The sequence below is a fragment of the Manacus vitellinus genome, unplaced genomic scaffold (genome assembly GCF_001715985.3).
Source record: "Manacus vitellinus isolate BGI_N305 unplaced genomic scaffold, ASM171598v3 scaffold_20_pilon, whole genome shotgun sequence".
NCBI classification, from domain to species: Eukaryota; Metazoa; Chordata; class Aves; order Passeriformes; family Pipridae; genus Manacus; species Manacus vitellinus.
Window position 1 is genome coordinate 11,256,261 of NW_021939471.1, and position 72,089 is coordinate 11,328,349.

The 72,089-nt window shown below is 39.6% G+C and overlaps 2 protein-coding genes across 2 annotated transcripts in view; both read right to left on the reverse strand.

Annotated features, from left to right (window-relative positions):
* Window positions 1-245: 245 nt before the first annotated feature.
* On the reverse strand, window positions 246-56,492 carry PPP1R1C (protein phosphatase 1 regulatory inhibitor subunit 1C). The gene is given in 7 exon segments (XM_008931076.2): window positions 246-2,004; window positions 29,107-29,167; window positions 31,023-31,060; window positions 50,623-50,683; window positions 52,960-53,100; window positions 53,103-53,299; window positions 56,357-56,492. Coding segments are annotated over 6 exon segments (498 nt in total). The 5' UTR covers window positions 53,211-53,299; window positions 56,357-56,492; the 3' UTR covers window positions 246-1,915.
* A 5,431-nt stretch (window positions 56,493-61,923) lies between these two features.
* Window positions 61,924-72,089, reverse strand: part of ITPRID2 (ITPR interacting domain containing 2) — a 41,256-nt gene continuing 31,090 nt past the window's right edge. Inside the window, exons 14-18 of the mRNA XM_018071864.2 lie at window positions 71,398-71,548; window positions 70,502-70,567; window positions 69,427-69,840; window positions 63,575-63,699; window positions 61,924-63,176 (exon numbers count right to left, since the gene is read on the reverse strand). Of these exons, the coding sequence (XP_017927353.1) occupies window positions 63,589-63,699; window positions 69,427-69,840; window positions 70,502-70,567; window positions 71,398-71,548 (742 nt within the window). The 3' untranslated portion in view covers window positions 61,924-63,176; window positions 63,575-63,588. The remainder of the gene's footprint in view (window positions 63,177-63,574; window positions 63,700-69,426; window positions 69,841-70,501; window positions 70,568-71,397; window positions 71,549-72,089) is intronic.

Below are 72,089 nucleotides of genomic sequence, written 5' to 3' on the forward strand. Positions count from 1 at the left end.
CAGGGTGTTCAGTGATGAATTCTCCAAGCTCTTATCAGGTGTTTTGTGTGTTGCCTTTGAAATGCTGAGATTCCAAAGTGTTCAATACCTTTTCCTGGTATCAGCTGTTATAAATCATGTACATGTTTTCATTTGCCCATAGGTCCTAGAGAGTTCTCATCTGGAGCCTGTGGGTACTAATAACCAGTAAAAAGCCATTAATATCCAAAGTGCTTTATTAGCTAGCAACACAGAGGGAGGGTGTGAGGTTAAACACCAATGACTGATTCACAACTTGGGAGTACTGTGACCGTGAGCAATTATGTGAAGAGCCTGGTGCTGAACAAAAGCAAAGCCATGGCAAAGCTGGGACTGGAGCCCAGCTCTTCTTGCTGCCATTACAGTCCTAACTTGGGGCCATTCAAACAGTTTCTGAAGGGTCATTTCCATCTTTTTGTTGTTTGTGACATAAACAGCTCCCAGTCCTCTAAGTCCCATAGCTGCTTCTGTATAACTGAAGAGTCCTTCTTTTAGTCCTTCTTGCATACCCTTGCTGAGCTGGAGTCATGGATCCTGCTTGCAATGTTTCTACTGAAAATGGAACCAAAGAGGACAGATACAGAGATACAGATGGAGAGAAAAAATGACTCTCAAATATAAAAGAACACTTGTCGACAGATCCTGTTCTCAGCAAGTCTTTGTGGAAGACCTCGAATTAAAAGTGAAATCACCGTGCAAGACATAGACAAAAGGCTCTGTGTTTTCATATAAGTCATCTCTTTTTTTTTTTTTTGCTAGCTCAACCCTTTAAAAGAGACTTAAAGCAGGGGAAAGTTAAACTGAGGGTAAAACTTTGTATCAAAGGCAAACAGTTAATACAAAATGACAGTGAATTCATTAAAAAATTTGCCATTGATAAAAAATGGAAATAATCTCTTAGGTGTCACTTTGACAAAACATGTTTTTCCTTCTCCACCTTATTTCATTTTATGCCATAGAGTTTGCACAGTCTAACAAATGAAAAGGTTGGTATGAACCATGACAGACTTCAACCATAAACCTAGGGCTCAGACACAAGTTAAATTTCTGCAGCTTGATATGCTGTCACTTACTGACTGAAATTGTGACAAATGCAGGCAGAGAAGGCTGTAACTGTACTTGCTGCAGGTGATGAAGGTGAATATCGGCATTTCCCATGGCTCAGCTGGTGCATGGAATCCTTCTTACAGCTCCCACATGCCTGTGTTACCTCTGACTCCCAAAGTGAAACCTTTTCTAATGCCTCCAGATAACAATGATCTCATGTAAAGAGAAATCATTTTGGCTGCTGTGACTAGGCAGCCTCAGACCAAAAGCAAGAAAAGCACTTTAAGCATCCAGGGAACACAGAGAAGAGTGTCTTTGCATCCTTCTACAGACAAAGAGTCACCTCTGCTTACTTTGTTACCTTCTTTCTATCCACATTACTGCAAGTAACTCTACCAACATTGGCAAAAACTGCCCTTAACTGAAAGGATCATTTTATATGAACATTTCTCTGTGCGCTAGACAAACCCTCTGTACGATAGACAGTCTTGTCGAAATTAATGTATTATTTATTTTGCACATTTTAAATCAGTTTTATTTACAACAAGCCTTAGAGTACAGCTCACACACAGTAGTTAAGCTCTGGCAGTACTGATGTCAGGTAGCTAACACATTTGCAGATTACGTTTCTAAGTCATAGAAAATGAAAGAAAAATGACTTTAAAATAACTGTTTTATCTTCAGGTATAGGGGTCACAGGACACATTTGCAGGTGTCTGTGAAGCCCATTTGAGGGCACTTCCCAGGGAGCCCCAGAGGCACATGGAGCAGGCGGTGGAGGGTCTGGCACACGCACGGCCCCACAGTTCAGTTACTCTCTGTGATGGGGCTCGGGACAGCTCTGCCCTGGTTAATGGCCCCACTCCTCTTCCCTTTCACCAACTCCCTCTTCTTCTTCTGGAAACACTGAATCACTCTGGCTCTTCAGATGCTTAATCCCTGAAAATATAAAAGTCACAATTAAAGTTATGGTTTTTGTTTTTTGGGGGGTTTTTTGTTTTGTTTTGTCAAGGAAGAAAGAAACAGGAAACTAAAATAATGGCAAGTTAAATGCCCATACTGACTCCCCTTTACACAAATTTCTTAGTTCAAATAATGCTATGGTGTATTTATAACAGAAATGTTCTCTTCCTTGAATATAGGTTCAAAACAGTATTTGCTTTTCTTTTTTCCTTTGAAACCTTTGATCAGATTAGTGTTGCCCACTTCAAGCAAGTGAAAAGTTCCCAAGGCTCGGACTGTATGCATGGAAATTATTCTACCAGATTTCATCTGGAGCTTCTTTGTGAGACTGATCTGAGGAAGGTCATTGCTCGCATATGATGCCATGCATGACCCCAACTTCCCGTGTGTATCAGAGGTGTTCTCCAGTGTGCCTTCCCACAGCCTGCCCACCACCTGCAGAGCTGTCCTGGTGCAAAGACAGCATTGCACCTGACAGAGAGGACACTGCTGGCACCAAAGCCATGACAGGATTGGATCATTTCTTACATAGGGAATGTGTTTTTCTGACCTCCAAGTACCACGTGGGGCTAGGTGAAAGGGTTTGAGGAAAGTTATGAATTACCTACTGCTGACTGGTTTCAGCCAACAAGTGAAATAAACTCTGAAAATTAATCAAACTACAAAGTAATTTTCCATGTCTCATGTTCAGTACAAGCAAGCAGGTGTCAATGAATGGGCCAAATCCCATCTTCTCAGCTCTGCCTTGCTGTGATAGAAGAATTTGAGCAGGAAAAGGAAGCAACATCAAGCTAAAACGATGACAGAGATGACAGACTGGAGATGAAGGGTTGTTAGTTTCAAAAGATTTAAAGAAGAAATGCACAAGAATAACTTCTGAGCCCCTAGTTTTTGAAAAACAAAGTAGGAACGTAACTGTTAATCGAATACATGATTTCAACAAAACATAAACCTGAATTAGGTTTTTTTGGTGTCATTACTGTTGTAACATAAAAAAAGTTTGGTTTCATTGAAGATCATACATTGTTCTTGTCACCATTTCTAATTGTCAGAAAAAAGGCTTCCCTTTTGTATCATTTCCTCTCTGTGACGAGGAGAATTACATCCTAGCTGCTTTAGAGAGCAACTGCTAGATAATCAAACACCCCACTGTGCACCCTATGAATTATAGCACTTGTAGGGGCAGTTTTCAAAAAGGTGTGCACCCTTATGGGATACAGGGCAAGATTGAGATTACCTCTAATTATGGGTAAGAGGAATTGATGATGGTGTATGTCTGAGAGTCAGGGAGCCACTGCCATTTAACCTGAAGGTTCCTACATTTCACTGTTTATGTCCACACCACTCCAAAGTATGGGATAGATTTTTTCCATTTCTATCACTTGAAAAAGACTTCAACATAAGTTATTCCAGTTCAACAAAGTTACAAGTAGCTGAATATGGTGTCTTACAAGGGGTCATACAACAGCCAGCTCCACTTCTAACAGACTCTGGGTTCCTCTCACTTTTTTCTCCACACAAATGACAGTACATGGTTCCCTGGGAAACTGTTGTTCAGATGCAAAACAAGCAAATACATTAACACTCCCAAGCCAAAGTTCTTGTAAGTGTGCCCTGCAATAATCAAACCATTTCCAATTAAGCACTTTGGTGCTCAGCTACCACCGAGCTCTTAGCACCCTCTCTTTAGCAACACCCTTTAGTAAGGCAAACACTTTAAATATGATTTCACCTAACTATAGGTTAATGGACATTTGTTTCCAAATTATATTGTGTTTGTAAGGCAAATTTGTCTCCTGTTGTTTACTCTGCCATTTCTTGCACAATTCACAGCACCCTTGTGTCACTACTCTTCAGTATTTCAGACAGGAATTGCTAGGATCCAGAGTGCATAATTTTCAAAGATGAGAAAGGGAAAGTTAGGGACAGAAAAGAAGGCATGTTATATACAGTTAGTATGATGAAGCTTCATGGAATGGTATTTTTTGTAGAAGTGAAGACTTTTGGTTATGTGGTTTAATTGCAATATTAAATACGGAAATTGTAGTAAATGGAGGGAAATTACATCAGTGAGCATTGCCCATTGACCTTCTCATAGCAAGTAGCTATCAATCTTATTTTATGATTTTTCCTAACTTCCATTCTGCATCCTGCCTTCAGCTCTGCCAGTTATTTAATGCCACAGTGTCACTTGGAAGTAAAGACTCACAGGGCTTCCTGCTCTGACCAATAAGTGCATGGCTCAATGTCTTTATATATATGCCTCAAGATGTTCTGACACAATCAGATTGTCAGAATGAACTGATCCTAAGTATGGCATTACGAAATAAGGTGCTCAACTACACAATGAAACAAGCTAGCGTGAATCAACAGGTAAAGAAATTCCTGTCAGTAACATACGAACATGCATGACAGGACAGCTGGTGGCTGTCCTGAAAAGACACATTTCATGCACAATGCATCAGACTTTTACAGTGCAAAAAATTGTTTGGGGAAATAAAAATACTTAGTTAAAATATAGCAATCATACTCTTGGATTAAAAGTGCATCTAGCCACATCACATTGCAGTCTGGTGGTCACTGATGAAGCACGATAATAAAGACGAGCATCAAATACAGATTTTAAGATTTTACTCATAGCAAAAAAGCAAAACAAAGAGAATATTTGCTGGGGTATGTGGGGGATATTTAGAAGATATTGTTTGTATGTAAAAGCACATCCAAGTTAGAAATGTCAAGTTACTGGTTCCATGTAATTGCAAATAGGGAGGACTGCAAATATTGATCCATGGAGTCACTTTGTCTCCTCGGTGTCCCATATTCTAGGCAATGGGTAACTGAATTTGTGGGCACCCTCACTTTCCTGAAGTGCTGTGCCTGAGCTGTCCTCATGCTGCTTTGTTTCTCTCACTGCATGCCCTGCCCTGCTCTCCCTTGCTTGTGCATGGGGCTCACAGGGTCCCAGCCATCTCCTGGGGCTGTTCCCCACCTCCTCTGCACCTGGCCCAGTCACTGCTCCACAGTGTCACAGCCCAGCTGGGGCTCTGTTCTTCACCTGGGAAGTCTGACAGCAAAAAGCCCCTTCCAGACCAAACGCTGCCCCTTCTAACCACATCCTGGCAACCATTTCGTACACTCAGTGTTTTCAAACTCACCTTCATGTTGCTTTAAAACAAAGCCTGTCTGAACATTTCTAAAGCCAGCTGGAAAAGCATTGTTTTTCCTCAAAGGGCTTATATTTCAGAGCAGGTAATTTAATCCAATTAATGCTGATAAGTAAACCCATAATTCCAAGCTATGTTCAGCAGCCATGCACTAATATGCTTTGAACTGGTAATTCTTTTTAGATGAAGTCACTGCCTCAAATCATATTTCTATATTTCTAGATACTTACAAATTATAAATGTAAATGGGACAACTTTCTGGCATTTTTGTAGTCACGTAATAACATCCATGCTGTTTCATCATCAGCTGTCTTTTTGCTTCTCTCCATCTAACCAAAGCACCAGATTAGAAGGCTAAGCAGTGTCACAGGATATGAAATAACCAAGTGTTCCTAAATTAAGTAAAAAGAACTAAAAAATACTCAAGTAATTAAAGCAGCTCTCCATCCTATTTAACACTTCTTCCTTCACCCCACTTCACTGCCCAAGGAAGAGTGTTGACATTTACTAAACTCAGGATTGAAGTCTGGTTGGCAGCTTGAATTCCCTGAAGTTTGAAGGGTATTTAGTTTTATGATTTGGAGCTGATCCTCTCTCTATCAAAAACACATTTCCAGATTTTCAGGAAGCAGAGAAAGGGAAAGCTGAGCCACATACAAAACAGGCTGATTTTCAGCATTTCAGGACTCGAATCACTTTGAAATTATCATGCAAACAAACCTGGCCAAAGAGGATAACAATCAAATAAAAATGTATATTTTATGCCAATGCTAAATGGATTATGCTCTCATTCCTTCAGCAAAAATGAGAATATCTAAAGAAACATATATTCACACAACTAAACAAGAAAAAAGACTATGCTTTTTAGCAGTACATTTTGTTTTGCATTTATCAGTCAAATACATTTTGACTTCTCTGATATGTCTCATAATTTTTTCCCAACTGAAAAGAATTCTTGACTTAAAAAAACCAACAAAACAAACAAACCAACCTCTAAAAACCTCACAGAAAACCCCAAACCAAACCAAACAAACAAAAAAAAGGATTGGGGGGAAAAAAAAAAAAAGGAAAGAAAAAAAAGAACAAAATCAAAACCCAAAGGAAACAAACAAACAAAACCAGAGTAAAACTTTAAAAGTAATGTCATAAAAATCAGCCTCCAGCACAGGTCTTTGGCTGAGTGCAGTGGAAGGCAACTGTGAAGGTGACAGAGCCCAAAAGAGCTGGTAGGTCTTCCAGGGCAGCCTCCTCCAGGCACAGGGATAGCCCATACTGATACAGGATAACAAACAGCTGTTTCAGATCATGGGCAACTTTGGAGCACCTAACAGCAGCCTGCCTGTACCCAGGAAAGTTACCTAGAATGTCTGTTCATGAATTGGAAGAGAGTATATTCTGACTGGATATAAGGAAGAAATTATTTCAATGAGTGTACTTAAGCACTGGTGTGGTTTCCCAGTGAAAATGTGAGGTTTGTCTCCAAGGAGCTTTTCAGTACTGAACTAGACAAAGCCTTGAACAACCTGGTTAAATTTGGTGCTGATTCTGCTTTATGCTACAGGTTGAACTTTGGACTTTCCCAAGGTTTCTTGCAACCTAAATAACTATATGGTTTTATGAAATCAAAACTCTGTAAATTCATTTTACAGTTTATAATAGTGTCTTAACATTAACTGTGTGATTGAAGGCTACATTTTGATCCATCTGGAAGTGTAAAATGTCTCCTTTCTCTGGAAAAGAGATGAAGTGTCTAATTGCACCTGTCAGAGTGTTTTCAGAAACAATGTTTCTCTTCACTCCTTAAAACCATGGGACAAGATTAAATCAGTATTTCTGTACTGATTTTGGAAAACATATAAACTCATAATTAGGTTATGTAGTCCATTTTGATCTATATATACATGTATAGGAGCAATACATTTTTCCCAAACACAAGGGATGAAAATAATGGCATTAAGGGGTTGCACCAGATTAAGTGCTAGTGTATTTCCAAAATCAGTGAACACGGAGCACCTCTTACATGTGACAGATACACCTGTGAGACAAAATCTCACATGGAAGTCACACCCAAGTCATGACCCAGAGCATAGAAATGTAACAGAAAACATGTAATTTCCTGAGATGGAGGCATAGGAGCGGGCTGTCCTCTGGAGTGAGTCCTGGCACACTACTGCCTGCTGCTGAAATGCCTCATCTTCCCTCTGGGTTTTCAGGGGTAGATCAATGTCTCAGTCACTCACTACCTGTGTGTGGTGCCTGAGGATGCTGACTACCACTGTAGTTAAAAAAATATGCTCATTGCCTGCAGATGTAACAGATTAAAGAAATATACTGTAGTAATAAAACCAAAGCCTGTGCACTCTGTCTCTAAAGAAATCCCCTTCTTGCTCAGCTAGACATCTGCACAATAGAAGCAACACAGACTCTCAACACTTCACAAGATGTTTTGCCAGATGCTTCCAGAAGCATCCAGTGTTCCATGCGAGGGAATGTGCTCCCTTCTGCTGATCATTGCCAGCAGGACAGCCCCAAGACTGTCCCTGAAATGGGTGCTGCAGTGCAGCTCAGACAGGCACAACTCAGCCTCAGATTTGGGAGCACCACACTGTGAAAAGCATGAAATCCTTCCTGCTCTTGCCACCTCTGGCAGAAGCTGAGGACCATCAGAGCCCACAGAAAGAGCTGCCTGGCAGAAACCTCCTTTGACAGAAGATGAGGAATTATTAAACAGTTTTCCACTCTGTGACTTTCTTTAATTTAACAGAATACAGCATAATCAGCCTCCATTCTCAGCATTTTCTGTTTCATAAAAGTTTAGAAAAAGCAGGTTTAGTCATCTTCAAATGTTCATTGTCAGGTACATGCCAACTACACTCCCAAATTTACTTAAATGTAAGAAGTACATGTCTTCCCTCTGCCCCATTTGGAGCAGGTAGCAGAAACACAGCTGTCACCACTGGTCATGGAAAAACTCAAAACTTACCCCCTGCACACAGACATCCTAGGCATTTTGACTTTCTTGATAAAAAAATCAGTTGTTTGGCTGGAAAAAAAATTAAATCCTACTATATAATTTTTTTGTTTTAAACAGCTGAAATACAGAAGGACATATATTCCATCCTAGAGCAGGACAGGAGACAAGTAAAAAAAATACTGCAGTTTCCCAAAAACCTATTTTGAGCTTTCTCTTGCTTCCTCTTTGCATAAATGACCCGATATCTATCTCCTTCATCTGTACAATCAGTTCCTGAAACCTTTAATCCATTTTTACTTAATTAAGTCATTTAGATAAGCTCTCCTTGCGTACAAGTTATAATTCAGTGCTTAAGCTTTTGTTAGTAATGCTTAAAAACCATTAACCCTATCCTCAACCCTCCTTGCCTCCCCAGATGCTGTACAAGTCTTCTTCCTCCACTGTTCAGCTCACCAAAAACGATGCTCACTGCTTCCACCTTATCACCTCTCCCCTTCCCCATCATCCACTTCCTTTGATCAAGTTACCCTTGGAGCCACTCTGAAAGCTTTCTGGCAAAAGTGTCTAGTGGTCTCTGTCTTCATCCTTTCCAATTTGTTGATGTCTTTGCCTCTAATACTTCTTTGCCCTCGTTCTTCTTCCACTGTTGTAATATTTTTCCCCTTGAGAAAAATGACTCTGAGAGTCATTCTTCCCTCTCTCCAGCCTCTGAGGACAGATGGCAGAGGCTGCAGGTTTTTTTCTACTCTTAAAAGTACTCCCAGTTTTCAACCATGTACTTCTCAAATACAAAAATACTAAACACCTAAATAAAGATTCTGACAGATAGAGTTTGTTACTTCTGTCCAAATTAAAACTCTAGACTACATTTTTGATGCAAGCTTGTGGAAGTCTAAGATGTTATCTCAAAGTGGTCAAAATCAAGCTCTCAATTTTCAGTCCTGTCCAAAATGTTCATTAACTATCAACAACACCATCATTTTTTCATGAGATTAAGGCTTACAAATTTCTGATTTCCAATCTTCTCTAGGTCCCCATATCCAGCTGTCATCTAAGTCTTGTGCATTTTTCTTTCTTAACATGTCCAACATGGTCTTTACCATTTATCCAGTCATTGAAACTCTCCTTATCCCGGGGTCTTCACTACTACCACATCTCCTTCTCTAAGCTTTATAAACATAACTTTGCTCCAAACACTCCTTTCCCTCTGGAGTTCCCTTCATTGATTCATTCCAAGATATTTCAGACTAACAGTGGTAATTTATGCTTTCAAGGAAAATTAAGTTTCTTCACATATTATGAGCATCATCCACACTCAAATCAGGAAATTATACAGTTTGGCTGCTCAAATTGCTAGACTTTTAAATTAGTATTTTCTTTCTTTCTCCTGCAGTTCTGAAGAAGTACAACTACCAGCCTCAATGACCACTTCCAAATCCTCCTTAAATTCCTCAGTTGTGGAATTTCAGAAGCAACCTAAGAACATTTTTGTTGCCAGAATGCTAAGACAGACTGCTGCATTCCTCCCTAACACTCTCTATTTGTTCCTGGGTTTGATTGCTGTACCCTAGCTGGGATTTCCCTGGTGCAACAATCAGCTCCTGTTAAATGTTTGAATAAGGTTTATGTGGCACAGACCTAATCCCTGATGTGGGTTCCTGGATGCTTCATTAACATCAATATGATATGAAAAGAATTGTGGCATACACTGATCAGTGGAGGATTACTGAGTATGAACTGAGCTGGACAATGGCTGATGTTTGCAAACAGAAGATGCATTTTACATACCTTTCCTTGTGTTTCTTCATTCCCACCTAGAAGAATGGCTTCAGTCTGACAACCTGGCAGCTATTATTTCATCTGCTGATGCTCAAGTTCAATAATCACACCACATGACCTGTGGCAGGCTAGTCCTGCTTCCAAGCAGACCTGGCAACAAGAGCAGCATCTCAGCCTCTCTAAAGGGAGCAGCCCCGGTGTGTCTCAAGACAGCCCTCTCTTGGGTGGTCCCTGAGCTACCCGCAGTTCAAAGCACCAAAAAGTTTTCTGTGACATGACAGGAATAAAACACACAGATCCAGACCTTGACAATTTCTATATATGTGAGTGAGTGAACAGAAAAAACATGAGGGAGAGAAGACCAAATAAAAGTAAATAGATGTGGAAAATTTTGCTTTACAGATGTTGGCAACTGTGAAAAGTCTGCTTGACCCGGCCTTTGGAAGTTTTCCAAAATCTGGGTTGTTCTTTGCTGAGAAAAATTGAAAAAAATGCTGCACTGTGGAACTGTCTCAAAGGACTCTGAATGGTAATCATGTTTATCAGCTTTTGTTAACCAAAGTATTATGGAGGAGTAAAACTAATCACTTGAAGTTTGATAACCAACATTCAGGAGTCACCCTTTCTCCTGTGGGCAACAGGTCTGAACATAGTCAGGTCATTTTTATTAAACAGAGCTTGATCCTGCTCCTCCAGAAATTAATGAGATTTTCTCTTACTGTTTTTAAAGGAAGAAAAGTTAGCTTTTGCAACTGATTATAAGTTCCAGTTATAAAGAAAAAAATGCAGCTACTGCTCACTTACAATGAATGTATGTAAAATACTATAAATTACGTTTGTATGTGGCTTTAAAGTTTGAGATATGAGATAAACAAAGTGACACAGACAATAGGTGTGCTAGATATTCTCAAACTCCTGCTTAGATTATCCAAGAAAAAGCAAAGTCAGGCTGTCACTGTCATTTACAGCTAATAGAGTCTTCAAAGGCCAGCGGACATGGTGGATCTCCAGTGTTTAGAATAAAAAGAATGTAGAGCACCAGTGTGGCAGTTTAAGCTATGCTGACATTTTAGCAATCTATAAATCAGAAAAAAAAAAACGTGTGTGTTACATTGTTTTATACCTAAGCTCAGGCTGAGAGGGAGAAAAAAATTCTCCTGTGTGTTATGATTATGAGACCAAGATATGATTCAGCCTTACAATTTCGTCTACTTTTTTTTCTCTCTAATGTGCATGACTAAATTAAAACAAATGATCTGAACCACTGGCAAATACGATAGGTTTATGTAGGTCACATACCTGATCTGAGCAGATCAGATCATCAGCACATTCAGCAGGTCACCACGGCCCCATAGATGTTTGTGAATGTTCATTTGGAAACCCAGCAACAAGGACTGACTAATTTTCTAAATGTCTGCTGGTTGCTACTAACTCTTCTCTTAGCTCCAGTCATACAAGACTCAGTTGTCATGGTGAGCCTTTTAAATGACAAATGTTGAGGCTCATACTACTTTCTCTCAGTCAAAAGACTCACTGTTAAACTATCACAATGAAGACTGTATGAGAGCAGCAAAACTCATGTTGTACATATCTGGCTACTTTCCATTTTGTTCTCTCAGACAGCACTTTCCACTCCATTTTTCCCTCTTGGAAGTGGCTTGAAGCAGCACTGGCTCCATAAGAGTAGCGTGAAGAAGCTTCTTGAGCACAGAAAGGCTTTTGTTGGTCCTCCACAGGCTGGCCACAACATGCACCAGAGAGAGGGGTCAGCTTTGCTGTTGCTGAAGGGACTGCATCTCCCACTTACAGTAGCCAAAAGAGTAAACAGAGAGGCTTTTGTCGCCCCAGGCAACTTCTGCTAGTATGTAAACATCTTGTTCTGCTTCCTTCCTTCCTTCCTTCCCATGCTAGCCCTCAGACTGCAGAAATCAGCCAGTCTTCAGAGTTCAAATGAAGAGCAGAAGCTCCTGCAGTCAGGCAGCCAAGCGGGTGTTTCAGGCTATATCAATCTCAGTCCAACATTAATTACCCTTTGGAAAGCCAGAAAATATTTCTTAGCTGATTCTGTGGAGGATGGCTCTTTGTCAACTACCTCAACAACTTGATCAGAAAAACGTGCAGAGATGATTTCCACATGGGTAATGAATCTGGACAGTACTGCAAGGCTCTCCTCCTGCATGGCTCTGGTCTGACTGGCAGCTGGAGGCTGAATCAGGAGAGGTTTACAGTTTTTTAGCTGACATGTTTTCATCCCAATTTTTCATAGCTCAGAGATAGGCTTAGAGCTGTTGATAAGTGTGCTTGAACTCAACCAGCACAGGCAGACCTTCAAAGGTGCTGTGCTTTGGCAGGTCCTGGGAAGCTTGTTAGATGGTCAGAATCTCCTCTGAGAAGGCAGCTGCTGGAAGGCAAATTTTACTGGGCAATGTGTTTATTTGCTGGAATTGCTAAGCCCTCGCTTTTAACAACAGCACCACTTTCAGTCAGGCAGCTGTCTGCCTAAGAGTAGGTCAAAATCACAAGACTGGTAGAATTGTTCTCTTATTTTAAAGGATTACTGTAATTCCATCAATAAAAGGCCACATTTTCAAACCTGAACCATAATAAGAGAAGCCAAAAGCTCTGTTACTGTCACAAAGTATGTGTTGGAACTCACTGGCCTTAAAAGTTTATGAGTGGCATTTTCTAAGTGTAGTTTCTTTAAGTTAAATCATCTTACATTTTCCTAGGCCACTTCTGTCATGATTCTCCACATGCTTCTACAGGATAGTTTATGTATCCAGTTGGAGACACTTTGTAGGCTGACTATCTTAAAATAAGCCAGGAGGCTAAAAGCGGGAAAAGGTTTTACAGCTAAAAAATCACATCAGCAAAGACTTAGGAAAGCTGATGCCATATGAAATGATCCTCAATATTTAGCTACAGCAGGTAAGTCTGTTTAGAGGTAGGGAAAAGACAAATTTTAGTTACACAGACTGCTATGTACTAGATAAAACCACGTTATTTTTCTACCTGCTGTAAGTAAATATAGGAAAAGTTAAGAATAATTAGAAAAATCTGAACTTTCATGAGAAGTCTTAACTTCTGCATTCTAAAATATATGCCATCATTCAACCTAAAATATGGATGAAGTGTAGAATTATGTTGAAGGCTGTGCTTTATGCCAGAGATTCAATTATATAAAAATAGTGGTCCTTTCCAAGCCTTGAAATCAGGGTGTGTTTACAAAAGGGGTCCTCCTCTTGTTTCTAGGAACAAATGCTTTGTTCACAGCTACTATTCCTTTTGCAGAGGATTAAAAAAAAAAAGAGTTCTGCTCCCAATATGTCAATATATTAAATGGTAATTTATGTGTGAGAGAGGGAATTGAGTGTCATAGCAGTTTCATTTTCTCTAATCTGTTCCTGACAATAGTGTCAACCAAGAACATTTTAGCTTTTTTTTTTTTTTAAATTTATTTGTACTTCCCCAATTTTTAATGGGAAATCTCTGACCTGGTCTCCTGGCCATTTCTCTTACTACAGCAAATTTATTCAAGACTTCATCTTTTTTGATACAAATCAGAAACGTATTCTTGTCCCAAACTCCAGTTGAGGCTGTGCAAACCAGTCTTCAAAGCAAATGTCTAAGCATTTTTAAGGGACTTGATTTCAGCAATTAATTCTTGGGGAAAATGCTTTATTAGAGAACCTGAACTGAAGGAGACTGAGCTTTTTGGATCTTAGGTTGGCTGAGACTTGCACCTAGTTGGGATGTGAGGTACTTATGGTTGCACTTGACAGAATAGTAGCACGACTTTTTCTTTGCGCCATGTTTTATCTTCAAATGAAATGCCTTCCATTCAAATGGCAATTTTCATTAGGGTTAAAAAATACATTGCCTGGCAGAGCTCTGTCTATGGCAGGGGGAGATGAACCTGCTCAAAAACCTGCAATGAAGGCAGTGTGTGGTGCTGGCAGTGCCTCAGATGCTGAGAAGGGCTGCGACAGCTGGCCCAGAGTGAAGCAGGCCCACTGCACACTGCTGTTCTGGCAGCACACCCGCCAGAAGAGAAGTGAAAAATGAAAATGCTGCTTACCTGCAAAATTCTGAGCAGTAGGAACAAAACATAATGTTTTTACTTGTGATTTACTTACAGTGATTTTCTCCCAAATCAAAAGAAATATATGATATAAGCTCCAATTAGTAAAGCAGGGAATGAAACCTTATACAGCAAAATAACCTCTCAATGTATGGCAGAACCACTGATAACAATAATACCTGCCTTTTTACTCTCCAGCCCAGCCCCTCCATAACTCTTTTTTTTTCTGAGAAAATAATTTTGTAGGTTCCATTTAAAAAAAAACAATGACAAAACCCAATGTACATAACTAAAGGAAAATAGATCCATTCCCTCTGTGAAAAATGTGAAACACCCTAACTCTGTGTTTGGTTGGGTCTCTGGATGGCAAGAAATGGTTTTTTTTAATGCCAGGGACATTTATAGATGTAGACTTCAATTGTGTTAATTGGACTCTGTACTGTTTGTACTGTTCAGCAAGCCCTTGCACTGCAATAACACTGCAGGTTGTGCCCCTTCAGGCAGGTAAAGTTTGCTTAGAAAGTTTCTCTGCAAAACTTAGCTAACTTGTGTAGGAAGTAATGTTTTTATGTCCTAAATATGTATGGAATTTTGTTAACTATAAAAGGTAAGCTTAAAAGTAATATATAAAGAATAGGGGCAATATTAAATACCACAGCAGTTTTGAGGAGATATGAGACAAATAAGATCCTGTCCAGACTGGAGAGCTGTCACTGGATTATCACTCAAGGACCAACAGTTACATTTAGGTCCAGTCACAGGTCAGATGTAGACAGAGTCTGGGATCAAATTTCACCAAGATTTTAATTATGGCCCCTTATGTTATTGGAAATGCTCATCCTTACTTACATGGGGCCAGTGCCACCACAATCTCATCAGTTTTGGCCACGCTGCCTGGAAAAGGTTTTTGCTCAATACAGAATTGTTTTATAAACATTGGAGAGGTTTCTTTTTGATTTTAAGTACAAAAATATGTGATTCTTCTCCTTGCTGTAATAATGACAAATACTGTAAAAATGTAACAAGGTCAAAGCTATCCTTGTTTTACCTCTGCTTCCTAGGTCTTTTTTCCCCTTGTTTTCTGCTAAATGCTGTGACAACATAAGAACTGTCCCCATGGGATGTTCAAGGGCAGCCCGGGCTTGTAGCTAAGCATAGATGTCTACCCACCTTTAAGTGTTTTAATGTCAAATGTACTTGCCAGTGATTCCTTACCTGGTCAGCAGAGAGACTTTCAGGGCCTGATTTTTCATTAGGTGATCTATAACAAACCCAGAGTAACTCCATGTTTGACTTGGTTTAAGCAGGATGCATTCACGCCAGAGCACTTATAAAAATGACAGTAGTAGACTTTGATAGCTGAATATTTGCACTTCCTTGGAGCTGTACAATTTTTGTTTGTTCACAATTAGAAAAAAACCCTGAAATTTCACAATTCCCTTTATGAAAAAAATAAAAGGAAAAAAACCCCACCGAAACAATTAATATTAGCAATATCAAATCAGGCAGTTTTGCTTAGTTTGTTAAACATAAATATCTAGACATGCTATAGGAAAATGAATTTGATTTTTTTTACACATTCAAAGCACAATTGAAATTAAGCTTTTTTCATTCAAAACCTTACTGAAAAAAATGCTTTACAAAACATTTTCATCTCCCCATGAGCCATTTTCAAGAAGCTGTGTTTCAGTTTTCTTTAGGCATTCTTATCTGACTTCAGCATTAGTTGACAGGACTATCCAGCTGCTTGCTTTTTCCTGGACAACTGCACTGTGGCTCTACTTTTTTATATTTTGGCTGAAATGGGGATTTTTGAGGTCAAGAACCCTAAACAGTTGAGAAAAAACTTACTGCCACATCCTTAGGGGAGAGAATACTTGATGGAGAAGGGGCCGCTGTAATACTGAGAAGCAGAAGCCTGAGTATGTGATGGGGTGAATGAAGTCCTGTGTGTAATGACTTAGAAGCTTTTGCTTTTTCATAGCTTCTTATATTTCATCTCCAGGCCTGGCATAGCATCCCCAGCATTCTTTTCAGTTTATATTCTGGATCCATATTTTCTATTTTTGTTATTCTTTTTGTGGCTATTATTTCTTTCTGTGGTCTGGGGCAGATACAGAGCAAAATTTGTTAATGGCTGATTTCAGTTTCTTGCTGAATACACTGTGCAGCCTGATATTTTTAGAGTGAGGATGAAAAGCTTTGCAGTAAGTTTTCAAAAAGAAGACAGAAGCAAAATCTTCGCTGGTCACCCAGCATTCCAAGGTAGTCTTTCTCTGCTATATTTCCATGTGCTGTGTGGCTCTCACTTTTAATTAATCCAATCTGGTTTTTTTTTGTCAGAAGTCTATAAGCTTCTCTATTAATTTGCTGATGAATCTGCTACTGAGTTTTAATTATAATCTTCATTGTGATCCTTCTTATGATGACAAAGACAGGATTTTTGCATCAGCATAAACTGACATCAGCAATATTGTAAACGTTGAAAAGAGCTCTTCTTTAATTTCAAGTATTTTATAAACAGCTTCAAAATTACAAAAACATTGTGATGATTAAACAAATGATTGATAGGTTGGTGTTTACATTAAATTATCTCCATTGCAGTTGCTTCATGGATGGCATATGAATAGCAGTCAAGTACTATTTTCTTCATGTTACAGGTACTGTAGCTGTAGTCCTTACATCCATGCAGGAATCTGTCAGAAAGAATGAGCCTCTTTAGTTTTCACCACCTCAGTGCCTGTGAGCTGCTGAGATCATCTCAAGCAACTGGGATCCATTTCAGAACACTGAAGGTGGAAATGTCTTTAATCCTTCCCCTCTCCCTCTGCAGCAGGCATTTCATGCTAACCAAAGCAGAGCCTATGGTATGAGCTATGAATCGAGCCAGCTTAACTCCCCAGGAGTATTTCTGGAAGATCAGATGCAGTCTCCCTTCTGTTTTCCCTTGGTGCTGGAGAGGTTTTTGTCATTTTAAGAGCTAGTAGAGGCCTACAGCCTACTCTAGCCTTAATTCTTGCTTCTGAGACATTTTCCTAAGACACAGTATCATCCAGACAAACTGACATGTAGAGAGCCCTCTTCCAGAAGCAGGGAATGTCCTTCCATAAAATATGTTGCCTATTGGACTAAAAGGTGGAATTCAGATATAGGCAACTGTGGGATGATGTTTTCATCGTGTTGTCATATACTGCTTTGTGAAAGGTTTACAAGTAAAACTGCTACTGAGTCACAGAATTGCTGTGGCTGGAAGGTACTGCCAGGGATTGTCTAGTCAACACAGGGTAGGCTGGAGCAGGTTGCCTAGGACTGTATTCAGTCAGATTTTGAGTATCTCCAACGGTGGAGATTCCATAAGTTTTCTAGGCAACTTGTTCCACTGTTTTACCACTGTCACGGTAAAAAGTTGCAAAAAAATAAAAAAGTGCCTATCATTACTGTTTCATAAGACATGACTGTATTTATATATAAAATTGCATCTCTGGCAGATAGATTTCCTAATTTTCAATACTGTTTCCAGTGTTCAACATAGGATTTTCCAAAGAATCCACACTCCCAACTGCCAAATGCATGCTGGCCCCTGAGAACCCAAGTCTTGTAGGCTACAGCTAAAAACACACTAAAGAGCTCTGTACATTGATCTCCTCTGGCTGCCCTGAGCAGCCATTAGCCCAGGTCCCCAGATTTGTCTGTGCCAATTAGCTCTCACCCACAAAGCTCCCAGTCTGGTGTAGGAACCAGCAAGTGATCATTTTCACTGGGTGCTTTGGATGACTCCCATGACTTGGGAGCATAAAAGGGTTTGAGGTGTGGATGTGGGCTTTGTGGAGCCAGCTGGCCTCAAGAGAGAAGAAAACTCTTGGGCAAGTGCAGCTGTGAGATCTTACACTGATGAGCACTTCACAACTCGACTGCTTACCTTGTTATTCTAAAAAATAAACTCTTAGGACAAGAAAAGCATGTCTAGTTCCTTTCTCTCATATAATAGGTTTGTAGGTTTTAAATATGCTCAGAAGCCTTGATTTTAACCTTTTGTCCAATTACAGCTCTTCAGACTGAGTATACCCTGCATGATCGCATCATTTTGACCTAGTCTGAGACTATGCAAATATTTTCACTTGCTGGAATCTTCTCAGATACACCAGCCTGCTCTGAAGGAGCAGGATCAGCACATCTCCCAGTAGGTTTGTGCAGCTGCTTGTGGGGGCTGAGATTTGATGTCATAGCTGGAGAATAAACACCATGAGGTCCTGCAGTACACAGCAACTTTCAGAGACTTAGGTGGGGTCCTCAGCAACCTGAAACTGAGATGGGAGACCAGCCTGGACAACCAGGTGGCTTTGTCCACCAGCCAGGCAGGGTGGTGGTGGCACCAGGGGCATGGGGAGCTTGGCCCCATGGAGCTGGGCTGCCTCATCAGCAAACCAGCAGCAAACAGCAGCAAAGCAGGAGTAAATGGGCAGGTGCTGTTTACTCACTTGCTGGGGATCCTGTTGGAGAGCCCACCCAAATGCAGGCTGATGCCTTTAACCCTTAAGAGAGGGTTGGTGACCTATTAAATCCCAATGCAGCTGTCAGCAGGAAGGGGAGGAAGCAGATATCCTGGTTAGTCCTAACCAGGGAATGAACTGTGATCAAACACACACCCTGGTCAGTGAGCAAGTGGGAAGGGGGATGGGAAAGCAGTGACTCTTTTCCACACAACATCAGATCAGAAATAACTTGTTGGTGGAGAACAAGTCTCCAAACTGTCCAATCACAGAGACTTCAACGGGAGATAGAGAACAGCATTGTTTTGCTGCAAGGAACAATTTCCACAGAGGAAGGGTACAAATCCCTTGAACCAAGGGAGACAAACAACAATGCAGCAATTTATGGTGTTTTGCACAGTCATATAGATAGATTTTCACACCCTTAAAACAAATGTGAAACAATTTAGTACGCAATGCTTATGCACAACCAGAGTGCTTCTTTGGTACACAAATTCAGTAAAATCAAAGTCCTAGCTTAGACAGTGTCTCTGATCTTTTGGGAGAGGAGAAAAGAAAAGAGAACAGTGAAAGGTTTAGTTTGACATCTTTAGTAATATTTTAAATTTGAAATATTTTAATTTTAAAATGTTCAGCTAATGGACAACTGAAACCCCACCAATTTCTTATGTTTAACTGTTTTGATTGCTGGCAAATTAGAAACCAATGTTAAGAAACCCATAATTCAACGTAAAATGCAGTCACCACAAACGTTGCAATAGATACAACTGATCTCACTTTGTAGTTGCTATGGGCAGCAAAACATTATGGCAAAATCTTTTGTGGCTCTTTATTGTGTGAGTGACTTGAGCTTGTAAGAAACCTACCTCTTCTGGTTTGCCTAAGGCATCAAAATACCCCAGAGCCAGCATCCAGTACAACCAGAAAGTAATTACACCACAGAAACACACTATCTGGCAGTCAGAACTGTCAGAGCCTGAAAACAATTATTGCTCTCAATTTTTCTGGAAAGCACAGCCAGAATATCAGTTTACTCAATTTCATTGTGGAAAATATAGACAAAGTATAAAAACAGTAGACTCTTCTCTAAAGGTTTAGACGCATTCAGATCACAGTTACAGATTCTCGAAAAATGAGTTTTAACACTTCTTACTTTCCATCTCGCTAAAAGTCAGTTGGAAGGAAAGTCAGGCTCTAACCACTCACGGGATTTGGGGAACACTGCTGGTATATTTTGCGTCGAAATTACTCAGATTTAATGTAATTCCACTTATAACCGTTCTTGCCATCCAAGAGTGGAGCTGCACCGAGGAGTCACCAGGGGGAGCCTGCATGCCAAAAATGCCACTGACTCATTTTTAACAGCACCGTTTTCTTGTGGATTGCAAGGAGATCGAAAGCTGAATTTACACAATATCTCCTCATTGCTGAAAGAAAAAGAAGAGCCTGGTGCCTCCCTTTGCCTTTGGAGGGGATGGCTGGCCCGTGGGTCCTCATGCTGGGATGGATACATGCAGCCACGTGCCCCGCCGCCCACCGCCACAGTCCCTCTGCAGCGTGTTCCTCTCCCGCCAGCTTTCCCTGCTCTCGCTTGAACTGGCCTCTTCTTCCTTGAGACTAACGTCTCGAACTGGACACAGTCCCAGCTAGGCTGGCTACATGCCTTCGGGTTTCCTATACATTACCAGCTGCTCTCCAGGGACAGGAGCAACCCTGGTGTGTCCTGTGTCCCTGTCACCTGGAGAGATGCCATGGCAGGGAATAGCCCTGCACCGTTTCCAGGGTTTACCAGGCATGTGTGTATATCTACTTCTTGCTGTGTGCCAACATACACAGTAATGCTGTACCCTGAGCTGGGAGAATCACAGCAAGCATTTTAGGTGTGTGTTTTCCTTCTGAGCAGCCACTAAATCCCTCAATTTCTTTAATTGTATTGCTAAAAATACTTTGTAGATTTCTCAGAGCCTGCTGATCATCTCTTCTGGCTATAAAAGACCCATGAAATAACACTGGCTCACAGGCTGGGGGAGCACTGAAAAAACTGAAGTATCCTCTCTCTGTTTCAAGAAAAATTAGCAGCTACACCAGATGAGAGCTTTTAAACAACATTCTCCTGGCCTGTGCAGCTCACAGGAAAATTAATCCCTTTTCAGATCCATATGCTAGCTGCAGTATTTCCTGTGTTTTTCTGGTCACAGTCACACACATAATTCATGAGAGTGTTCAGTCCTAGCTGCGAGTCTGAAAGGATGTGGTTGAAATCTTCAGGCTGCTCATGTTCTTGTCTCCATGCCAGAGCTCTGGTGGATGGTTTTGGGAACTCTGTGTTCTTGCTAAACTGGGCAATGTCGCATCCCAAGGGGTGAAGAAAGGGAGAAATTATGGAGGGGAGCAGAACCACATGGCTTTCTGTAGAAAATTTTTGTTTTTCAATAAATTCAGACTAATAAGCCTCCACTTCAAAAGGAAAAATAATCAAATACTTAAAAAAACCAGACAACATCCCCACCACAAGAAACCCAACACAGATGGTCTGTAAGAATCAGGAGCATGGTTTCTTATGGTTTCTCTTAGCCTAACCCCAGAAATAAGAACTATGTTGTTCAGAGACAGAGATATCACAAAGCTAAGCTACTACTTGGACATTGACTTGGGTCAGAGTGATACCTGATGGTAGGAAGCAAAATAGCTGACAGTGACCTACTGTACTTGGAAGAGCAGCTTGTGGCCAGGAGCCACTCTCATGGAAATCATTGCATTTTTCAAACCTCACAGCCCTTATCCCAGGAGGAGTGAGTGCAAGAGGTAGAAGCTCTGCTGACAGGCTGTGAGCCTGTGCCTACTTACACACGCTCACAAGGACCAGCACAGCTGATGGAATCTTAGATGGAAGGTCGTGGGATGATTTTGCTGTGTCAGGCTAATGCCACTGCTCAATGCACGGTGGGGCCATTCATGTTACACAAATTCACTATTAACCTTGAGCTTTTCTGTACCTTGTCATTCTGTCTTTTGACAGCGTTGCCTTTAGGGGGTGGGGGATTTTTACAAGTGAAATCTGACTACATGGAGAGGAGACATTAATAGATAAAGAGGAACTGTAGAAATATGCAGTTAGATACAAGTGTAGGGAAGGACTTTCTTTTAAGGGTAAATTAAATGAGACAGCAGCCCACATACTATGGAGGCTTTTTAGAAATATACTACTTGGAGAGGTACCTCTGTATTTATACACTGCATCTATCTCTATCTCCAGAAGACCCCAATATAAATTGAGCAAGCTCCCCCACTGTTTCCCCATCCGCAGACCCCCTGGCAATGCCGTAGGAGGAGTGTGCTCTCCCCAGAGGGCCTGATTTGTGGCACAAAGCCAAGGAGGAGTGAGGACCTGACAAATGCACTTGCCCCCACCAAATGCGTGATCCTCTACCTACTGTCCAGGAGCCCAGGAGATGAACAGGAGCAGCAGCATGTAATCTAGGTCTTCATTTTGCCATCATGCTTGGGATCAAATTCCAGATTTATAATGCTTTAGATGAAACAAACGGGCAATTATTATTTATTACAATAGGACTCACTGGAGTCAGTGGCTGCCACGTGGCTTGGTTGTTAATGTCCAGTGTAGAATATACAGTTAAATCCAAGAAATAAAATTTAATGCCTTCTCAAATGACTGGCTTCATAAGGACCTTACATCTTCTCCTACAAAAATATTCTCTTTTCTTCAAAAGCTGTTTTAATTGGGAACACAACACTGCCAAAATCTTTTTAATTTCACTATAAATACATCTTATGATATAAAGTCACCAGAACAACACATGCTGCTCTTCCTGGGCTTTCTACTTTACATTTTAAAATATGTACTATGTCTCCCACATTCTCTTTCTATAATATTTTATGTTGTTATCTCTTAAAAGGTTGCCTTTTTAATGTTGTCTGTTATGTTACTTCTTAGAAACAGTATGATGTTTACACTGCTCTACATTTAATACAACAATGTTTAATAACACTATTTTCAAGTCATAAATGCTGTTTCACAGATATTTCTAAGATTAACTTGTATCGTAAAAATAAACCTGTACCCTTCAGAGGGGGCCAGTTCAGCATTCTTTGCACAAAGATTAGAAGGAACTATCAGATATGTGGACTTCATGGTGAGCCAAATGAAGTCAGTGGAAATACTCCCCCAGACTTGGGTCTGTGTTGGACCACACGTGGTAATTCAGGGACTGACATTAGTGCTTGGCACAGCCTTTTCTTTCTCACTCTAGGTAATAGTGGCAGATGACAAGTTATAACACAAACATCCCAGCTTTGCTGTAGAACAGATGTCAAGCTTAGTCTCTACTGAACACCTCGGTCTCTCTATAGGTACTGCAGTATTTATTGGAGCCAAGGCCAGAGCTGTTTTGAAGCAGGAGCCGCCAGCTGTGTGAAGAGAAATGTATTCAAAGTTGCCAACAGTAAGAAATTAAATACAGACTATGGCAGTGTCTGCCAGTGTTTTGGGCAGCAGCATAATGGTGGCAGCCAACTGAACTTGAGATGGCAGCAATCTAATGCATCCCCATCACCAACTCAGTGATTCACTAATTAATTTAGGGCTTTTTTTTTTTTATTGCATCTACAGTCATCATCCTACTGTACAATCTGAGGAAGTAGAGAGGAGGGTAGAGTGGATAGGAAAGAGACCAGGCACTGGAAGGTAGCATCTTTGAAAAGATAGTCAGGGAATTTGTTCAAGGCCATCCTGCTTCAAGTGGTGTGGTTGCAGCGAGATGCATCTGACTAGGATGGGGGTAAGAACAGTATATAAATGAAGAGAACAACTAGTTTTGAAACCAAAGCTGCGCCTTTCTTTTTTTGACTTGATTAGGGAAAAAGGAAAAGACACAATGATACAGGACTGCAGCATAAATCTTCTATTCCCACTGCTACAGAAGGTCCAGGCAGTCATAGATCTTCCACCCAGGAAACTAAATGCATTGATGGCACTTTGTCACACTACAACACATGAACAAACAAGAGTAGCATACACAAATAGTGTGTCAGAGCTTAGCCTTCTTTCACCCAAGAAATAACATATCGAGATAGATCTTCCATCTGAAAGAAATGTATTGAAGAATGGGTGCCACCAGGCTAAAAAACAGATGCTCCAGGAACACGGCAGCTCTGCTAAGGGGTTGGAGGAAGACTTTGTCCCAGCCATGTAGATTGTTTCAGCTACCAGACAGTGTCTGCTTTTGTGGAGTAGCCCCAGCCACCTGCCCAGTTATCACAGACCTTTAGCCTACTGGAAAAGGAAGGAGGGTTAAACTACACATTCAGGATTGAAAGGAGAGTTGAAAACCATCTCCTTCTGTTCTGGCCTCATGGCTCATGTGTAGAACAGTGGTCTTTGAAAAAGGATCGTCATTGGAGAGATTGGGAAAATATAATACTCTGAGACAAAGTGACTGACCCACACAAGAAAAGTCTGACTGAGCACCAGCTTGGCCTTGATGTTCAGAAAACTCTGTAAGACGTCTTATATTGTGGTTAACATTAATTTCCTAAAAATAAAGCCTATGTATGAAGCAGAAACAAAAAAAAAAAGACATAGTATTTTTCTTCCCAGTATAATATCATGCTTCATGTTCTTACACTGATGTCTTTAGTTAACACCAGAAGCTCTTCTGGTGTTTGCCATGTAAGAAGGCAGCCCATAAAATGATACAAGTTTCTGTAGTCACCGCTAAAGACTTAAACACTTCATTCCTCTGCCACTTGAAGTAAATCTAGCCTGAGATTTTTGTTCCACAATGATTCTCATGGGCTCCAAACTCAGTGCTTACTATACTAACAATAACCCTTCATGTCTCCAGACTCTACCCATGTTTGTTGTTAATCTTCAGTCACAAAGTAATAAGATGCATCACACATCATCAAGCTGGCCTAAGGGGTTACAAATTTGGATGAGGGCCACATACTGTACTAATTGCTTCTAATAAATGACATATTTCAGGAGGGACATCATGATTTTAATCATTTATTCTGCATGTTGTTTCCTTTGGAGAGAAGAACAAGCAGGCACTAAACAAGCTGAGCATCTGAAATTCATGGCAGAAGCTAGAAAGAACTCATTTAGTATCAACCATCATTGTAAATACTAGAATTATGCATGTATCAAATCCCTGGGTCTGAACACTTTGGGAACAGCCAGTGAGTTCTGGCTGCTTTAATGACTCAAACCAAAATGATGTCTTTGAATGTTCCTTAGATTTATAACAAATCAGATTTAATCCCATTTCAAATCTTGTAACTGGGGCCTAACTCAAGAAAAAGTCTTTGTTTCTATGCAAAGAAAAATACATTAAGAGGGGAATTTAAAACATGTATTTCCCAAAAGGCTGAGAGGGAAAACAGTCAAACATACATTTCACTTCTGTGGGGAAAGACTTTAATTATGATTTGATAGCTGTTCATCACAAAGGTGGCCAGTGAACACAGACAGTGAAAAGAACTTTCTTTAAAGCCTCTTGAAATTAGTAGGACCTCGATCTGGTCTAAACAGCCTCTCGCAGGGTGAACTAAGATGAGTGAAGGTTTCCTATTTCCCTGACCTCTAGCACATCCACACCAGTAGACTTGCTGTTAATGAAATCCTCAAACCTCTTGGGAATGTGCATTTCCTTCACAGGGGGAGACCTTGATAGTACTTAAATAGCCACCAGTATTAATAGCAATAGCTGGGAGATAATGTGGAGACTTGGGAACTCTAGGGAGTAATGCAGGTTTGGGAACAGCTCAAGCTGTCTTCCATTTGTCTTTGTAAACCTTTCTTCCTGTCACCGCTGTCTGCATTTCCTTCCAAGGATGAGCTGAGATACCAAACAAAACATGACTACCTAGGTAAAAGGAAACCTGCCTAGGCACAGTGTATGTCTTGGGGTGGAAAGCTGCAGTTGCAGCTCTGAGACTCAAATGTGCTCTTAACTTTCAAGTGGTAATAAGACATCAAGGAAGCACCATTACCTAAGATAAGTGTAATCTGTTTCCGCCTTGGCAGTCTAAGCTGCCTTCCTTTGGTTCCTCTCTACCTGTGAGGTTTATCATCCCACCATAGACTTCTCTGGCAATTGTGAGGGGAAAAGAGTGAGGTTCCAGCAAGACTTCCAGGGGCTACTCTAACACACCAAGCAGAATAGTGAAGATATCTCTAAAGATGCTGTTTGTGCATGGATGGATGGATGGATATTTGTGCTAAAACAGTTGGGCATCTACTTTGGTACAGAAGAAAAGGACCAAAGGGTTCTTGATTTTGTCATACAGAACAAGAAGCAGATTAGTAAAGAGGAGGAAAAGGCCTTACACAATGAGAATTGACTGGGAAAGACTGCCCCAGGTAAAACTGGTGACTATTCAAATTGAGAAACATTTCTCTGATTGCTTTTATGGTTTTTTTCATAGGGAGGTTCAAGCCAACCTCTGCACATGAAGACTGAGAGTTTAAAGCATGAGAGAACTGGAAGTTCAGGCATAAAAGCCTGAGTAACAGAAGTAAAAAGTGACATAAACAAGGGAGATAGAATTGATGAATCCTCAGTTAAGAGTGCTGCTATACCTAGAAAAAACTGTCACGGTGTAAATCACAACATACAGAAAATATGATGGATTAGTTTGGTGCAGTCTTCAGATACTGACCTGTGCCAACATTGTGTGCTACATAAGAACATGGAATTAACAAACACTAGTGTGGCAGGTTAGAAGAAGGAATATCTATGAAAGCAAAATGGAAAACCTCTTTGACATCCATTAGGTTTGGTAATATAATACTAAGAAGCACACCATACTGAGCTGTTATCTGGTTGGCTGGCTCAGTCCCTGTCCAGATTACCACTTAAATCAATAGCTCTCACATTGATTTTTCCAGCACACTGTATTCCAGTAAAAAGAACAATGCTCTGAGATGAGTCAGCTATTTATTCTTTCTGTAGGAACTCTGGTTCATTTTCATTTAGGAAAATAAAAGCAGGAGCCAAAGCACACACAGATATCTAGTAATAAGAACCTGCCTGTTGCACCATAACATGACACAGGCTCTGCAGATATGCAGGTTTGCTACAACTTGCTGCAGCAGCCACAGCCCGGCCTTGAGCTAGAGCAAGCTGCTGTAACAATGGGACTGAAATATTTGGAGATTATCCTAAACAGACCATAACACTGAATTTTAGTTTAGTAACTGCAATGGCAGAGGAGAAAAATATGCCCATATATATATCTATATCTATCTATATATATCATATACATATCTATACATATCTACATCTCGTAGAATCACAGCATCATAGAATGGTTTGGGTTGTAAGGGACACTAAAGATCATCTCATTCCAACCCCCCTGCCATGGACAGGGATGCCACCCACCAGATCAGGTTGCTTAAAGCCCCAGCTAACCTGGCCTTTGATAATTCCAGGGATAGGGCATTCACAACTTCTCTGGGCAATATGAACCCCTTCTCTGGGCAATTTAACTAAGAAGCTGATCTCCACATTTTTACCATGACAGGTAGAACCTCAGCAGTAATGTATTTCTATTTATTGCATATATTTTCATGTATTTGCATGTTCCATGCAACATGTACTATAGTTCTGGTATTGTAACTAGTCATCACTACTGTCTGATGTTGTTTCTGCTCTTTTCAACCATGTTTACAATTTCCCATTTTATGTAGGTTACTATAACCACAACATGCAGGTTCATTTACTTACTCTCTTCAGCTTAGCTGTCAGTTCAGAAACCAGCAACCTTTCTCTCACCCAGTTTTGTAACCGTTTAAAGAAACTTACAAAAACTGCAGCAAAAATATTTTCAGTTCAAAGAAGAAATTACAGTCTCAAGAGCTACCTGGGTATTTGGAGTCAGGCTGAAGTGCAACTCTGCCCACAGTTTCTCTTGACCCCTCTCTGCTGCAGGCATAGAGAAGATCCTGCCATGGCCCCTCATCTCTCCCACAGCTCTCCACACACAGTTGTGCTGTCTCGGCTTCCAGGCTTGGCAACTGCCTGCGAGCTAGGCCTGTTTCTGGGAACTTGAGTTAACAGTAGCTAAAAACTACTAAAATGCTGGAGAAGTTAATAAATGAAAATATTTGCCCCTCTTGTCCACTACCTTTATTATCTCCAGCTTTGACTGCAAGGTACCGGATTACCGTCTATCCCACTTTCCATTAATAACAGCCTCAGAGGCACTCTGTGCTCTGCTTTGTGGAGTTTACAAGATATTTCAGGTTAGCTGTGATCTATTTTGAATCACATACTCTCCTACTTTTGTACTGTTCCGTGAGAATTAAGTTGATGTAGAAGTAAACTATGCCAGGCACCTCCCCAGGGTCTCAGCAGTGTTACAGGTAACTCTGCGTTGGCTCCACTCCTTGAGTGAAGATACAAGGATCTATTTTACACAGCTCTTCATTTGCACAGTATTTAGTTTAGGCTTGCACAGGAAAATAATACAGCAGTGAGATCAATAGGTGTTATTTCTATCCATGCAGAGCATTTTCCTTTCACAAAAATTATTGTAATTGACTCTAATAATATTATTTCTAATATTCAGTACACAAACTTTAGCCCATTTTGGCAAACTGATAGTAAGTCTTTTGTGACAGCTGAGTGATGTTTTAACTGTGTCCAAGACAAGTACTAGAGTACTGAAGCTACAGAATGAGATACATAGAACTGTATGATAGGCTGATATGGTAAATTACCTAATGACAGTGGCAGTATTTCACACAACAAATCAAATATCCCACCTTCTGTGCCAGGTAATAAATTGTGTTAAGTAGACAAAGGCAAATTTATGTATTCATTATCTATCAAGAGACACTTGGCAGAATAACCTTTGGTCTGCAGTCTGAAAATAATTGTTCTCTGACAAGTGTCAGTCAGAAGTGCTAGTGAATCACTATAGATCTTGCTTTGCTGCAAGCACCATCAAGTCAAACTCTGTTCAGTTACTTGAGAAGCAAGGCCTAAATATAGTTGCTCTGATCCCAGTTGATATTCCTGCTGCTTTTATATTTCTAAAAGCATGTTAGCCCTTGAAACATTTACCAAGATTTCTCATTTTATCTTATCTTCCCAAGAAAGGCTTCACACTTCCTATGATCAGATACTTAGCCCACAGTTTTGGCTATTTGCCTTTTCACAGCTGCCTGGAAAGGGAGGCAGAAACTGGGAGAGCGGTTTAAAGAAGAAACAGAGAACTCTATGGGGCCAGCACTAATAGAATTCACATATTCAAGAAGCTCTCTTCAAAGTTTGGCATTGAATTATCTGTTAGAGCAAACTAATGAAAGTATCAAAACTTTTTTTTTTTTAAACCAATAAATTCACCACTGCAGCAAGATTCTGTGCTGAGAATAAAGAGATGGTCAGCATCAGGTAGATGGCCAATGCCAATACCAAAGTGCAAAGGCAGCAGTGGCTGAGCATGAACCCCCCGCAGTCGTGCTGCTCGTGGGCAGAGCCATCACTCACACCCCGGCGTTTCCTCTGCCAGAGAAGACACCAAGCCACAATGCAAGGGGCCGGGGCAGGACCTGCACAGTACCTTTGAGGGCAGGAGGGGTGAAGACGCTCTGCTTCCTCTGCTTGGGAGAGGCACTCTGGGACTGGGGAGGGACAGAAAACAGAGAGAGGCAGTAAGAGATGGGCAGAGGGAGAGCTTTCTGTTCATGGCAGCTCTGGGTCTTGCCCCACAGCTGCTTTCAGAGGGGCACATACCCATCTGAGGAGTTTCTAAGAAAAATATATTGCGTACAGCTGATGCCAGTTCCTGGACTTTCATGTACACAGAGAAAACTAAGATTAGATAGAAAAATATGTATTTAATGGACAATCTTTATGACTCCCAGGCAAGACAGACCCAATACTACTGAAAATTACCCTTCACCCTAAAAAAATATTGTTAAACATAAAATTTGGATAGTCTGTGCTTTTAACAGTCTGTGTAACTGATTCTCATAAGGCAAATAAATGTTTACATACATTAAAATAGTTGCAAGATTCACATTAATCAATATTCCAATTAAATACAGCATAATCAGTGATTATATGTATAGGTAAGGTAGAACTGAAATTATTAATCTATACATTTTAACATAAATAAGTGGAAATCTCTCTCCTCCACTTTTTCAATGTGTTCTATTGCACTTAAGAAAATCATTTCAGCAGCCAGTCATTTGGTCTTTAATTGAGACTGATTTGAGTGTTATATTTAGATACAGTTAAACTTTTTATGGCCCTGAAATTGCATCTATGCACAAAAGATAAAGTATTCCAAAGTAACGGTAGCAAAATTACACATAGAGTAATAGTATAATTATACCAATGTTTAGTTAGCAAAAACTGATGGGAATATATTCAGCGCTAGAGCAGAGCAGCTTTTGCAAAATGAAAGCAGCTAAATTGGTGTTCATATTATACCAATATGAAATATGTTGATATACAAAGGGTAATAAAGCTACATAAGGTCACACTGATAGCTAGCTTCGGAAGACATAAGCACCATAACACGCCTAACAGAAAGCTTAAGGAAAAGCTGTGTGTAGGCAAGCTTTTTTATTTTCTCATCTAATCAATTTCTATTTATATTTGTATTTATTTATATTTATTTATATTTATATTTGATCGTAACAGTGTTGTCTTTTCCCAAATATTTTCTGAAAATGCCTATTATATAGACTGTGAATTTTAATCAGATCTATTTCTTCATGGAACATTTGAGACAGCTCTTAACAGAACCACTTTCATAAAAGTATGGCCAATCCTATTACCTTACCTTATTAGAATGGATGGAATGATAACATTTATAAATAAAATATTATCATCTTTGGAAAGGGAAAGTTATTTATACACGCTATGGGATGGGATAGGTTGTTGATCCTCACCCCAGGAAATCTTTACAAGTCTGTATTTGAGTCCAAATTTGAACCAATCAATACCTCCTGCTGCTATTTAAAATGTTGCCTGCTGCTCTGGGCAATGGGTGAAGGAGATGAGAGAATTGCAGGAACTATGCAAGGGGAGATTAGAAAACAAGATTGGAGAAGCCCACTTTTAACTCGTGCAAACAACACTGCTGCACTACCTGCTGTAGGCTTGGCAAATGATGGAGAGAGTAGGGAGGAGTTTGTAATGCTTTTGTAGACCAGCAGCAGCCTGCAGATCCAAAGCAATGCTTGGATGAGTTTAGCTGGCAGGGGCATCTTGGGCCAGGGTTGTTATGCTTTGCCAGGGCATGGCAGCAAGGCAGAGGGGAGGCTTGCCTCTCCCAGTTCCAGGCCACAGGGAGAAGGAGAGCCAGCAGAACTGACACACAAAAAAAACAAGGCTGTGTTACTGAGGATGGCATGGCAATGTAAACAAAAATATTAACCAGGATGAATCAGGATGAGTTTCAAAGGGGTTTTAACAATAGACCTATTTTAACAATAAATATGTTTAAAAAAAATAAAATTCACTTACCTCTGCCTGTGAGATGCTTGTTCTCTTCTCATCTTTTTCTACAGAAAAAGATATGGAAAAAGAAAAGTTAGTACAGAAGTGTTTCTTGGTGCTAACACTTGCAACCCTACAGCACTGCTGTAAACAAGAAATTAACCTTCTGATTTACAGCTTTTCTTTCTCTTTTGTATGTCTCAGAAAACCAGAGGATCTAATTAGCATTTAGACATAAGAACTTCATCTGAAGCACTTAACTCCTATTTTTTGTCTGTGAATAACAGCAAGCAATGGAGTGCCTTCAGCAGCAGGTCCTTTGTCCAGGCTGGCAGCGGGGCTCTGCGCTTGCAAGTGGGGCTGTCAGGATACAGGATTGCTTTGCCCAGGGACTGCACTTTCTTCTACAGTCACAAAAGGCTTGGTTGCCAAATGGCATGCAGCAAACTCAGAAAGGGCTCTATGCACTCAAATCATAATAACCTCACTCAGGTTATTAATATAACAATACTGGTACTGAAGAGCACCTTGAAGTAATATGCAAAAATTAACAAAACATAGCTTAACAAAGAGTAATGTTTCACCTTAGAAATTTCATGATGCTACTGGACTGAAATTTTTCCTGGAACTTCTTACTTTTATTGCCTTAATTTTCTTTGGACTATATGCATGGTAGAATTGGCAAAACTAGAGATTTCTAATAAAATAAGCATCTCTGAGAATCTGTATGAACAACTAAGCAAAATTGTATGAAGCAGGGGAGGCTCAAGGTTCTTACTAACCACGGTATATAACCAGTCTTTGCATGAGCTAAATTCTTTTGTTACTGCTGTCCTGATACAGTTGATGGCCTGACAGTGTCTGTCTTCTGCAATGATTTCACAAATACTTGATGAATTACGCATAGGATCTTTGATGCACTGTAGTTTGGAGCTCTAAAATAAAATTCCATTAAAAACAGAGACATCAATCTCTCACTATACCAACCTCCCTTCTAAAATTTTCCACTTGAAGATATCAGTGTTTAATTTTCACTGAGGTGTGGCAAATCTGTAAATGTAGGTACGAGGGAAGAATAAGGTCTAGGCTGTATCACTTTATATGACTTCTCTAGATATTGGCTGCTTGTGGTGTGCTGTGTATGAGGGTACAAGCTAGTGCAGGCAGCTGTATCACATTTTCTGTTGGATTCTTTACCATTGTATCTGTGCATCTTGCAAACATTAATTGACTTACTGGATTTTTCAATGTATGTATTTCCCATTACCTCTGTCTGAAAGGCATTCAAATCACTCATGCTCAAGGTTAAAAAGTGTAGTTGAAAACAGTGCTGATTACTAAAGCATGATCCCACAGATACAGAATTAGACAGGACAATCAGGAGGCCAGTTTCCTGTCATTGACATTTGTGTGAACTTTGGTAAGGTCACTAAACTCCTCCTTGACTTCCTTACCTGTAAATAAGTATAGCAGTGCCTATTTCAGTATAGCAGTGTCTATTCAACTCCATAAAACACTTTGAGGTATGAAGTTAGGCTGGCCAAATGGGTGATTATTTATGTGCTTTCTTATTGGTTGTACAGCAAACAGACACAGACTTCAATGAGTCAACACTGGACTTTTTTTTTTTTTAGCTCAGGATCCCGGATTTACTTTGGAGGTTGAAATTTGAATAAATCCGGAACTTTCAGCAGAGAACAATGAAAAGTAAGTTACATCCTATTCCTTCCCAAAACTCTAAATTTGTCCAGATTAAAAATATATTTTGTAAACCCAAGCTGAGGCTTGCATAAGGAACAAAAACTGTAATCAGCAGTTTGAACCAGGTTTCAGGTTTTGATCCTGAGAATGTGCACAATTGTAACCCTCTGGGCTTGCACATTTAATGTTCTAAGTGATGTGACATTAAAACTACCAGAACTGGAGAATTTCCAGCCTTTCCTTCCACCCAGCAGCCCTTGTATGACAGGCAACTTTGGAAAAAAGAACCAGTCCTATATGGAGTTAGAGAGATCATGCAGATCCATGGGGTAAATAGTGCCAGTGAAAAGCACCAGACAACATGGACATTTAAGAGTGACTTACAAAATCACATGAAAACCCCCCATTTTTCAAATCAGTAAAGAGAAATCAGAATGAGCCTAAAGGAATGAAAGATACAAAGTTGAGGCAGCAACCATGAAGTGTTTCAAGTAAGATGAAGAGAAATGTAGAGCTGGCTGGAGATGCAGTTTGGTCAGTGGTACATTTTGACATGTATTTATTTTTGAGGACAGAAAGAGCACGACATACTTATTTTTGATAGGCATTATAATGGTCAAGACCCAAAGGAGAGTATAGATTTTTAAGGAGAGGTGACAAGGAATGGGAACAAGGGAAGTCTAGATCCCTGAATGACATAGACTGAGGCAGAGAGAAGAAAATAGACAAAAACTCTTTGTGTAGAGGAGGAGGAAAAGATGGAAGGCAAGGGGGACATGTAAGGAAGATATACTAGCTGTGTGTAACTGAGGTAGCAATGAGACACAGGAAGAGTGGGGTTGTAGCAGCAGTAAAAGGTGGAATTTAGTCATGACAGAGAGCAGAGCCGGAGTGCAGTGCAGGCTGGAGCTCAGTCAGGAGTTCTCTGCCTGGGGAAAGACTTAGAGCCATCTTGGTCTAACTGAAGGATTACATTAATAATTGTGTGAACATTCTTCCTTACACAAATAATGGTTTTCCAGTGTAACTTATAATGCTTTGAAGGCAGTCTAAATAAACTAATGAAAGCATGTCTCACTAAAAAAGTATTCTTGTGAGAGTCAATGGAAGTAGGAATTAATGTTCTCACTGGCATCAAGAGATAATGTAGACAACCTCTGTGATAACAGATTATATGAGAAAGGAATGTACACGGTAAGAAAGAACATCATCAGTTACCTACTGCAAATCAGACATTTCCACCCACAGAAACCAAACAAGCCATGCATCTCCCACCCTCAAATTCATCAACAGTTATAAGCTGAATTTCTTTACTGAACTCTTAGAGTATAAATTACTCTTAAGAAGGGTCAGGAAACAATCAGAAAATAAATCACAAATAGCAGACTATGATACCACTTGATTCCAGGGACAGGATGAAATCCCTCGTTTGTCAGCATCCTCTAGTTCCCACCGACTACTATGCAGGCAGGATTCTGTTCACAAAAATCATAGTTATACAGAATGAGAAATTCACTTATCATGTTTATAACTAGGTAATTATATCACAGAGAATGTGAATTCAAATGATCAGCTATTTCTCTTTTATATTAAACAAAACCCTAGTTCTCAGTAGATAACTTCTCCCTACAGGTTTGCTCTCTTTTGGGCCCAGAAGGGAAGAAGCTGTTTTAATGATGGTCCATTTTTCTCCCTCACAGAATGTAACATTGTTCACAGCTGTGTTGTATTCCAAATCTCAACATATGTTTTCTTCCAGTTAAATTTATTCTCATCTGCTCTAATTACCTAACAGGGATCTAATTACTCAAGTAATTTCTAGACAATTTTTGAGTTTTTGTTTCAAAGAGGTGTAATAGAAATCATAGGAAGAGCTGAGAATGGATTTGTACATACCCAAGTACTGGAAAGTAGAGGTATACAAAAACAAGATTGGAGCTTTGTTTAGAGGGGCTTTTACACCTGTGCTGAGATAAAAGCAGACAAGGACTTTCCCTTATGCTGGGTGAATAATGTCTGAGCCTAGTCTGATCCTTACCTCATGCAGACTGGAGTAACACCTGGCAAAATAAACAGGGTTTCAGGCTTTAGTCAGTGTCCTCAGGAAAAAAAAAAAAGTCAATGAAAGGTTCAGTCTAAAGGACATTTCCTTCAGTCCAGATATGTACACAGAATTTCCGAAACAAAGCCTTGTTTTTTTAAGGAGAGACACTTCTGAAAGCCCATCTACCTGCACAGACCCCCTTTCAGCATTAGACCTGTAAGCTTTAGCCTTTACCCAAGGCAAAAATCTCACTCACTTGCAGGGAAACCTGCAAGATTTGGCCTAACTATATTGCTGAGATAGGTGGAAGAAACACCAGGGAATTTGTATCCCAAACTCTCCTGTTAGCAGGCCTCTTTTGAATCTTTATTATCACATCCCTCTAGCCAAGCTGATATAATAAGCTGAGCTCCCCAAAGGTGTCATTATATGAAGTCAGAAAAGAACCAAGTGGAAGGAGGCTGGTTACAGATGGGATCAGAGTGCTGATCAGTGCTGATCACGCTTCCCATGAATCCCCACTGTTGTGCAAAGGGAACGTCCATGCTGGGGAAAGCTTTGTGGTCATTTTAGAATAAGATCAAAATTCATCTGCCTTTCTTCTCCCACTGGATAATGTTAATGCACTTGGAGCAGCTATACAGGGCGAGAGGTGACCTATCTTAAAAGACTTGGCCTCTGATATCACCCAGGGGCTCTGCAGTGGTCTCATCTCGCAAAGGCTTATCTCATCCAACTAAGTACCCTGCTTGCTTTCCCCTTTTCTGTAGGGTATCAGTCAGGCACTGGAGAAATAGAACAGATCAGAGAGGCCAGCTTTTACACAAAAGCAACTCAGTAAGAGGCTGGTATAATTGTTGGAGAAAGCTTCTTTTAGAGAGTTTGGAATTTTCCTTGGGAAAACGCAGTTGAGCAGTTTCAGATCAAAATCATAGGAGGCTGATAGATTTGGATTTGGTTAATTTTTTGTCATAGTATCTACATTTTCCTTATAACTAATAACCATAATAGTCTTTAATTACTCAGATAGTGGGAATAGCCCATGAGCTGCATGCCCATAACAGGTGTTAGTTAAAGAATGATTTAAACGAGAATGGCTTCAATCTGAAAGAAATGAGCCTGGCAAGAGACTTTCGGGGACACAATGTTTAGTCTGGAGTCACTTTATAATCCTGCCCTTGCCCCTGTATATACAGTGTCACTGGAGGCAGCAAAGTAGATGAACAGAAACATGGATCCAGCCTTTCACGTGCAAACTAGTGCAGGGCACCCCAGGCTAGTGACAAATCAGATACTGCTGCTGCTATGAAATAGTTTAGCCAGTTTCATTTGATTGCATTAGTTTTGATGAAATATCTGAAACAGTGGTGCTGAAACACAGCACTGCTGTGTCCATGAGCAACATTTGCTGTCAGAAACTGTGAAAGAAATGAACCAATTGCTGACTTCTGATCAATGTGCTCAATGATGACATAGAGTTGGAAAAAAAATAAAATATCCTGCCTGTGGGCCAACTTATCCATGTCCTACAAAGAAGAGGAGGGTGGCTCTCTGTTCCTGCTGTGGGGTTGGGGGATGCTTGTGTGCTTGGCTAGTTGGGGCAGAATTCTGCTCCCAGTCTTGCTCAGTGCTAACTGCACAACAAGGCAGACCACTTATTTTGAAAACTCACATTTAAATGGAATAGACTCATGAAATTTTAGGACTTAAGAAGAGAAATGTATAATTTTCAGAACAATCTTTCATTGCCTTGCCATTTAGTGGCAGGAAAATCTAAAATTTTCTGAAAATTTTGTTTCAGTCATTTCATGTTTCAATTTCTCCATCAGTAAAATAAGAATATTTTCTTATCCAATAGCTTGCCTCACTGGTGTTTGACCACCACCACTTGTATAAGCCATTGGTATTTGTAAAACAAGCTCACTGAAATCTGATTTAGAAATTGACTGACATATTTTCTTTTTTCTGCCATCACAACTTTTTCTTTCTTCTAGAGGACATAGCAAGATCAAAAATATTTAATGCTTTGCTTTTGCCAGAGTTCTAACTATACATTGCCACATCAGGTAGCATGTCATTGCTTTTTCATAAACCACTGAGGTAAGAAAAGGAAAAAAATTCAAAGCAGACAAACATAAAAAATGCTTATGCAGCTAATTTTTTGATTTTTGCTTGCTGTTTTTTATTTGCCAGTATCTATCAATGAAAATTGTCTACGGGTTTAAATGTCATTACATTTAATTACAAAAAAATATCCTGGTAAGTACTTCTGGAGTGAGTATATGTTTCTGAAACCATTCACATTGCAAAAGCACCTCATTAAATTCCCGTATCCCAGCTGCTGTGGAAGCAAAGCTGGAAGGTCTGCTCCCCTCCTCAGTCAAGTGCTGACAAGAGAGAGCATACATTGTGGTTCGGCTGCATCTCACACACTAATCAGCATCTAAATTACTGCCTGGCTCTTTAGGGAACACTAATAACAAGATTTGTACAGGAAATATTAATAAAAACATACGGGGGAGAGGCTTTTGCATGCCTATCCTACCAGGTGTCTGCTGTTAAGGTGTGTAGCGTGGGAAAGGTCCCACACTGCGCTGACAGCACCATCACCAAGGGACCTGTTGTCACTCTGTCTCACGGATCATAGTGCAGCTTTTTCCATCCAGCTCCTGACTGTAACCAGCCCTTCGTATTTCATTAAAATGCTACAGGCCAGATGAATCTGACACTTAGAATTTTCTTTCCACATAAATCAGTTATTTACATAACTCTGTATCTCCTGCCTTCAGTATTCAAGTAGCCATTACAAGGACTGAGAAGAGTAGGGGCTGCAATCTCCTTTGTTAAACCAAAACCTTCCTCATGGTGCTCAAAGTCAGCCACCAAATGAAAAGAACAATCATCCTTTTACTCCCAATACAGAGAACAGCATCTGATCCAAACAGTATCTATATCTCTGATCATACAGAAAATATCCAAGGACCCACTTGAAAGTGCACAGCCATAAGAATATGAAATAAAACCACCTTTCATAAGATACACAGATCAAAATTTCTTTAAAACATGCATTCTGGTACCATAATCTATTTTGGAAGAAACTGGAGACACTACAAACCTCAAATGTGAATCTAAATGTATTTGTTTATATCACATGAATCTCAGAAGGGAATTATAGTGCCTGGTTCAACCACCTTATTATTCCAGTTTCATACCAGACTCATGAAAATCAGTCTTATTTTACTAGCATTAAACTAGAATATAAAAGTGATGAATCAGGTCTCAGGCCTTACAACACAGCAGTCATGAATTATTACAAGCAGCACAGAAATCTCTTAAGCATTTTGTTTCCAATTTTTCATTCTCCCTTCCTAAAATACATACTAAATATTAATATAAAACAAATTCTAGATAAGTTCTATAAATCAAATATAGCTTGTCAAAATATACTTTGGAAGAGAATTAAAATTTAATTATTTTCCCCCTTCTTACTAATAAGGATTGAGCTGTACTGCTTGTTGTCTTGGAGTTGCACTTCTACCTGACTTTGTGGTCTTCCAGCTGCTGCCAGCTCTGTAAGGCTTTTTCTGATATTGTCCTTGTTTTGACTGACAGGACAGAAAACAGGCTTTGTGGAAAAACCTGTCATGAAAAAAATACTTGTGTGCAGAAGTTTCTCTTCTTGATAGCACAAGAGGCCCTGTTCTGCAATCCTGCTCCATAAGAGAGAAGGTCAGGTGAGTGAGGCATGGGGAACAGACCTTCCTGATGTGAAGTCTTAGATCTATGATATGGGGACCTGGCAGGTCTTCCCAGAGAAAGTAATCAACTTGAAATAAATATTCTGTTTGGATAACTAATGTATAGATTGACTTTAATTCACAATATAAACAATGCTAGCCTTGAAGATGCTTTCTTCTAGTTGCTTTTTAAGCAGCACAAAATCCTCTGAAGGAAATGGAAACAGCTTCCAAAGAACAACTGTCTAAATAAGAGGAACCAGGAGGATATAAGTAAAAATACGGTTTTTTTTTAAAATTTTGATCTCTCAGATGAGACATTTTCTGGACCAAACAAAAATCTTTTACTAAATTACCAGGAATGAAACTGAGCTAAACTTTTCATGTAATTTGCAGTTGACCAGTGTGGATTACTGGCATCAGAACAGTGAGGAACGTCCAGTAGGACCACAGGGTGTCACCGTGGGCAGAAGTTCTAGATCAGAGTTAGTCTCCACATTGCTTCGAAGCTCCCTGAAATTTACTCATTCCCAGTTAACAGCAAAATACTTCTTTCTGTTTCCAGCACAACAAAGTTAAGCTCAACCAGAAATCTAGGGTGTCTGCTATGCTCTGACCCTTGGCAAAGAGGAGTTCGTCAGTGCCTGGCTTGGCTGGCTGATAAGGGGAGCAAAGTGCTGTTTCAGGCAAAATGAGTCCTATAGGAGTTGAAAAAAAGAGAAAAAAAGCGAACTACTTTCTCATTTAATAAATTAGTTCTAGACTTAGTGCAACTGGGAAAGAACTTAAGCCATATATAAACTGGCTCTTAGTCAAAACTCTTGCTCGTTATCTAAAGTAAGTAATGACAGTCATATCAATACCCATTACATCATTGAAAGTCCAGGTTAATTAATTCAATTAAGTAAAAATAAATGCGACAAACTGAACAAAACTCCTGTGATAAGTGATTTGAAATTTAAAATCTTTGGTCTATTGGGAAGGTTGCTGGTAAACTCAGGTCTCAAAAGGAACAAAGTGGAAAGATACATGATGATCTACATACAACTTTTATGCATAGCTATTTAGGATGATTAAAATGTCCCATTTAGATTGAAATACATATAAGAAAAAAATCCCTTAATTCTTGCAGCAAATAGATGTAAACCAGGGTGACACTGATTTTCTGGCATGAGCCAGAAGGGAATCTGACAGCCATCATTTCTGGGTGCCCCAGGCAGTGCTGGAGGGTCAAACTGAACTAGAAGAAAACATAAGAATATTAGACTTTCACAGAGATATGGAACAAGACTAAGGACAAGGACTGCAAAGTAGATGTAAATCACTATGTGGTGTCTCAAAGTTTGTCCTGCTGTGTAGAACAAGAACTCACCTAATTGTTAGGTTACACTGACATAGGGTCTACTCTGACACAACAGCTGACATCAATAAAGATTGCATCTTTGTTGTATGGACTAAGGGCAGTTTCTACACTCATAGCATAATCTCACCAGGCCTGAAACCTGACAGTGAAAGACAAGATTCACATGAAGTAAATAGGAGGACAGTGAAGATAAAGAAGGGCTTTGAGAGGTTAGAGGAAGGCCAGAGCTGTCAAGTGACTGCCAGCAAATACTCAGAGAAATAGGTTCAGAGCAGAAACATGAGTCTGAAATGAATGTGCCCAAGCAAAACATACTGCTTGACTGCTAAATGTTTCCTCACAATTGCTACCATTTTACCAAATGTTCCCAAAGCTCATACACAAAAAACTTCCCAAACAGCTTGGAATTACTTTGTTCATTGACTAAGTCACAACAATGTACTAGTTTGTGAAAAGGCTTAATATGTTCATTAAGTATTTTCAAATACAGAAGGAAGCCAGGTACCTTGAGAAGACAGCTACCCAAGGTTATGAATTCATCAGTGATATTGGACAGTATTAGTAATGTGCTACTTTACAGCTGCTTGCTTGCTTTAGGTTCAGTCTGTGTTCAAATGACATAGTGAAGAGGCTCAAGATCTAAATACAACTGAGGCAAAGATCATGAAGTAAAATCCATGCTTACCAGGAATATAGTATTAGCCAATCCCTTGTTATACATTTAAACAATTTCCTAATAACTTTATGTGCAGGAATCAATTATGATGGAAAATTCTTTGTGTTGGTGTTACAGCTGCAATAGCTATCACTGTGAGCAGTTCCTTTCTCGGCTGCGATCTGTAGAAGTATTCTAAGCTCCAAAATAAAAAGCAGCAGCAGCAGCCAAAACCAAAAAAGCCCACAAAAACCAACCCAAACCAGCCAAACGTTTCTTAGCAGGCTATAGCTCATAAAGTTGTTAAAAAAATATCGTATCTGAACGGTTATATTTGTACATTCTGGAAAGTGACATTTGCCAGGGGAGAAGAAAACATACAGAACAATAAAATTCTTCCTTAGCCAGTGATTATTAGTGCTGCCTTAGCAGTTTCCTTCCTTTTGGAATAATACCTCAAGGATTTCAGTAAGAATGTATTGTAAAGCTAGTCCTGGCCAACTGCTCATGGCCTGCTTGTGGTTAGAATGCACATGCAGAAAGCTCCTCACATACATGTATCACCTTACACATGAATCATGTAAGCTACTAATAATAGTTCTTGGGGTTTAGGACCCTTTTTACAAAAAGAAGATCCAAATACCAGTTTTGTAAATTCATTGTTTGGTTTTCCAAGCTTTCCAAAAGTCAGCAAAATGAGGTTTCATTATCCCATTCTCGCCTTCAGTACAACTAAGTGGGGTGGAACAGACCAGAGCAATCATTGTTAGCTCAGAATAAGTCAGCTGTAATTTCCAAAGGCCTTTTTCAGAATTTCTACTACCCTCACTACACACCAGAGACAGAGGGGACCCTGGGTTTTGTTCTATACATCTCCATTTGTACTGTCACAATCAGAAACACCTTGCTGGGATTCCTGTGGAATAAGCTGTTCCATACCCTCCTGTGGGATATGCTGTACACATTAAAGCTGAAGTCATGCACCAGCACCAGCATTTTAAAGAGGCTTGAAAGCACACATCTAAACAATTACAGCCCTGCTGACTACTTACTGTATTTCAAAAACAGACAGTAAAAACCTAATATTAGTCAGGATGAAAAATCTTCTGGGTCGCAATTCTTTAAAGAGAAAATTCTTTTTTCTCCCCTATACTCCCAATCACTTTTTGGTTCATCACTACAATTCCACTTCAAACAGAAAAGGTTATGAAATAACCCTTAGTAATACAAACATGTTACTTTCAAACCAGCTGGTTTTTAGGTTAAATTGCTCCCTGATTCTGTAGCTGTCATGCAGATCCTAATATAAGAGCAAAAAGGTGGGGCAAGTGCTTCAGTTGATCCTAGAGATGTTACTGTTTGGTGGTGGTCAAAGAAAGAGCAGGACAGATTCATTCAAATCTTTGCTTTCTACTGTTGCCTGAGAACAGCTATGGCAGGGAACTCCAGAAAGACTTGAAAGAAATACCATCATCACACACCATTGAGTGGTGGAGGCTCAGTGCAGAAATGTTTAGGCTATGGGATGTCTAGGCATCAGGATAAGCTGTATTGTAGCTATATGGTAAAGCTCACTGCTTTATTGAACTTCCTATTTGTCTTTCTCAAGCTCATTTTCTGCCTGGTGTGACTTTCTCTGCTTATCTCATCAGAACGAAGGACAAGGCCTCAGGTGAAAAACACAACCTTTACAATGCACCTTCATCTATTTAACACTGCTAACTCCGTTAGTGCAGTTTGGTTCCACAAAATGAATAATGCCAAGACATCGATTCTCTGGGGTACACCTGCATGCCAGGTATCCCAGGGAAAACATGAACAAAGAGTGAGCATGTCACTGTGCTCATTCTGCTGCTATGATAGATCCTCCAGTAAACCCACTGGAGAAAAATATTAGAAATTATTTTAGATACAGACACAGGAATAGCATTTTGAAGGGGAGAAGGAGAAAACAGAGCTCCTTTCAACAGACATATAGCTTAATTCTACCCTAGAACTGCTTTGATTACTGAAAAAAGAGACTTGACTGGTCCAACTGATGTTGTTTCCACCAGCTGATGACACAGGCAGCTCAGACTCACGGGAGAGCAAAGCTAAGCTCTACACCTCCCTGCACTCTTGCTGAGTTCCTGCACCCTTCTGTAGTTGGCAAAACCTTTCATGATTGATATGTTCAATTTGTTTAGAGTCTATGCTAGCTTTAGGTCCAGATTCATTAAATTCCCACTTTTGATGTATTTTGAAGTAAAGCTTTAACTTCAGTTAAGCCACATAAAGAGTTAAATTTTATCTCTAAAAGCTCAATAAATGGGCTACCTTGATTGATGCTTTAAGTGCAACCCCTTCCCAATATTCTGAACATAATGAGGTTACTGCTAAAAGCTGGATTCGTTCTCATCTGTCTGCATTATCTATTTATTTCACACACGTCACCATGGTAAATGAGTGCTGCATTAAGTACTAAATAGCAGAGGTCAGAAAAACCCTGTGTTGTATTTTTTCCCCCTTCAGCAAGGCTGAAACACTTATTAATGGATTTTAATTTATTACCTGATGTAAAATAAAAAAAATATAAACCTCCCTAGTATTAGCACATTATTGAAGTACGATTTAAACATAATCTCAAAACAAACTAATTTGACATTCTTATCCAAAATATTTTGTCTTACAATGTCTAAATAGACTTAATTTGAAATAGTTGTTGAAATTTTTTACCATTTAAAAAAAAAATTAAAATTCCTGAAATAGAACGTTTACCACAGACTAAACTGGACGTATTTTCTCCATTTTTTTTAAATGCCATCAACCTCCTAAATTGTATGCTCATATAATATATAATATATGAAATATAGCTAAGTATTTTGACTCTGGGAACTAGTTATTACACCTAGGTATTTCATTTTTTAAATAGAAAACTCACCATCTATTCAGAATTCTCACCAAAACAAACTATATGAGGTGTATAAGCATTTGGCACAGTGCAAATCTGTTAAGAGCTCCTCTAGCAAAATATTAAGCCTTATGAATGCAATAAAGTCAGAATCTGGCCAACTGACTTCCTCAGCAGGCTAGGCAGCCATGCATGTTGCTATTCCCTATACATGCTATATGCACGGAGGTGATAAGAAATGTAAACATTCCAAAAGCTTATCAGTCCTCACACTGAATGATCAAGCAGCTGGAGATCTGTAACATGAAGCCATGTATATTAAAAATTATCTGCAAATAATCTCCTGGGGTGGAAGACTTGGTACATTTGGTATAAGGAACAAGGAAAATAGATGAAGAGTACAAGGTTCAGCTCTAAAAATACCTCATTTGCTTTCAGATAGTTCCATGGACATTGACCCTTCCAACACAAAATCAACAGGAAGCAGGGAACAGGAGGAACAAATAAAGTACATGGTACTTAGAACAAAGTAAAGGGTACACATTAGGAGCTTAGTTGCACTGATAATTAAAATATATGTCAATTTTCGTCTCTTGGGTATTTAAGGCTGGAACAAGAAAAATGGATTAAATGCAATTCCACCCATACTAGCAGCAAGTAAACCTTTTAGGTTTGGGCTTCATGTCCTCTCAGCTGCACCACTTCTCTGATCTAGGCAGAAGTCTGAGTCCTGGTTGTCTATATCCAGCCTCTAATTTGATCCACCAGAGCTTACTCAGGCAGTGTTTGCACCCTGCACTGCCCTGTCTCACAGAGGGATGCTGGGCTCCCGTGAACAGGAGGGACTCATGCTTGTTTGCACTAGCCAGCTAGTAGAAGCAACCAAGCTCATACAGGCTACATGTCATGTAAAATGTACCTGTGCAGTCATCAATAAACACTGAAAATGAAGGAAGCATGGATAAAAATAAACATGAAAATTAAGTAAAATAAGCGAATTTTGACCAGAATACATACAACACCTTTTTGTTTTGACTTTCTCTGAGTAGCTGTCAGACCCTTCTCCTTGTTAAAGCACTGCTTATTGACTAGAGACAGTCCAGACTTTGGCACTATATGAAATAGTCCGTTTCCTTTGTTTCACACTATGTGGTTAACACAATGACCAAAATAATCCCAGGGAATGTTTCCATTTGTGAATGAATGTGTTTATGCCCTTGAAAATGGTGAAAACATAGCTGGCTGCTTTGGTGATAATCTTTAGTTTAGGCCAAGCAGTGCCCAGTGCATCCCAACCAAGTCAAGCCTTGTCCTCCAGCCTGCTCTTCTTACTGTACTGAAGGAAGCCTGACAGCTCTTTTGACAGGTGGTGACAGTGACATATAAAATCCTCAGTCTGTCATGAAAATGGAGCATATTCATGAAATGGAGCATTTTCATGAGTGATGCTAAGGAAAACTTTTTTTAAAATTCATTATTTCTTTTTGGAACCTGCGAGCCATTTCTTCTGGGCTGCATTAAGAACAGCTCAAGCACAGGTTCCTGACTGTTTTCTTTTTTTTTTTTTTTTTTTTTAAGTCCTTGTGCTTTTCTTTTTTTTCATGGAGTCTGTACTCCCACTGATACATGCAAAGAACTTTTGCTGTGGCTGTCTCAGACACTTCTGTGAGCCTGAACTGCAGAGCAAACTCAGAGTAACCCAAATGAAAGAGCATCTGAGCACAGTGTATATAGGTAAGAAAAAGGGATGTTGTTTGCCACTGAACATTTGCAGTCACACATCAGCCTGCAAACAGCAGGATATTTTCAAGCACAGACATTTTCCTATCTGTTCTGGAATCCCTATCACCTGTCACCAAGTATTATGCAATGTTTGTTTTATATATTTCATTGTTTCATTATGTCAGATAGTCCTTTCCAGCACAGGCTGAAAGAACACTGCCCTGACAAGTAGTGTCTGAACTCTGAACATCCTGATGCTATTGGTAAGGTACTCTGAGCTATACCAGTCTTCTGGTGTGAGGGGACACAAATGTTTTTCATTGCTTATTGCATACCTCTACAAACTCCTAGACTCATATAAAAAGAGACAGCATACTTAGATGGTATACTTATTTAGCATATAGAAAGGCCAGCTATTTTGACCAAAAAAAAAAAAATATGACGGTTTTTATTAATGTACTGCTTTTCTGAATGCTTTACTACCACATTAGAAGCCTAAATTTGCAATTGAAAACAGCTGCTATTTGGCTCACTCACTTTCTAGTTCTTGAACCAAAGTAAGCAGTATGTCCTACCAGAATCTCAAGCTTTGGAAAAACATATCGGTTTTCATGAACTCTGAGACCAAGAGTTCTCTGCTGATTCAAGTTTCAGTGAGATTTTTCCCTGAGAAAATATAACAGAACTGCCTTACAATGCCCAGAAACAGCTGCCTCTTACATAGTTGGTCTTTTTTGACCACAGTTAATTTTTTCTTGGAAGAAAAAAAACGTGTGAACATTATATATGAAACAAACATATGTATTCACCTAGAAGCATCATCTAACTATATTACTCACAAACATTACTGTTGTGCAAAGCATATCACATTTATCCCCTCAAGGATGTGGTTCTGGCACAGTTTGCATCACCAGGAAAGCACATCTGTATGTGGTAATGAGATTTATTGTGCAGGGAAAGTCCAGGAGTGCCTAAAACCAATTTAGTATATAAACCTTAACTACTTGGGTTATCATGGAATTGACACAGGTGTAAGGACAGGTTTTTTTTCTACCACCCACCCAGCTGTGTTGTTTGCTACTGCACTAAATACTCAGGCTGCTCATGAAGCATCTCAGCAGACCTCTGGGGAAATGATAGTAATCTGAAAGGCATGAATCTCTTTCTGGATAATGGAAAATCAGCTAGGAACAAGAAAGCAAGCCTGCTAATGCCAAAAGATAAGCTGCAAGCATGTTCCTTGTCTGAAGACAGGTACAGCTTGCTTTTCTTCAAGTTATGATTTCCAGTGTTCAGTAATCTCAGAGGTACTGAGTTGTTTTATATTGCTTTTGCACTGATAGTATACCATTTCTGCCTTGAAATGAGATTTGTAAAATGCAAAAAGGCAGCAGTGGAGAAATGATATCAAAACATGTTACTATGTTTTTCTTATTTCCAAAAACTGAGTAACATTTACATTACAGGCAAGGAAGCCAAAAGAGGCAACAAAGTAGAAATGAGAGATGGAAACAGCAAATATGTAGAAAATTTAGAAACACAGAAGTTTATCCTAATGTTTACCCATATTCTAATGCTTCAAGAAGACTGAACACTTTGACACAAGTTGAACAGTCTTTGCCAGCCAGACTGTTTGATCTTGTGTTGGCCCTGTGACAAAGCCAGTCTGTACAGGAACACTGGCATTGTTTTCTGATCAAAGTGAGCCCTAATGGTATTAAACCTGAGTTGTGGTCTGACATGCTTTCACTTCTCCACTTTGCAACCAGCTTTTTCTAGAGCCATTGCAGTATGATATTCTGATAGCTTAAAGCATGGTCAGACTTTTATTTCAGATAATAAGAATTGATTTTCATATATATTCTGCTATGTTTGGTAAGGAGACAGGAGGCTGTGCATGTACAGAAAAGGTTGCTTTTAGGGTATGGTGATATTCAGTTTCTGTTGGCTCCAATGATATTGTAAGAGAAATATGAAGCAGGAGATCTTTAACAACTTTTGATTAAACTCTCATGCAGCATAATAGTTAAATATGTCTTTAAAACTAAACGTGTTTATGTTCCTTTTATAAAAGACAGACATGAAGCAACTCTGACTATAGCATAATATGAGTGGGTTACCCCAGTAACACATGCAGCATCCTGCACAGGATGAGATGCTGCTCATTTTTGTTGTTCCATCACCTTATACTTGTCTTTGCTTTCACACATAGTAAAACGGTCTTATAATGTCAAATAAAAGTAAAACTGATTAGATATTATGAAATCAAACATCAGATGCTCAGAAAACATAGCTCCATTGATAGCAACTGAAGCATAATAGATTTAAGCAACTTCATAATTCAAATCTCAGTCTGCTAGTGCTAGCTTCTCTGCTCAGATGTGGCACAACCCATCAAAGAGCTCTTTACAGAGCACTTACCGAAAGAGTTAAGAGTTTATTTACTGCTGTCACAGAATCACAGGATATGCTGAGTTGGAAGGGACCCACAAGGACCATCGAGTCCAACTCTTAGCGCTGCACAGGACCATCCCTAAAGAGTCTGTTGCTTCACAAACTCACATTGTCTACTGCAATCACTGTTACTGCTGCAATTCAAATTTCTCTTTTGTTGACTTTGTTTGCAATTATATTTTACACCAATCAGAGCGAACATCAGAAAATGCAACATTAAATGATGCTACAGGCTGGATATTAACTCCTGTAGTCACATATATCACCTGCCTTTAAATCATTTGGTGTAGTCTAACACTGTCTCCTTGGAAGCAAGGAAGTCAAGCAGACTCTTCTTATAATTTTTGAGTACATGTCATTAGTTTAAAATGATGTAGCCTTAGTAGATATTCCATCTTCACTTTATAGCACAATTGACCTGACCTAAGTCGGTGAAGACATATTCCTGTCAAAGCTGTAGCAGATATCAGGGATGGATGGGAAGACTTAGTAGAAAACAACTTTTAGATCTTTGTACAGAAGAACGCAAACTGAATTTATTATGAAATTCTGAAATGTCCAAACACATTTTACTGCCTTCTGGTTTGCAGACGGGTCCACATCTAGATCAGAATACCACCAAAAATGCTGTTTTTTTTCCTGCTGCAATCAGAAGCAGCTGTAACAAAAAGCTATAGAAAAGTCTGATTCTTAGAAAATGCCTGTCTCTGTTTTTCAAAAAAAGAAAAGTTTAGATAATTAAACTCTTCTGGGGTGTCCAAACATTTAGAATTGCATTAGGACACACATTTCAAACTCTTGGAAGCATATCCTTCACTAGCTGTTTGCTCCTAATGAAGGAAGTAGAGTACTCCAGTGCATAAAATCCAAGAGACAGGATTCTAGTTTAGCCCAGCTCTAATTAAAAAAGGTGAGTTTGACAGTATCACTGGAATTCTCTGCTGCTCAGTTTTGCCACTGATCTAGGGAATGCTTCTAAAGCAATATTTTGGAGCAGCCTTACTATTATTATTCTTTTATTACCTGCAAACATGTGCAGTGATGAATTTACTATTTTTGGAGACAAATTGCATTTAGCATCTCACTGAATTCTATTCAAAATCCAATAACTGATCAGCATTTTGGGGTTAAATCAGCAAGGTGTCAAGAACTCCTAGGACTAGCTGACTTGGAAATTTGAACATATACAGTAATTTCAGAAGCTGTACAGCACCTTGCAAGATCAAGACCATAAGGATTTTTTTAGCATTTGCTCTTCCATTGTAAATCTACTGTCTGCCTTTCCAACCTGGCTTTACAGTCCTTGTATTCAGCAGGTTTACACAACCACCTCCACACAACCTATTCAAAACACTCGCCCATATCAAGCTCACCACATGGAAATACACATGTAGGTGCTCATGCATGAACCGTGCAGTGAAGAACAGGAAAATGGAGCTGCTGCTAAAGTTTTATTTTTATCTGACTTTATATAAAATTTTAAAAATAGGACAAGATTATAATTTAACCAAAGAATAACATCATTAAGATTAGTTCCCAGTATCCTGAAAGAGTGGATAATATCTAAATTAATAAATATAAATAAGTGAAGAAATAAGTGAAGATGAATACTAAGTTGGGCTTGTATGGAAGTTGACTGAGACTTACAGCAATCCTGATTCATAATAAAAATGATTTATTTAAAGATTTATTATGAACATTGCAGGAAAGGTGATAACAGACATGCACCACTTTGTTTAAAGTAAAATTTCCTGTAAATTAAAGAGTTCTTATTATCTGTTTGGTTTTGATTTGGTATTGTACCAAGTATCTGTTTATAAAAGGAAATGTGATGGTACAAAGTGTACAAGGTGAATTGCAAAAGAGATTAAAAGTCAAGGTGAATTTGTTTTAAATTAAGTCCTAGCAACATAGACACTGTAGATCCCATTAGGGTAAGGAAAGTCAGTGTAAGGCAGATTTTTCATGCACCATTACTAAGAGCTGAACTGCCTGAAATTCAGGCCAGAAAGCTACTCTCCAAACTGAGACTGGGGTTACATGGGTCACTCTCAGCGTCAGAGGATAACCTTAACAATATGACATGCTTGAACTTCCCTGATCTGTGTGCTGAACTGCAATGACCTCAACTCCAAGAGTCAAGCTCTCAGAATACTTCTATCTGTACATTTCTGAGGAATTTCAGCTACTGGTGATGTTGATCAGACCTGAGGACCTGCGGTTACAGTGAAACAAGAGGAGATCCTGAAAGACCTAAGACGGTTTTGTTTCACTGAGGTGCCAGGGCACACAGTAATGGTCTTAGAGACACATCAGTGAGAAAAAGCCTGAACCAGTTTTAAAAAGAGAATCAGGTGATTGAGAGATAAGACAGGAAAAAATGTTGCAGAGCACTACAAAGGAAAAATTTTATATAAAGTAGGCACTGTGTTTCAAAGGGATTATACGGTAAGGATTTTTCCATTTTTGCAGAGCTTTTTTGCTTATAATACTGCCTAAATAGCTTATTAAAGAATTTTTCTGAAGTCACATTTATGTGACAAAGTATGTTGCAATCTCAAGTCACCCCATCCCACAGAAAGTTTTCTGGGGGGAGTCTCGGATGAATATAATGTATTTGCAGTTGAACAGGAATAATGAAAACACACATTATATATTTCATTAGAAAACTAGAAAAGAACCTGTTTCATAGAAGCAATTCCCTTGGTTGAATTAGCCCTGGAACTACCCTGGCATCTCTAGAGATTGGACTTTGTAGGTCTCCAAATCCTCCGCCCAAGGAAAGAAAATGTGGATGGAAGTGCTGGATCTGGGTCATAGCAATTCTCTTTGTACATATAACAAAACATTTACATGGAGTATAAAATTGTGAAAATATTGACGTTATCTGGAGGCCAGGAATTACACATGGGGTTTACTCCAAACAGTCCTAAGATCTTTATCTGATATTTAGTGCTGTGACATTAATGACGTATTTTAAAATCATGTAGTTAATAAAAACAGTTTGCAGACAATCCTGTGCATACAAGTTCAGTGATCTAGAAGGTATGTTGGCACCTACCTGGAGGCACATGTTCGTTCATGATGACGAGTGATGCTGGTGTAGGCCTTCTTTTCCTGATCTGTAACAGGTGTAAACCAAGGAGAGTCATTAGGGTCCATCGACTGCCCCGCACACAAAGCAAAGCAAAAAATCCATCTAGTGTTCTCCTGAGCATAGACCAGGCAAAGTTACAAAAGAAACTATTTGAAGAACAGCAGCACTTCACTGTCTTTCTGACAGTTTGTGTGGTCTGACAGTGATCCGGGTCATGCTCTTGCTTGTACGGGCAGAGCAAAGGCATGGGGAGAGCTTTCCAAAATACCTTTAGGATTTGTAATCATCTTGAGTTAAGTTTTTGGACATGTAGTGCTGACAAATATCAGTCATATCTTAAAATATTGACATTTAGCTTTGTGTCAGGAAGATGATTGCAGTAGTTTGTGAGCTTGTATGTGCAAATCCCTAGTGCTGTCATAGTTCTCACAAGTAATAATTAGTAATATTTTGCAAGTGCACTTCTCAGTTGATATTACAGGTATGCCTTGCAATGAATTTATATTTCTAAACTGTGACCAGAGGTGTTACTACTGTTCTTTAACTAAAAAACCTCCAGTATTTAAGACTTTCAAAAGAGTATTTCTGAAAAGCACTTTACAGCAGATCTTTACATACCGATATATAATCCTGAATTGTATGAAATTTTTCGTATTCAGAGTTTATCTGGGTAACTACTTTTGTTCCATTAACAGTGGCTGAACTGCATGGTATTGGACTACCCTCCTATAATGCACACATTTGCACTGAAAGCTTTTTGTTGTTTCACTAAAGCCTCCAGGCTTGATATTCTATTGAATTTAAGAGAGGGACCAAGAGTATTTAAGCTAGAAACCATTCTGACACGAAACCTCAATGTCAATGCATTTGTTCTTTTTTATTTGCTGATCCAACATCTGTATTTAGTTGGATTCAAATTTTGCTTTCAGAGGTGTAAGTGGAAAATTACATCAATCAGGGTTAATGGGTTTATTCCAGATTAACATAACTGTAGCTGACAGCAGAATTTACCATTTTAATTTCATCATACGGCCACAGTGAAACTGTATCACACTTGGAAATAAACTCACAACACACACACACACAAAAAAGGACTGCTCATAAATACCAGGCAGAATTTGGGCCATGGGAATTCCAGGAAATCCTAATCCTATGGTTCTCATAGATTTCAGAAAAATACCAAAACACATTCTGCTTGAATTCATTGCAGAACTGTTCAATAAAGCATGGACATTTTGTATCTCAGAAGTACCTATGGGCAAAATGAAGACCTGCAGCAATTCTCTTCTGCACCCTTCTAATATTTCTGCATTCAGTGGTCACTCAAAACTCATTGTTTTCTGGCAAAGGTGTCTTCCTTTTAAGAGACATGACATCAGAATATTCAGGAAACCAGATACCTGTCCTAAAGGTATAAAGAATTTCATAGCTAATGGAATGGAACAGTCAAGGTTATAATATTCCCCTGGTATCATCTAAAACTAGACTTACCCAAATAGAAGCAAATGCTGAGAATGAGTTGCACTGAGAGAAATGTATTGGGTCACCTAATTAGGATTTATCCCGTTTTTCTCACAAGACTCCCTGTGACTCTTTTTATGCACATCTATGCATATCTGTACACAGTAATAGCTATCATTTTCTCCTTAGATGTCTGTATTGCTACACATATATATATTATGTGTATGTTTTGGGAGTGAGTCAAAACCTAAAATAGCACATGCATCATTCCAGTGGACAAAAGTCAGGCATATTTCTATACGTGTATATTGTTCAAACATGTAAAACACTGTAAGAATGACATAAAGAAGACTATATAAAAATCATGAGATATATGGGAAGTAACTGAAGTGATGACTATAGTGTAAAACATAACTAGTATTTTCTCATGTAAAATAAATGGGAAATAAGATGTCTTCTACCCAATATTTCTGTTAGGTACCTATTATCAGCTTCATGTTTTGCTTTAGGTACAAATAATATACTTGATTTGTTGAGAATGTGTATTCCTGTGAAGTGTATGTATTAGGGTACAAGTGCAGTTACAGAAAAGCACAATAAATATATACTGAATAAACCTACCCAAGTTATAGAAGCCGTATTCTGGCTAGAGGACATATCCTTCTCCCTCTTTAGGTATACCTAGACATTGCTACAACCTCCAGAGCATTTAATCTACAGTTTCACTAATATAAGTTAGAAAACCATTTAGGCAACAAGTATTACATATTCTCACCCCACATCTTGTCCCCATTCCCACCCCCTTCCCTCAAAACAGTGAAAGAAACTTGTCTTCCTTACCTGCTCAGCTGCCTCGGGATCTATTTGACTCTGAAACAAGGGCACAGCAAACTGTATTTTTTTGGGACTGTTGGGCTCCATTGTGATGCTGAGGCGAGTCAGACGAGAGAAGAGCCTGGAGCTTGAGACTGGGTCTGCCCCTCTCCCCAGGCGCCCTCCCCACAGCCAGGCTGAGCGCTCTGCAGTAACAGCTGTAACTCCCGACTTAGCTCGGGAGTCTGCGTGAGTCGAGCAACTCCCTTATTCCACATCCACAGAGATGCCACTAGCTTGGCTATTTTCTTTTTTTTTCCCCCTCTCTCCTCTCTTCAGCAGTCCTTCAGATCCTCTCAGCAGAAAGCTGAAAGGAACAATAAGCTAATTGTGTACCAGCTCACTTCTACATATGCCAAGCATTCACTCAGAAGCTAATTGAAAATGCAATACTAGCATTGCATGGCCTGGAGCCCTGGGATTTGAAAAAGAGGATCTCTCCACCATATATTACTAACTGGCTGCTCAGAAGTGCAATGCAAGCTCCCTCTGAGTATTGCTGATGGGCTCTTAATTATTGATGAACACAAATCAGGAAGTTTTCAGATTTTGGGGGTGGAGGTAGCAGGAGGGGTGGATGCAATAATTCGATCTCTGTTACAGTATGCCAGAACTGCTCTCCTCTTCTCACGTATCAAACAATTGCCTTTGATCTTTCAAATCTTTTTTAAATCTTATAGGTTTAGAATCTTCTAAATCTTACAGGAAGATTTTTTGATGATGATGCTACGCAGATGCCCACACCTCCATGAAGCTTCTCTGGTGTGCTAAGAGGGTTTGCACCTCAGGCTGGGTTTGCAGATTTAGACTGTGATTTCTTTTGGTGAGCTTCATTTTGCATGACTCCAGATACTGAGAACATTCACATTTAAGCCAGTTGTCTCAGTTCCCTCATGCTAAGCATATCAATGGGCATTTAATTCTATCCTAGTTAAGCAGGATATAGTGTTTACTCGAGATTACACTTTTTCTCCACTAACTTTAGCAAAAGGAAAGATGATTCTAGTTATCTCACTTTTTGGTGGTTAAAATTCAGAGGCCAAATACTACTTCAGGGTACAAAATCTCTGCCTTCTTCCAAGACCAGAAAAATAATTTGGTCAATCATATCAATAGTAGTCTCTTGTGAATATAATTATTTTCACTTGTCATTTTGTGTTAATTCAAAAGAAGTGTGTGAAATGATACACAGCAACCACTGGCTTAACCTACCCCTTTGTAAAAGTCAGAGGAATTTGCAAATGTGTTCTTTCCTCAAGCCACTGAGAGCGCTAAGGATTTTCACAGCTCACCACAAGCTTATTCAGTCACTGAGTATTTTTCCACCTGTGCCAGCGAAGGAGGAAGGGAAAGAGCAAGAATCATGGATAAGAATAATGCTCTGGCCATACACAGCAGAAAAAAACAGCCAGTCAGGGATGGAATACTTGCTTGGCTTTGATTTTTACAGATGAAAACTGTGACACATTACTGGAACACCAGGGCATTTCTGAGCAGAGGTAAGCACACTAGGAAGTTGCTTTATGAAGGACCTGATAAAGATCAGGAGGTGAGGATACACTAAAAATGAAGGATCCAGTTGGCTCAGGGATCAAAAATAATTCTCAGTGAGGGCTGAAATTTCCCTCTTCATTCAAATCAAAACTGCAGGGGTTTCCAGCTGACAGCAAGTAGCTAGCAACTTTCCTGTTTGATTTCTTGTGATAGTTTTAGTTGGCATTAACTTAGAATTGTAGAATCACAGAAGAGTCTTCTTGGTGGGGGCCTTCTGGAGATACCTGGTCCCTACTGCTGCTAGAAGCAGAGCCCAAGATCAGGTTATTCTGGGCCCTCTCAGTCTGAGTCCCGAATATTTTCGGTGCTAGGGTGAAATGCTCACTTTCATTTACCAAAACAAAGGAAAGAGATGGACAGAATACTGATGTTCAGTGTTTTGTATGATCATTTTTAAGCCTTCATTACTCCCACAAAGACAAAACATAATTTGCTTTGTAGACTTCCACAGACAATTAGAGCCAAAGTGCAATTGCAGCAGTTCTGCTGGCACAACTAAGTCTAAGACACTGATGTTAGAGAGGCAGATGCTGCTTTCACTAAGGACAATTAGAGAGTTGTTTTCAGGACAGTCTAATTATCCAGTTTCACAAGTCCTTCATGAGCAGACATGCTGTTATCTTCAGAGACAGCTTCAGACATACCAGGGATATATACACACATACATACCAGGGATATATACATACATACAGGGTATACGGGGGGGGGGGGGGGGGGGAAGGACATAAACAGGGATCTGAAGTTGTGGCTTTCCTCTTGAATTTTCATACTTAAAAGAAAATTATTTTTGTTTTCTCAGTCTCAGATAATGTGAGAAAAATGTTTTCCAGCTGCTTTGCTACTATATATATTAATAAATGACATATTTTAAATGTCAAGTTTCTCTATAAAAAAAACTGTTTACCATCAAATATCTATTCTAGCTATCTCTGAAATGTCATGTATTAAATTGTGCAATTACAATTATAGTATATGTTACTGATTACAGGAGCTATAATTATTTCAAAGGTTTAAAGTTTCTTACTTTAATGATAAAATAGTTTGAAAAAAAAACATTCAGAGAGTGAAAATTTACTAAAATATTAAATGCTCAAAGGATTATAGTGGTGCATTTCAGCTCTAGATTGCTGGACTTTGCTATCTAATTATGTCTCAAATGCATTGCCATCAATGGTATATAAGGAAAAAGTTAAACAATCTTATGAAGAAACAAACCAACAAAACCACTTCCTGGCAGGTTCCAAAGGGAGCCAGAAAACAGGACAGAACAAGACATAAAGACAAATCCTTAATGGGGCTGCTATGTCTGGGAGAGAGGCCCACCAGCAATGTGATGTGGAGGTATTTGCTTCCTGCACCTCTCCTCTCTGTTCCTATTTGGAGCTGACTGCCCAACAATCTTCACATGCATTATAACAATAAAAGTATTTTTAAAATAGTATAAAAGGCACATTTCAGAGAGCACTCAGATACAGCATTACAGGATTACTACCTCGGCTCACTCTTACACCTAATTTGCTGCACTAGAAGTCTCCGGGCAAAGTGTGTTTGCATTTTCTATAGACTGCATCACAGTCTGGGGAAGAGCTGAAACACATTTAAGCACTGCCAAGTCCTTTTAGCTCATCTTCTGTTTTTAGTGCACTCCCCATAATGTTTCAAATGCCTTCATGATTCAGCTAAAACTATAATGGAATTAAAAATAATAACTGTGCAAGATCTTTCCTTCCTATGTCATTCACTAAGTTCTAGCATAAGGCACTGCCTTTTAATATATCCTACTGTAGTGATGAGCTATCAAAGCACTCACAGCATAGTTCCTGCTTGAGGTATTTCCTCTGTTGTCCTAGGAGAGGTTTATATCTTGTTTCCAGTCAAAGACAAGGCTGCTGAGATGGGAATTCAAGGGTGTCTGTCCTGCACTCTCCTTACACAATTTCTGTTGTGGCTGTGTTACCTCACCTTCTCTGGTGTGGTCAGGGATCTACTGCAGCATCACTCTTGAGAGGAGAGGAGACCTGGAGTTCATTGTAAAGCCAACATATTTAAGGATTTGACTCCTAATTTCACCAGGGCAGATGCAGAGAAGCATTAAGTTACAATACCCTGATTTACTAGGCTGCCTTTTCAGAGCAAGGATTCAGCTTGAAAGTGGCACTTCTTCCAGTACATCTCTTAGGATACAGCTTTAATCCCCCATTGTAGCCACTGATGTGAGAGTCCTAACAAAGATATGTTGACTTGTGCATTCCTTGGGTACCCCAGCTTTCCTGGGCAGCTCCAGCAGTACTGGGGGAGAAATGCTGCAGAGCACACTGGCTTTCTGTTGCAGCCAAAAGGACCTCAGTGTGCCACTTCCTTCTGCCTTTTTCTAATAAACTGAGTTTCTTCTCTGCCTTTGTCTGTACAGAAGCATCAGTTTTACAGCTCTTGGTGTTGATCATGATCTTGGTGTTGAGCAGAAGAGACATGTACATTGTCTTTGCTGTGCACACCATAACTCTTCATGGACCGGTTTTCCTGTTGGGGCTCTGCACTGTGCATTGCTCACAGGTGCTAAAATCAGATGCAAGCCTTCCAAGAACAAAAAATAAGATATTCAAAATGACCCTAAAATTTTCTGTTCAAACCAGCTAAATACAGACATTGCAAACAAGGTGACTCCCACTGAGCTGCTGGAAACACAGTCTGCTATTTATGCACAGAAAATGCAAAGAACTTAAAATCTGCAAGGGTGGGAGAACACAGAGCAGATCACATCTGCCTCATGAGTACTAAGTGCTGCCACAGGCAAGACAAAAAGAATAACAGAAAGTCTTGTCAAGCAGTGACCAAGTCAGTGGGACATTCAGTGAGAGCTGATGGCCTGATAATAGCCTAACTCAAATTTCCATCACCAGTTCTCATCCATAGAACATCAGGCTTGGACTTGTTAATGTACTAACTATATATGTGGATATGTAAAGCTTAGATAAGTAAAAAAATACAACTATTTTTATTTATACAATCTCTTTTGCTAAGATAATAATTTCTTAGCAGTAAGTTTTAATCAGAATCAGTTTAAAGCAACTTTATCCAAGCACATAAGAACTGATACTGTCTATTCCTGTCTTCCTCTGAAACTCACAGCTCTCCAGACTTTCAAGTAATGTACAAGCATTTACTGTAAGGTCCTATCCAGTACCATCAGTAGAATACATACTTCCAAAATATAGGAAATGAGTTGGATTAATGGAACATAATCTGATTAGATGGTTAAAAGATCCATGTGTAATATGGACTACAGTTCAATAGTGCAGAAACCAAAATTCTGGTACTAGTTTTAGGAAGGTATTTCAGTAGAAAGATATGCTAGAAATTGCTTCCTTACCAAGAGTAGGGTAAGTCTAATACATTTTTCAATAAACAGAAGTGCAGGCAGTGTATATAGGTTTTAGAATTAAATTATATTGTGTTATTTCCATATGAAATCTTTAATGCAAAAACTGACTACACAACTGAATTAAACAATTATATAAAATTAGTTGTTACTGTAATTTTTTTTTAAACAGAAGTTAAAATATAGAACACAGAGATGATGACAAAGGAATGAACTTTCACAGTTTCAGAGTCTGAGTTATAAAACTCCTGTGTGAACACACACCAGCGGTCTGAAAATGAAAAGTCATCAATTGGCTATAAAAGCTCAATATGCCAAATTCGGAACATGTTTTTAAAATTCTCATTTTTGATTTTGAGACTCTTCAGACGTGCCTTATTTCTAGCCTTCTCCTCCCCCTCTGAGGACATGCTAAACCTAAAGAAGTCACAGCAAACCTCAAGATCCTGCCTGCAGCATCTGAAAGGGAGGGACTGAGCCAGCTGGACGTGTATCCGTGGCACACCTGCAGGACAGTATCTGGGTTTTGGTGAACTGGAGAAGGTGGCTGAGGCACAGTTGTTTGTTATTTCCTATACAGGTGTTGTGTGCATCAGGAAAGGATTGCTCCACGAGTAAGACAAGCCAGGAGCCAAGGGCTACCACAGTTCACAGATTTCATAGGAAGCAGAACAGCTACTCACTCATTGAGGCAATTCTGGCTTTTCATCGTGCTGCTCTCTCATTGCTACCTTTTCATTACTTAATTGTTGTCCAGGCTTTCTCCTTTTATCCTGATGATGAAAGAAAAAAATGTTTCTGTGTATATTCACACATCACTTAGCAAGCATCTATGCAGAATCACCTATCCAAGCTATATCAAACTATCAAGTGATTTTAATTTTTTTAATCGTCTTGTCTTCTATTTTTACAACTTTTATAACAATATTGTGCATTTTTATTTTACATCATGAATATGAAGGATTACCATCACATCTAAAATCACATATGAAAAATCAAAGTAAATTTGCTTTATGTCAAATTACTGAGTTTCCTGAAAATCAAATCATGTATCATTTTTATATTATCATTTTAATTCAGAAGAAAGTGTTGCATTGGACTGAAACCATCTAATCAGCAATTATTCTTTTTTATGACATCACCCAAGTTTCAGAATTCTAGGTTTGTTCCCTATTGAAAAAATCCTCCAAACCAAAATTTTTCCAGTAGTTTAGGTATGGTTTTGATTTATACTGCTAGTCATGACTTGAACTACTTCAGTTTCCAAATTGGGCTCTTGCTCCTTCTCCCTAATCAGGATCTTCCTGTGGTCAGTCTCACTGAAACAGATTTACCTGTGGTATAACAGAATGAAAATGTTCTGACCTATGCTGTATTTCCAGTGTAAGCCATTTGCTCAGCAGTACACAAAATCCAAAGGCAGTACAAATGCTGCCCCTCAAGGCCAAGCAGAGCAGTACTTGTGAACATCGGTGACCGGACTGCATCAGCAAGGCTCTAAGTTGGCACCTTAAAAGAGATGGCAATCAGAGCAAACTGGTGCTGAGAAAATGCTCAGCTTGGAGCATCTTGGGCATCACCCACTTTCTAAATAAAGGCCGCCAAGGGCTTGCACACCACAGTTTTAGAGAAAGCAGAAGATACAGGGCAGCTTTCCCTCTGTGAAGGTCATGGTCAGCAAAAGTACCTGAAAGAGCTTCAAGATCATATCAATTCTTTTGGCAGAGGCAGGGTCACTTCCAGTCCTCTCCAAACAGTGTTGTAGAAACTACCAGCAGCAGGAGCCTCTCCTGCTTCATACTCACCCCTGGCCCTGCAGCTGGCTCTGTGGCCATCCTCAGTCCTTTCCTTTCCAGGTCTCAGACACAGGGTGCTGTGGGCGAGTGGTAGCAGTAACCCAAATGGTGTGGGGAGCTGCTCCCGTCTTTCCAGCTATTGCCTCCATCTGCTGAATGCTGAGATGCCTCCACATTTCAGCAGAGGTGATTTTTGTAGCTTTTCACTGCAACAGTGGGGGCTAGAAACATGCTTACTCACCTCAAAACCAACAGAAACAAACAAACAAATAAAAATCCTCCAAGAACTAGGCCCACAAACCTCTGCCTATTTGAGCTGTGCCACAGACATAGCTCTGCAGCAGGCTAAAGACCATTCTGTCTTGGTACTAACAGGGATGTAGCTGTAATCAACCCACAGAAAACAGCTAGCTCTCAGGATTTCAAAAATATGGCCCTTGGCTTTATATTAGAATCATAGAATCACAGAATCAGCCAACTGGATGCAGCATCGTTCACCACCACTCTCTGGTCCCAGCCATCCAGCCAGTTTTTAACCCAGCAAAGAGTACACCTGTCCAAGCTGTGGGCTGCTGGCTTCTCCAGGAGAATGCTGTGGGAGACAGCATCAAAGGCTGACTACATCCACAGTCTTTCCCTCGTCCATTAAGCAGGTCACCTGGTCCTAAAAAGAGATCATGTTGGTTAAGCAGAACCTACCTTTCCTAAATCCATGTGGGTTGGGTCTGATCCTCTGGTTGTCCCGTATGCGACGTGACTGCACTCGAGATGATCTGTTCCATAACATTCTCCACCACTGAGGTCAGGCTGACAGGCCCACAGTTCCCAGGATCCTCCTTCAGACCCCTCTTGTAGATGGGTGTCACACTGGCCAGTCTCCAGCTGTCTGGGACTTTTCTGCTTAACCAGAACTGATGATAAATGACGGAGAGTGGCGAGTGGCTTGGTAAGCTCCTCTGCCAGCTCCCTCAGTACCCTCGGGTGAATCCCATCCAGTCCCATAAACTCGACTGCCTATGGGGCTCAACAGGTCACTAAGTACTTTCTCCTGGATTGCAGTGGGTCTATTTTGCTCCCTGTCCTTGTCTACCAGCTCAGGGGGCTGGTTCTCTGAGGATTACTGGTCTTTCTGTTAAAGACTGAGGGAAAAAAGCCATTAAGTACCTTAGCTTTTTCCTCATCCTTGGTGAAAATGTTTCCCACTGAGTCTAATAAAGGATGGAGATTTTCCATTACTCTCCTTTCGTTGTTAATACATTTATAAAAACTTTTAACTATCTTTCACAGCAATGGCCAGATTGAGTTCTAGCTGAGACTTTGCCTTCTAATTTTCTCTCCACATGACCTAATGACAGCCTTGTACTCTCCTTGAGTTGCCTGCTCCTTCTTCCAAAGGTTCTCTTTTTTCCCCGAGTTCCAGTAAAAGTTCTCTGTTCAGCCAGATCTGTTTTCTTCCCTGTTGGCTTGTCTTTCTGCACATGAGGATGGCCTGCTCCTGCACTTTTAAGATTTCCTTTTTAAAGTATGTTCAGCCTTCCTGGACCCCTTTGTTATTAAGGACTGTTTCCCAAGGGACTATCTGAACCAGTGTCCTAGACAGGCCGAAGTCCATCCCCTGAAAGTCCAAGGTAGAGGTTTTGTTAAATCCCCCCTTCCCCTCTTTACTTCACCAAGAATCAAAAACTATATCATTTTGTGGTTGCTGTGCCCAAGACAGCCTTCGACCACCACATCTCTCATCAGCCCTTCTCTGTTTGTGAACAGCAGGTCTAGTGGGTCACACCCTCCCCCGGTAGGCTCACTTACCAGCTGTATCAGGAAGTCATCTTCCACACACTCCAGGAATCTCCTATACTGCCTCCTCTTAAATTTCAATTTTTAAGCATGCAGAATAAGGTATTCAGGAGAGTTCTAGCTCTACTCAGAGGGACAAACTCTGAGGAGAGGTCAAGACTAACCAAATTCTTGGAGCCACAACAGAGGGCAATGATTGTAAGAGTGTGGTTTTAACTGCTAACATTGCTCTCAAATTTATATCTCACATTTCCTATGCATGAAGGGTCCCTTGAACATCTGAAAGCTTTTGGAAACCCAAGTCCTGAGCCTTCCTGCTGTTCTCCAGTCTATGTACTGTTTGATCAAATCTATGTTACTTATTTTGCCTGAGAGTAAACCATGCACAATGAAAAACACTGACACAGATTATAGGCAAAATAAATATTTTATTGGTTTAATATACACCTTTTTTAAGAAATCAGCCCTTGTGTGTCTTCCTAACACAATTTAAAATTTTATAAACTTTTTCATATAATATTGTAATATTTGAAACTATTTTTGATTTAAGACCTTGACATAGTGTAAAGAGTTTTAGTGGATGGAAATGGCAAAGGAGTGAAGAGATTTCAAGCACAGCCAAAAGGGATATTACATATCCACTAAATGTCTATTTGACCACATAAAAACTCCAATGACTTCCAATTTGCTCCATTGGAACAAACGCATATTCACCAGGCTAACTGAAAATATAGTCAGTGAGGGATGGAGAAGGAAAAGAGATTTTTTCCATTTTCCCCATAATACAAGCAAGGTCATTCATCCATTCCAAGTTGCAAATCCTAATTGCTTTCAGAAGATCAGTACTTTTATTGCGTTTTGGTTAATATGAAGCAAAAGAGAACTTCTCTTGGTATGACTGCAAGTAGTCAACACCAAAAAAACAACACAGTGCTTAAGTAAGGCACTTTCCTATAGAGGGATGAGTAAACAGTAAGGAAGCAAACAAAATTAGTTAAAAGTTATCTTCTACACAGAGATAAGGCTTTCAGTGTCAGAACTTTAAGTAGTTTTAAGTAACCTCATGTCATTCTACCACTCTGCTAATAGTAACCGCCCCAAGAATTAACAGCAATTTTTATGACAGGATTGTTTCCTTCCTCTGAAGTGGCACTAAGTAACAGCAGTGGAAACCATTATTGGTTATTTCAAGCTCTTAAAGTGGATCAGTTATTGCACAATAAATACCTCATAGAGGTCAGTGTTTGGGGAGGAGGGTTGTTGTGGGAGTTTTTTTTTTATTTTTTTTTTTTTAAAAGCTAGGCTGAATGCGTATGTGTTATCTATAAATTGGTTATGTCTGGAAATCTTCAAGTTTCATGATGCATCATTAGACAAAGAAATTAGCTACATAAAAATTTACAACAGGGACATACAAATAAATAAAAAACCTTTCAGAGCGCCACAATTTTGTTGATGCTTTAAGGAAAGTAATGAACTAGTTAAAGTGTCTAAGTCTTTACAGATGAACTCAAGGAAAGGTACACACCACAGAACCAAACGTCGAACGCAGTAGCCTATCTCAGCAGCTTTAACACCTCCTGAAGCAAAAACAACTTGACACTTTCACCAGTGTGTGCTGCCCAAAGCAGAATCCCACAGCATTTCCGACTATATCCAACCTTACAGAAAAAAAAAGGCAAGATAAAGATCTAAATTAGATTTTTGGAAGTCTACTTATTATGTTTAAGTATATATTTTTATAATATTAATATCTAAGGCAGGCAAACTACAGAAATCCTCTTGCATGATGCATTCACATTCAAAGTCATCACAGAGCATACTGAAACTAAAAATCAAGGACCACTATATAAAAGCTGACAGTAGAATGGGCCAACTATAAACCAGCTGATTTTCCAAAGCTATCCAGGATTATCAGTATTCTCTTTATTTAATGAACTTCAATTTTGATCACTTGTGTTTCAAGGGCAAAATGCAAACAAAGGAAGGTTTAAGTTAACAGTGATATTTTATACGATAAAAAAATAAAATCTGGTTCTTGCAGATGCCCAAAGATTACCTGTAGTACCAGTTTCATGGCTGTGCATCTTGTTTTGCAGTTGCAGATCTGCCTTGGGGTGATACAGCTGCTAACAATCCACTTACTATTTCTCGTCTTATTTCACCAACAATAGATTCCTTGATCTGAAAGGGATTAGTCGAAGTTTTAAGGTCAGTTAAGTTATATAACCAATGGATAAAACTAAATGATATTGCAGATGTGTTTGACACTATCAACATATGAAAGCATACGCCACCAAAAAGCCAACTTTCAAAAAATGCAAATGGAAAAACATTAGAAGAATGGAAAAACAACTAAGTAATTTCAAAGTTCTTGCCAATCATATAAATGAAAACCAAACTAGTTCTATTTTGCCATATGGTAAATATATTTATGTTTTACACTTAGGATAACTGGTTTTATGCTAAGAAAAAATACATTCCAACTATGCAAAGTTCTGAAAATAGCATTTCAGGATCAAAAGCACTCCAAATGCACTGCTTTTTGACAAGTTGTTATTCTCTTGAAAAGGAAGGCAGGACTGATCTACCTCACAAATGGAGTATAACATCAGCTGTTGTTTTCATGTAATTCAAAAGGAGATGAATCCTAATCACATACTTACAGCAGGAAAGAGAAACGGAGAACTTCAAGAGTTGCTTACATCATCAGTTGACCACTGGGATGTGATCTATGCAAGTAAAGGCTATTTTTCACGGGATTGTGACAAAGCATTTTTCTATTAAGTTTTATATAAAACACACCTAGGAGTTTCTAGTATAAGGCAACTGACAGTGGCTGAGGCTAGAACAAAGGAAGAGCGGAGCGCTGATGGCTACAGTAAAGGAAACAAAGGAGAAAAGGAGGCAAAACATAATTCTACAAGAGCATATTATGCTGGAAAAGAGCAGGGCATGACAAACAAAAATACTATGGGCTTCTTGCAAGTACAAGAAATCTGTGGCACCAACTATTTTTTTTTGGATGGTCTTCAGGAGGGACAAATCAGATGCAGTTCCAAGGGCTGAGGAGAACAACAACTGTGAGAGGGTGCAGTGGGGTAAGAGCCAGAGCCTGGCCCAGAGTCACACACAGAAGCACTCATCAGCTCAGTTAAGCAACACACTTTTCTTTTTCTTGTAAGTCTCCCCTTTTCCTGGTGCGTCAAAAGGATTAAGCAAAACGTCAGAAGGGTGGCAGCAGCATTAGCAACAGGTTGTTTATCCCTTGTTCTCTTTGGCAGGCAGTTCAATTCCTAAACCATTAGTGGCAAAGTTCCTCATTTCATTACTACTTTGCATCAAGTAGAAATTCAGAGACTATAATATTACTGGGAAACAGGTTTGCAGTTGGGTTGTTTGCTGATGAACAGACAAAAGAGAAGCCAGTGTGTAATAGGACCTGTTTTACCGTCAGCTGAAAGTCCAGAGGATGCCTATGCTGATACATACACATAGATGTACAAAGCTTTAGAACCACTGTCAGCATAGTAAAGGCTTTGGTATTTAGAAATGCAGGCACAGGAAAACCTGCACAAGGCACCCCAACTGTCCAGCAGGCCACAGTCATAAGTGAGCCCCTGTGTTCTCTCCATTTTTCTTCTTCAGTATCACATGGGGTGGTTCTGTGAGTGTGCTACAAAACAGTCATTCCGTGCCCTTCTCTCAACAGATAGACAAAAATAAACCTCACTTTCCAAAGAAAACTGATAAAAGCTTCCCAAATTAGCAAATAAATGGTCTAGTATGACAGACAGTCTTGTGACAAGAGACTGGAAGCAAAGCAGCTCCTGTTCTATTCTCAGCTCTTCCAACAACTTCTGGCTTGACCTTGGTGCCATTTGAGCCCTCTGCTTCTCACCTTCCTGTCTGGATGGTAACTAGGCCACCCTCCACTGCTTCTTTTCACTGCCACTGCTTCCTCCCCCCTCTCCAGCCTCAGCAAGGTCATTCCTGTGTGATGAGCACAGCACTGATTCCTGCAGTGACTCAGTACCACGCGTGTGTCATGACCAACGGCCAATATTTGTCTTTTCCCTTAAAAATCATTTAGGGCAAGGTGCACATTCTATTTACTCTGCAGAAGACACAGCCTGCTGCCAAGGCTTCCTCTGCACGAAAGACAGAGAAGCAGTCAATGAATGCTCCATCAGTTATTTTTAGCGGCTGAATGAAAAATGATCATTTGAAAGAGGAGAGAACCACTCATTTATGGTACATATACTACATTGGTACAACACTAATATTCAATATTGCAATGATGGCATAGTACCACATTCATAGATAGTTTTACAACAGTAATCCAGTGATCTTTCTCCCAAGTAAAGAGTTACCATTACTGTAATATGTTGCTGCTTAATAAAGAACTGATTGTGAGTGAAATGTGCCACTGTGTCAATTCTGGAGATTGGTGTTCTTCATCTACTAATGACAAACGGGAACGAGGCTTTTCACAGTCCTCCTGCTTCTGATCTTGAGGTACATTTCCTATAATTAAAAGTATTATTTTCTACTCTATTTTCTTCCTGTGCCACTTCTTCATGGCAGCAGCTAGCGAGTTTTTATGCTCAAGATAGTAAGATGAGGAAACTAACACTTGCACACAGGAAGTATGAACAGCCGACATATATTTTTGATCAATGTTGAGCTAACACGGATTTGAATGGAAAATGGAAAGGAAGATTCTCTATCAGACCATCTCTCTCTCATAAAGACTCATTACAGCCTCTTAAAACAGATGTTGACAGGAAAATCATACATTTCTTTATAATGTAACTTCATTGTCATTTACAATAGAGAACCATTGGCAAAATCAAAACTTCCATTGCTCTTAAGCAGAAAGCTTTTTAAACTTCCACATTTTTTAAACTGGAGAAGAGGACAATGAGAGGGCCTGGTGGCACTCCTAGTGACACTGTGACCTACAAGTAAAGCAATAAGTACTTCATGTGAGACTCCAGTGGAGATTAAGCTGTATTTTCATCAAAACAAGAGAGCTACTATTTGGTATTTTAACATTTCATGTTGCTGGATGTTTTCCTGTAGGAGTTAGTCCATTAATGCTAGAAGTTAACACCATGGGATTTTTTAATGCCAGTAAATAGTTACAGGTCAAAGCTCACACGCATTACAGCCCACCCAGGCATATCACACCCACTGCCTCACTTTTCTTTCCCCAACACAGGGTCATGCAGCTACAGAGAATGGGAGGAACAAGCAAGGGTTTAATATTTGTGAGTGCATACATCAGGAATGCATCCTACCAGATTTCATTCTTTTGACAATGAAACTGGAATTCCTTTGCTAACAACAGGGCTACTTAAGCAAGGCATATTTCAATTTATGCTCTATTTTAGCTCTTATGAAATACAAAAGGTTTTCCTGACCAATGTTTAAAAGCATGTTCTGGGTCTGCAAAATATACCAGGTGCTTTGAGCCAGTGCATCTCCACTTTGACCTGCAAGACTTATCCTGAGAATCTTGAGTTGATATGAAAACCACTGCCAATGAAGTTAAACTGAAGGACAATCTCTCTGTGTGCTCAAACATTTACAAAGTGACTCAAGTTCAGTTATTTGCTGACTACTCATCTTTGAATAGTAGCCTCTCAGTTCAGTGTGGATTCTTTCAGCATTACAATGTCCTCAGTGCCACACAACCCAAATAACAATCTCTGTGCAAAGAGTATGTAACTTTATTTGCCATCAATTAATGAAGCTAAAGAGGAACTTTCACACAGGCTAACCTTAGAGAAAATATTGACTGAAATAACTCCGTCCTTTGGCTCCAGCTCTCTTTATTGTCTCTGCTGGTTTTTGCAGGATATTGGAATTCCAGTTCTCCTTCCTATCTCAGTTTCTCCTTTAGCAACCCTCCACCGTGACACCCTCCCCTGATACACAGCCTGTATACGTATACATACAAATGCCCCATTCTGGTTTCACCGCAGAATCAGCAGCAAAGTGCAAGGTGTAATAAATATCTCATGTGAAAGTCCCTGAGCATTAGGCAAGGAATCTCTTCAAAAAGACATGAAAAAAAGAATGAACCAGAAAGAGAGAGAATTTGGGATGTCTGGGACTATTTTATGGTATCTCCAAAACAAGGCCTTTCTCAAGACTCCTTCCAACCCTAGCTACTTTGAAGAAGATGGCAGCAGGAGGATTACGGAGATCAAGACATCTGAATGTTTGCCACTGTCTCATTCTTCCCTTGACTTTCAAAGTAGAGATGAACATTGCAGCATCACAAAGTCCACTGTAAAGATCAGTGATGGCAAGTTGTTCAGATCCTAATACCAAGTACAGGTCTGGTGGTACCTCACTGTGAGCTGACTGCAGTACCCTTCCTTCCACAGGATAATGCCACTTTCCATAACTCATCCCACTGACTCTAATGGGGCTATTGATGGGATGAAGCACTCACTACTCAGCATGATAAGGCTACTTACTGAAAGCTGGTCTCCATTTCACCTCACTGCCAGTCTTCACCCTCTTAACCCCAGATGGTTAATGCCTGTGGCTATGCATTATTCTTTGCACTCCCAGCTCTGGTTATTTATGGAGTTGATCAAAGGTAAACAAAGTAAATATCTTTGCATGCTTTGAGCTATTCAGAACACTCCTTGATAATGCTTTACTGCTTCACAATCTCACTGTAAAGTGCCCACACATAGCAAAGCCCACAGTTAGTCAGTCAAGAAAACATCTCTACTTTGCAGAGACAGACCCAGCAGACTCTTGTCATCAGATGATGAGTAAAAGGCTACCTTATGGTCTAGTACACTGCCTCTTTCTGCACTAAGAGAAGAGGGGTGAAGATGTGGAAAAAGATTCCCCTGGGACTACAGCTCTTGTTTTATCATGAGATGAGTGGCCTGCATCTCATCTGTTTTAAAGACAAAACTAAGGCAAAGCTGGTTCCAATTACAGACTCAACAAAGGTAGATCTGGAAGGTACCACAGTGTTACAGTCTGGCCTGTTCTACATTTCTAGGTGCAACACCTTGCCTGTCTTTTAAGTGGTTTATGGCAGAGCCATGCAAAACCTTTAAGGGACAAGCTAAAGGCTAAGGGTCCAATGACCCTCAGCTAAAGGCTAAATTCCCATTTCTGTATTCACAGCAGAGTTCACTCCACTTTTTCACAGGCACTTCCTTTCAGAACAAGTAGTTTCTTTGGCTTCCTTTTCCCATTTATTTTACTTGCCAGAAAGCAGATCATACCACTAACAAACAAAACACACAGTTTTAGTCCTGTTTTTTAACCCAGCCTACAGGAAAAATAACCAAGCACTCTCCACTTTCATTGACTGCCAATAAAAGTAGTCCAATAGGATTGGTCCAACATCAGCCTTAAAGTCTGAAATAACTTCTCATCTGCCTTCAGCTTTCTTTACTTATATTCTACAGTCCTTAGAGGTTGGGGTAGAGGGACTGGGAAAGTATGTTTACCATTTACTGCAGCATTGTTTCAGAAACATTATTTCACCATTCAAGTTAACTCCAACTTGGCATTTTAGCAAGTAAATATGACAGAAATTTTTTCTTGGCAAACTGAAATACTACTGCTTGCTTACTTAATCAAGTAGTTGAGATGACAAGTTCTTTGCCACCCGAACTTATAGTAGCAACTAGCTATTAATTTATGTGCTAATCACTATCACTGAATAAAACATCTGCTGCTTTGCACATGAATATAACTGTGGCTTGAACACCTAGTGACAAATTCTGAGCCTTCAGACACAGTGCAGTAACAGTACAGAGGCGTGGTTTGAGAGGGAAGAGAATGGACAGGAGTTACAGCCAGCCTGTCTTTAGGTTTCAGTAAACACTGTTCAAACATCCTATATCTCAGCCCCTCCTTCCTCACCTCCCGTATGACTTGTTGCAGCTCCTCCTGCTCCACAGTTTTGTGGATTTCATCAACTGAAGGCATGAGAGGGACTTTTTCAAGTTGGTGCTCCACCTCTGGCTTAGGGTCTGCAAGCTCCTCAGAGCTTTCCACCTGCTGTCCAGTGCCTGCTCTCACTGGGGGAGTTGGTGTTAAGGCAACAGAGGCTCGGTACAACTTCTTGCTTTGACTCTTAGACTTTCCTGTTAGTTCAGAGGATCCAACACCAGCTTTTCTACCTGCGTGGCCAGAGCACACTGAAGAGGAATCCGAGTTTCCATGGGAGAATACGGACTCTGTACCCTCTGCTGGGAGAGTTTCTAGTCCAAGATCTCCCAGTCCCAAACCCAGTTCAGACTTCAGAAATGACTGCTCTCGAATAAGTTCAGAGACCTAGGGATTCATAAAAGAAACAGTCGTGAATAAGCATACAAAGAAAGTCACATACAAACACAACTATGTTTTCTTGCTATTTATTTAATCATTTACTCATTCCTTCCATGTAACAAATACAGCTATAAAATAAATACATGCTTTGCCTTTATGACTGCAACAAAGAGAATAATAAAAAGGAATGTGCTTTTTTGAAAGCCAACATAAATAAAAATTGTGGCAGTTCCCCAAGCCACTGACTTTTGCAATACTTATACATCTTGCCAGAGCCACTGACAGAGACACACGTAAGTGTTTTTGTTTGTTTGTTCTTTTCTTTCTGCAGTTTTTGAACTACTTCTTTTCAGTAGCATAAAATGTGCAGAAATCTAAAAGATAATTTTTCCCTAGAAAAATTCACCCTATAGCCATTGTATCAACTAAATGCAAACAACATCTCACTTCTACATATTCTTCTTAAAAGCAAACAAGCCTTTACAGCTACTTACACCTATAGTTAAATTTGCTTAAGGAAAATTGCAGTTGTTCTCAACAAAGCTATTCAAGGGAGTAAAGTATTTCTCAAATTATGTGTCAAATTATTCCCCTGCAACCTTTTTTAAAGTAAACTCTTTGTGGTTCTTTTTCTCAGTAAAACATACAGTACACAACAATTACTTACTGGTTCAATGACATTCAATGGAGACGGACATGACAGATTATCAGCACTTCTGCTTCCATACATACCCTGAAAAATTAAGTCAAGTTAATGCACTGAGGATTTGTTTAGAGCTGTCAGAAGCTAATATATAAACATGCTGCATCTCAGACGATTTTCTGTAAAACCAGAAATCTGGAAACAGGAAGCAAAGCTGGTTGGAGAAAGTTTGTTTCAGTAATTTTTAAAGCTGGCCCTCTTCTATAAAAGGATTTACAAATAAAAAGATATTTATATGGTTCAAAGAATGCAAGTTTGGCTTGAGATCACAGTAATGCCATATTTTCCTGTTCTTGTGTTTCAATTTTTTTCCTATGACAAAATACTGAAGAGGAAGATGTGTCCTGTGCGTGTGCTGTTTCTACAGAAGAGGACTGGCTAAGAAAGAGGAATGAAACCCAGGAAGAACATATGATACTTTTTGTCTGTGCTTCTTTTGTTTGGCTGACGACAGACTTGCAGAAAAAAGAGGAACAGTCTTCTGTTGAGTGAAAAATAGGAGAAAGTACATTGCCATGCCACCAATAAACATACACAAGTGTCTCTTTTATTCCCCCTTCTGCTTCTGGGCAGTGTTTGTGGGAGCAGAGCTTCTCCCACTGCTTGTTTCCCAAGATGAAATGCAGACTGAAAATAAGAAAATATGACCCCTGATAATACACACAGCCTCACTAGATTCCCCAGATTTCATCCCACTGTCAGAGTTTTAATAGTTATGAGTTATTATTTGTCCCTGCTCATTGCAGGAGGGTTGGGCTAGATGACCTTTAAAGGTCCTTTCCAGCCCAAACTATTCCATGACTCTATGATGAACATTACACTGTGAAAACACATAATGTTGTTGTAAAAATAATACTTACTATGTGTGTCTGAGGTCTGTAAGGTGAAGACATGTGCAGACTTCTCAGCTGGTCTTCCAAAGCAAGCAGGCGTTCTTCTAACTGCATCTCTAACTCCTGTAGCTCCATGCGGACAGACTTTCTCAGGCCCTGTAGCTGATCAGCTTCATATCTACACCAAGACCATCACAAAAAGAACAAAGTATTCATTGCACTCAGCTGCACACTGCAAAGGGACAACTGAGCAGAACAGTCCCAGGAGTAAAGGACTTCATACAAGAGAACTCGAAGTGGAACACAGAAAACTCATGGAAAATTTTCGTAGCGAAATTAGCTGAACGTCTAAATGGAACAGAAGTCTTTCTCCACTTATAGAAAATAGATATGTTTTCAAGGAGAAGACAAAACAGCACAGTGTATCACAGAATATTCTCCAAAAATTTTAGCTTTAAATGTTTAAATATGTGCAAGCCAAAGAAATCAGCATTTATACATATATCTAATCAAACTCAATTTAAAACTGATAAGAACAACAACCACAGAGCAATTCAGTAATCACGTCTTACTTCTCCTGTGTTGTTACAGATTCCCTAGCAGTTGCAGCTACATTTTGGCCAGGAAGCCATTGTCTAAGGACAATCTAACTGATTTCAAACATGTTTACTTTTAAAATGATAGGTCAAGAGCTGATTCAACTAAACTAAATATATAAA